This window comes from Plectropomus leopardus, chromosome 22 (genome assembly GCF_008729295.1).
Source record: "Plectropomus leopardus isolate mb chromosome 22, YSFRI_Pleo_2.0, whole genome shotgun sequence".
Taxonomy (NCBI): domain Eukaryota; kingdom Metazoa; phylum Chordata; class Actinopteri; order Perciformes; family Serranidae; genus Plectropomus; species Plectropomus leopardus.
In genome coordinates this window covers 16132721-16204333 of record NC_056484.1, presented here as the reverse complement: position 1 = coordinate 16204333, position 71613 = coordinate 16132721, and the positions used below count along the sequence as shown (strand labels likewise).

General features: G+C 40.3%; 4 protein-coding genes and 1 non-coding gene across 6 annotated transcripts; 3 read left to right on the top strand and 2 right to left on the bottom strand.

The window, feature by feature from the left end:
- Window positions 1-30268: 30268 nt before the first annotated feature.
- On the bottom strand, window positions 30269-36294 carry creld2 (cysteine-rich with EGF-like domains 2). Its single transcript, XM_042511023.1, has 10 exons — window positions 35934-36294; window positions 35718-35800; window positions 34989-35099; window positions 34127-34218; window positions 33333-33509; window positions 33105-33203; window positions 32462-32545; window positions 32155-32250; window positions 31890-32030; window positions 30269-30632 (listed from the first exon to the last, which is right to left on the bottom strand). Exons 1-10 carry the CDS (start codon window positions 36075-36077, stop codon window positions 30574-30576), a joined length of 1086 nt encoding a protein of 361 aa, XP_042366957.1. The 5' UTR covers window positions 36078-36294; the 3' UTR covers window positions 30269-30573.
- A 286-nt stretch (window positions 36295-36580) lies between these two features.
- alg12 (ALG12 alpha-1,6-mannosyltransferase) lies at window positions 36581-42033 on the top strand. The gene is made up of 9 exons (XM_042511022.1): window positions 36581-36739; window positions 37732-37864; window positions 38229-38402; window positions 38515-38709; window positions 38792-38895; window positions 39012-39235; window positions 39601-39770; window positions 40699-40774; window positions 41093-42033. Exons 1-9 carry the CDS (start codon window positions 36581-36583, stop codon window positions 41334-41336), a joined length of 1479 nt encoding a protein of 492 aa, XP_042366956.1. The 3' UTR covers window positions 41337-42033.
- zbed4 (zinc finger, BED-type containing 4) lies at window positions 41471-50229 on the bottom strand. Its single transcript, XM_042511020.1, has 2 exons — window positions 50094-50229; window positions 41471-46937 (listed from the first exon to the last, which is right to left on the bottom strand). The coding sequence occupies exon 2, from the start codon at window positions 46741-46743 to the stop codon at window positions 42973-42975; it is 3771 nt and encodes a 1256-aa protein (XP_042366954.1). The 5' UTR covers window positions 46744-46937; window positions 50094-50229; the 3' UTR covers window positions 41471-42972.
- Window positions 50230-52394: 2165 nt separating this feature from the next.
- On the top strand, window positions 52395-69431 carry brd1a (bromodomain containing 1a). Of its 2 annotated transcripts, none has more exons than XM_042511283.1 (13): window positions 52395-52741; window positions 53610-55023; window positions 55597-55765; window positions 56407-56538; window positions 56641-56769; window positions 58741-59053; window positions 59716-60033; window positions 62742-63323; window positions 63934-64075; window positions 64255-64388; window positions 66050-66159; window positions 66550-66704; window positions 68774-69431. In XM_042511283.1, exons 2-13 carry the CDS (start codon window positions 53627-53629, stop codon window positions 68955-68957), a joined length of 3765 nt encoding a protein of 1254 aa, XP_042367217.1. In that variant the 5' UTR covers window positions 52395-52741; window positions 53610-53626; the 3' UTR covers window positions 68958-69431. The 2 variants fall into 2 exon arrangements, with proteins under 2 accessions (XP_042367217.1, XP_042367218.1); XM_042511284.1 differs by having other exon boundaries at window positions 52396-52741; window positions 55597-55753.
- trnak-cuu lies at window positions 58171-58243 on the top strand. The gene has a single exon. It is a non-coding gene; the product is annotated as a tRNA-Lys (tRNA).
- Window positions 69432-71613: the final 2182 nt, after the last annotated feature.

Here is a 71613-nt window from a genome sequence, read left to right as displayed (position 1 = left end):
CAGTAATACCAGAGGCCAAGCAATCTCACAGTTTTGAACAGGCACTGCACTAGTGGGTTTAAAATGGCAAATTAACTCTTCAAATCCAATATTGTGGATGAAAGATCCAACAAGAGTGGAAAGGAGTATAAGCTTAAAGGAAGAAAGCAGTTGTGGTAGTAGTATGTGTGTGTATGTGTGTGTGTTTGTGTGTGTGTGTTTGTATGTGTGTGTGGTTATGACCCAGTTAGCCAAGGCCCATGTTTCTAGAAGGTTGTGTCACTGCCCCACTACTGGTCTGTGCTTTCTGTGCTGTACTGTCTCTCTCTGTTTCTCTAGCTGATACCACTGATATAACACCACTGACATAACATCCGGAAACATAAATGTTACATGAAATAGCATAAGCCTGTATATATATATATATATATATATATTTGACAGGAAAATATTGCTTTGCCATACCTTGCAAAATCAACCAAACCTTGTAAATCACTCTTTATACCATACCTTGCAAAATTAACCAAACCTAGTAAATCACTCTTTTGAAAAAACAAAAGTGTTTTCATTATTACTATCAGAACTGCAATGGTCTCTGCTGCTATCAACATGTTGCCACAGTTGTTTGTCCCTCCTGCTCTTTTCAAGGTGACTGCGTGCACCTGAGCATCAAAGACCAAGGTGTGACTCAGCATTATTGCATGTCAACATCAGCCTTGCTTCCTTTTATTAAATAAAACAGTCCGTCATGGAACAGCTCGGGAACAGTGTGACCCCGATGCAGTGCCAGCATGTTTATGTCCTGTTTACTCGACTCTACACCTTTCGGGTTGTAGTTCACCTCCCTTTTCCCACTCTGTCCTCCTTGTCCTCTCATCCTCTCCTCCTCCTGTCCTTTCTGCTTCTTGTTCATAACGTCTTTTCCGGCTCAAGTTTCTTCTTGTCTCTTCTGTTTACTTGCAGCTCCAATCCTACTCCTCTATCCCCGCCTGTCACCCTCTTCCTCATCTACCTGCTTTTCCTCGACTGCTCTTCACTCCTCCTCCCCCTTGTTTACCTGTCGCTCTGTAACCACGGTGATGGCCACGGTTGTCACAGTGATCGTGTTACAACTAGGACAGGCAGTTCCAAGAGAGGGGAAACAAGGGATTCCCAATAATAAGCCGCTATTGTTCCCAAAAGGCTCCATCTCTCAGTGCTACTCCACTCCCACAGCACACACACACACACACACACACACACACACACACACACACACACAGACACACTCAAATGAAAATACAGATACACAAGGAAAAGGACACACTCAAACACGACAGCATAAATATATACATACATAAGTAAATGCATAATAAGGCCTGTCTCTATTAGAAACCCGGTCTGGTTGCCATGCAGTTCATTTTGTAAAAGTCCTTTGGATGTATAAAACCGGGTTGTTGGCTACCTGCTGGAGTTAATCTTAGTTAGCGCCTTAGATTGCACGTACAAACATATGGTTAAACTTTTCAATATGGACATACTACTCACAATGACAGCTTGATGAGATTCTCAGCAGTTCCATCATTAATTTAATTTGTAGGAAGCCATGAGAACCAAAGAAGACAGTATTACTGGCATAGTAAACAAGAGACGCAATATACATATATATATGTATACATATGTATAATTAGGTAATTTTCTTGTACTTTAACAGATTTCTGGAACATCTGGATCATGTCTTCTTTTGTAGCTCATTACCTTCTCCCTATGTTTTTGAAAAAAAAAGAACCCAATTTCCTCTTGTTTTAAAGGGTTAAAGTATTTATTTATTTATTTATTCCACGCTGAGACGCTTTGGTTGTAGTTGCTATGATACAAAATATCTGTCGGCACAAGGTAGATTGCTCTGGATGACAAGAAGGGTAAAACACATAGGGAGAGAGGACGGAGACACCGGTCTTTGAGGATTCTGAACAAATTTCTCCTCCATTGTTGTTGTTGTTCAGCAATGTGACGGTTGGTCTTTGTAGCATTTGTCCCTAAAAAATAACAGTGACGAGCCGTTGCAGCTCATACCCAAAGTTGAAGGTTTTCAAGTCTCTGTGCTGAGAGCTCATTGCAGAGCAGACATTTAGCACCTCTTCACACTTCTGGCATTTACTTGTAACATAACTAATGGAAATACTCAGCGTTACCGTAAAAAAAGAGAAGAAAACATCAACATAGCTTTAGCGGCAGTTGCTTGCCATCCCCTGTTGTTGGTTTGTCAATACTGAGGTGTACTGTTGGTTGTTATTATTGTTAATCGACTTACAACAATTGACATTTTTCTGTAGCCTTTTTTTTTTTTAATGAATGAAGTGAGTTAGCTAATCCCGCCTACTGGATTTGGACTGGTTGATTATTTTAATGCTGGAGGAAACAATGCAATGGGAACCACACCAATGTATTGAAATCATTGAACAAATCAGAGATGTGGGAAGAGATTCAGAGCTCTGAAACCAGGTTATATTTAATGTCTTTTGTCCTCATTTTGTCAGACTTTAAAAAGCTTCTCCAGTGTCATAGAAGACTTCAATTAAAATGAATGCTTCATAATATTCTCTGTGATGGAGGATTTTCCATGTGCAAGGCAAATGTTTGACTTGTTAGAGACCAGAGAGCGTGCCGCCAATCCACAGTGTCCCACCTTGTCATCAGAAATGTGTGTGTGTGTGTTTGTCCCGTTAGGTTTGCCCCATAAAGCAAAGGGAAGAAAACAAAGCTGAGGTCAGTGCTGAGCGCTTAATTTTCACTCACGCTGCAGCGGAGAAACCGCCGCTGTTCCTCTGGCTCCGCTGCAGCAGAGCACGAATTCCCACAGGCTCTTTTTTTTTCTTCTGCAACCCAGAGTACCACAGGAAGCGGAGCCGGGTAGCAACCGCTTTAGTTTTACAGCGAGCGAGTGAGTGCAATGCAGTATAACCTGCAGCAGGGAACTCAGATGGCCGAACAGAACTAGGTCACATCCAGCGTCATAACACACAACAAGCAGAGTGGAAATATGGTTGAGCAGCGAGGCCACCGATTACGGCCTACTTTCTTCTTCTTTCTGCAACCTTGCTGTTTTCAGAAGTTATATGGCACATAAAAGAGGTTTGACACAGAAAAAATATAGTCCGACTGTATATCGAACAGTCCCTTTTGATGTATTATAATCATTTCACAAGCATCAGATACGAGTTTCTTTCATAAAATGTGCATTTAGAAAGGATTCTTTTCTTAAACTCCGAGGAGTTTTGGTACCTATGAAAAAACAGTCGTCGGATCAATAAACCCTGGATGCTTTTCTTTTTCTCATGTGCTCCTTGTATTCCGTTTGGAGGTCGAACGAAAGCACATAAACTCAAAATAACTTTCTACAAACCACCTTGGTCCTCTCTGCCAAACAGGAAAGAAAAAAGAACAAAAAGAGCCGGAGTAACACAGGAAGCCGAGCGGCGAGAGATACTGATGTGGGTGTTCAGGTGGATGGCAAAGGTCCCAGGACACTTTGTTACTCAACAAGCGATGATGCTGCCAGGGATGTGGACACTCCCAGAACTTTTTTATTTTTTGAGGTAGGCGAGGAAGCAAACAGACCATTAGCTTTAAAAGTGCTTTAAGCGAGTGGTGAGAAGGATTGTTTCCGCTCCACCGACTGTCATGCTAGATTTCAGACTTCAGAGTCCAGCATCACGACAGCATTGCTGTTTGGAGCTCAGATATTGTTCCCCTCCCTGCAAATGTGTGTGCTCAAAAATAAAATCCATATTACTGCAAGTGTGGTGAATATAAATGCCGTCGTGTTTCTATGTCAGTTCATTCATGCATGTGTTTGCATTCTCTTTATTTGCTCCTGATTAATCACTGAGGCCACTGTGATGTCACCCAGCCCCCGTCTGTCAATATTAAAAGGTTACGCGTATCCAGTATCCCATCTGTTTTTGTGTTGGATCTATTTTTGGAGCTTTCCGCTGTACATAAACAAAGCGTTTACAGCGGACCCACGTAGCTCTGTGTTGACAGAGATACAGGTCAAATTCACAGAAAGCAGAAGAACGATTATATTGCTGTGACATTCAGGCTGAAACCAAAAGAGCCAAAACTCCCTCCATGACGTCATTACCATGCAAGCAGAGGAGACTTGACCTGAAATAGATTTCTGATTGTGAGCATGTCCACACTGATGTTCCTTTTATGACTGTTATCAGACATAACAGTAAATCTCCGATCCAAAGTCAATACAGTCGCTGTGCATCTCACTCTTTATGGGACCAAGTCATTGTTTTGCCAGTCACAAGTAAATCTAAGTCTTTTCACTGAACTCCCAAGTCCTAAATTTGGAGTTTTGAGTCCTAAACAAGTCATAATGAGCTCCTCATCAAATGCCACTCGAGTCCAAAGTCATCAAATTTGTGACTTTAGTCCAAGTCATGTGACTCAAGTCAAAATCTCCCCTCTTTATTTGGGATTTTGGTGGTATTTTACACATAACAGTAACTGGTTGTACACCTAGTGTTCTGTGTCCCTATTTGAAATCATACTTTTTGGATTGTTGAAGTGGTAAAGGTATCCTGTGGAGCTTTGACCTCTGGTAGCATTATGCAGCAATGACTGTGAACGTTACCTTCACATGTTCAAGGTGGTTATGGTCTGGTTATTGGTCTGATTATGGCGGTGTTGGACGGTAAAGATGAGTTTTATTGTCTTGATGTCATGGATCAAGGGAGAAATGATTTTTTCTGATCAAATATGATTACCATTGTGGCCAGCTGGTGTGTTAAAAATAAAATTATAAACTGCACTTTTCGTTCTATGTGTCACAGTCTACATGAATTATTAAGAAGTCTGACAAACCAGCTTTTAGTGCTTTTATTTGCTTCGAAGTCCGAGTGAGTGACATCATTCCTGGTCAACCGTTGGTGACTTTGGTATGCAAAGAGCCAGCTGTCGGAGTCAGAGTCACGGAGCGTGCTGATGACATCATGGAGAGGCAAATTTCCTGTGCGTGTGTTTTTCTAGGCTGGGGTGTGTCAACATTCCCTATCGCATTTTCCTACATTCCCTTGTCACCCTCAAGCACATAGACACACATGGACTTTTCATACCCCATGCAACTGTACATGCACTCATGTATATGCACACACACTCACACACACACACACTGCGTTTTATCCTTCGTCTCTCCTCAATGTGATATTCCACATGAACTCTTAGAAAAAAACAGGATGATAACACATGATGTGACAGCATGGATCATGTTGGTTACTGAAGCGGAGAGGACAAATGCGAGGCATGGTTGAATAGAAGAGAAAAAAAAAACACTGCTCAGCAACTTTATAACAGCAAGTTAAGACTATGAGAACTATATATATATTTAAAGCTATATATACACATGTATCTATGCTGTGAAGTCAGCCAATCCCAGCCTTACTGGCTGCCAGGAAGGATGCTTACCCAGCAGGCTTTGGGGGTTCACTGGTAGGCCGGAGCACATGCAGGTCACAAGAAGCTTCAGGGAAAAGATATCAACTTAAACCATATATGCATTTCTACATACATAAATGCATATTAACGCATTATCAAGCCTGTTATGGTTTAATGTGTTTCTCTGAACACCACCCAAGCATGAACTCAGCCCAGTGTTATAGTGCAGTGTTTTTCAGTGAAGAGGATTTTAAGTGCATATTAAGGTTCAGGTGTATGGAAATGGAAAAAAAAAAGCTTTAATTTTCTGGCTGGTGCAATGTTGTGTTGTGACCATGCTGTGGCCATCACCCGGGAGAATTTATGCAGTGTTACCCAATTGCCCAGTGAGCAGCAAACATTGTGTTTGAGTTATCTTTCATGTCAAGGTATGTTATATGTTCCATGTTATTGACCGTTGAGGTTTAGAAAATTGGTCATTTATGCAAAACTCTGCATAAGAACAACATGAGTATCGGTCAATGGGTATATGGATGGAACGTGTATGAAACACTCGATGGCTTTTAATTTAAAATGACAGCTTTAATTTGAAACAGGATTTTGTGGCATTCATTCAGTCACAGACTTTGCTTTTGGTAACCATTGGCTGGTATTGCAGTGGGCCATAGATTCTGAATGAATGAACGGCAGTCAGACAAACTCACTTTGACTAGTGGTGTAACTTCATCACTCACTTACTGACGAATTTTCGCATTTATAGGGCCTGGCCTCGTGTGTGTTGGTCCTGCCAAAAAAATGTGGTGTAATTTACATTTTCAAAAATACTTCATTGTAAATCTGACTTTTCTAATATGCCACAGGTAGGAAAAAATACACTTACTAACTCTAAGATGTCAAGATCACCATAACTTCTTATCAGTCAATATCACAAGCTGCAGGCATGGTGCCAGAATTTCAATTTTGGATGTGCCTTTAAATTACAGAAGTTAAATTGTTTGCTTGTTAGTAGTGTTGCTAAAACAGAAAATGACTGATATGCTGTGAAAGTGACGAGCATCTGGTTGATTAAGAGACCATACTCTGATTCTGATTGGCTTACCCTGATATTCTTACAATAACCATAACTAATCACTCTCCTCATGCCCAAACTTCATAAACACAAACAACGAAGGCAACAAGTACTCACCAATCACAGTGAGAGTGGGTCGGGTCATTCCTGCCACAGTATGAATGTTTGATGACATCATTCTGCACGGTAATTAGCCACGAGCTTCTGTTTGGGAGAGTGTCATTGGAGAAACGGCGGCTTTCAGTCTAATTGGACATTTTTCAAAATCTAGGGGTTTCAAAATAATGGGATATCGGGACAATGGCCAGTCCTCCATTGTATTGGAACAAAGGTAGACATTTCAGAGATGGATATTGGGCAAAATATGAGCAATCTTCATTGCTGGAGACCACTTTTGAAGCTTTTTTGGCATCTGTCTTTTGGTCTGGCTGCCATTTGTTGCTTACGTGTAGCTGATTTCAGGCCAAACGCGATGACCTTCGTGACTCTTTATGACTCTTTATGAGTCACTGGAATGAAATTCTTCACATGTTTTGAAGAAACTCACCCAAAAAGACTGAGGACATTGTTCTTGTTCTGCTTAATGTTAGGCTCAATGTTTTGGCCAGAGGCGAGAGCTGCCATTGTGTGACTGTATTACTGTGTGCGTCTATGTATGCAGATGTGATTCAGAAGAGAGAAAAAGTGACGGTTGAAAACAAGATTAGGTTTCCATGTGTGTACGTATGTGCTCGATCGCGAGCATCCAAACATATGCATGTTTTGTCTGCGTGCTTGCGTGAGCTCCGCCTCTTACGTTTTAATGAGTCATGACCAGAGTGTTTCTCATGCTGACTAAAATTAGAGTTTCAGTTATCTGCCCAGTGAACTGCTCAGCACTGCTTAATTATTCAAGACTTGGAAAAAGGCTGAGGACTGCCATTTTCTCCCTCCGTCTCCCTCTCTCTCTCTCTCGCTCTCGCTCCCCTTCCCTCTTGCTGTGTTTTGTTTCCAGGAAGTGAAGTGGAAGACGATTGAAAGCCCCTGCGTCACCCCTGAGTGCGTGTCACTGTGTCATTCACTCGCCACTGGATGATAATAATATCTTCTAGGCTTTTCCCCCTTATCACGCTCTGTGTGTGCATACGCGCTCACGCTGTTCGTGAATAACATCCGACGTCAGAGAAGTAGGAGGCACACAGTCACATGCTCACTCACAGGAACACACACGCGCACACACACACACACACACACACACACACACATCTAACACATGCGACTCCAGTGTTTCCCCCAATGCCTAAAATTGACTGTAATGTTTACGAAAAGCCTGACTCTTGCTCTCCTTCATTTCATTTCACCATATTTCTGATCCTATCTGGAAGCTTCTTATAGTAAAACAGGCACCAACAAGATATTTTGCTGGTATTGATAAAATATTTTCTATAACTTGCATTTTGTAATTTTTGTTCTTGTTTCTGTCAATCAATCATGTATTATTTATTATTTTTTATTTGTTGCTTTATAATCATATAAGGTGCAGCTTAGGTGAAATGCAATGACATCAGCTCCTTCAACTTGTGCATTGCAATTTTGTCTTTTTTGGCAGCTACTCTGAACCTCTTAACAGCACTTAGTGATCCAGAGCGCTTATTCCCGTTATAGCACAGGGCGAGCAGGAACAGGACAGCACCTCACATTTCCACTGTCACTCCAGTGCTTCTCTCACAGGAGCCCTCTACTCTGTTTGATCAGCATCTTAAAAATTAGCCGTCCGCTTAAATGAAGCAGTCCAGGATTTAGCCAAGTTTAGGTGGAACAAAGGATATTACAATTCCTGATTTTGCGTTTGGAAATGATAAAGTTCAGACGGCATCCATTTTATTATCTAACGCCTATACAACGGCTAGCAGGAAGCTAGTTCAGCTGGTTTTCATCTTCAACATCTTTTCCTTGATGTTTGCTGATGTTTACATTTGAAAAACCTTGACCTGGCTAGCTAGCAGTTAGCTAGACTGAAGTTTACAGCGTAGTGAGTCGATTTGAGGTCGCAAACTGTTACCTCATCCTGATGATCGACCCACAGTCCACCATTGACCAAAGCCAACCAAAGCTGCAGTGCCTTTAAAGGCCACTTGAGGCTGGCTCCAGAAACAAACCAATCCCCGTGGTCCCTCCTGTTAAAATTCCCAAATTTACCACAGAAATAAACATGTTTCCAGCCCGGTACAAAAAATGGTTTTAGTCTCTATAGTTTATTTTAGCATTCATGACAACTGTACGAGGTTTAATGTTATTTGACTCACCCGTTTACATTTTATTAAGGTTTATTAAGTTGTGCACAGCTTCAACCTCTCGTCCAAACGTAATCACTTCTGGCTCTGACTGGACTGAAATGCCAAACTCTAGGCTTCAAAACAGCAGTCCAGAAACCAGTGGTTGAAGTTATGGTAGCTATGTCCATTATATTTTTACATTCTTTGATAAAAAATACTTTAAAAATTCATCAGAATGCTGGAAATTAGTGTCAATATTTCGTGGGGACCTTTTCTGTGTCCCCTCCTAATGATGATATTTAAGTGCCTTAAATATCCACAGCAAACAATCTGCCCCTGAGAATTATCCCCACCCAATTTTAGGAAAGTTTTTACTGTCTCTTTAAATTTAAGTATTAATGACCCTTTTGAAAAGATTGACAACTTTAGTAGGAAATAGGCTTGAGCTGACTACCACAGACCCGTCAGGGAATTCAGAAATGACTGAGAGATGGGCTGATGTATTTTTAGTATCAGCCTTTTCAGAAAAAAAAGAGTTAAAATGTTGCGTGTAGTTAGACGAGGAGGACACTGAAGGGCTTTTGAATGACGGAGCTTGTTGTGCCTCGCCCTGTGTGAATTAGCTGCCTCTTCACCTGTGGCAGACGCCAAGGTGAAAAGTCATTGTCTGGGGGTGACGACTGTATGCGTTCATGTTCGCGTGTGTGCAACTGTGCGTCACGTCCACCCCCATCCGTAACACCTTTTGTTCCCTGGCTGTCACTTCTTGTAAGTCAAACACTTCCTCCATCACTACACACTCTTGCTTTCTTGGTGTCCTTATTTCACTTTCTTTTGTCTGTATCTCTTCATTGCTCTCTCTAGTATGTCTTGCTGAATTATATCCATGTTCGGAAACAAATGTACAGATACATACACTTCTTTCAGAAAATCATTATATTAAAAACAGTACTGGTAACTCACCTCCAGCCTATTAAACCTGGAGCAACATCACTTTTTGTCGTGCTGCTTCCCAGATGCAGTATTTAAACCTCTGAACCCTGAACAATTTGGTGTGCTAGGGAAAAATATCTAGGGAAAATAGCGAAAAAGTTGCCATGTCTTCTTTCATTTTCATTTAATTTCATTTACTCATTTTCAGGTAATTTTCTTATACTTTTTTTTTTTTTTTTTTTTTACTAATTTCTTGTATTTTTTTGTGGCATTTCATCTTTCATTGCTCATTGCCTTCATCCCATGTTTTTTTTGGGTTTTTTTTTAACCGAAATCAAGCCAATTTGCTCAGGGTTCAAAGGGTTAACAGATGCCCAAATTTTGACAAATTGTTGCTGAGCTTGGGGGAAATCGAAGCCCATGTGCAGCATTCGTGAACAGTAGAAGATGCTTTCTTAAACCTGCACCATCCAGCTACTGGTCGTCGAAACGTGTAGGAGAAAAGACAAAGCGGTCGGAGCTGACCAATCACAGAAGCATCACAGGGCCCTCTATGGAGTTGCCATACATACATCGGGCAGTATTCAGTCATAGGGTTCACTCAGGGCGTTCGCTGCCCTCAGTCACACACACACACACACACACACGCATACGCACAAATGCATGAACCCCCCTGAACCCCCTGCCATATAAACAGGCAGGCATGTTAGGAATGCCCACGTGCATTTACAGACATGTTTTGTGCCACCGGTGGCATTTGTTTGGTTAATCAGTCTGAGCAGGCAGCAGGGTCTTTTGTTATTGGCTGGGGCGCAGGGCGGGGCCTGCTGGCTGAAAGAACCTATGAGCATCAGCAACATCCTGCTTCTTTCAGCGGGGAATACAGGATGCATTCCTGTAACATGTCAGCATTGTCATCTCATATAATACCAGAGAGAACGGGGAGGAGAAGGAGGATAGAGCCCTCATCTGTCACTGTCACAGCACCTCCTCTCTCCATAGACCTCCATACTCCATCTGAAAGGGAAATAAGATCTGAGCACATTTTTCTTTCGTAGTCAAAATGGAAATTCATTTTTCTGAGGACAGGAGGAAAGATAGTGAGGATGGTGTAACAACAAACAATGCACAACACATGTCCAAGTTAACAACATTCACGGTTACTGGTGGGCTGGTGGATGAACAAATGCCAGCTCAGAAAATACTCCATTAATATTTCCTGGCATTTCACTTCATTTAAAAAAAAAAAAAGAAAAAAAGAAAAAATCACTATCACAACCCAACCTCATTTGCACTCAAAATCGTGTTTGGCGCCTGTTACGATTTTAACAAGTTATTGGACAGACAGCACTCACAGTTTAGCATGTATTTTACCAATTAATCACAGATTGTGTTGACTTTACATTCAAATTTATTTACATCTATTTTCAAGGTGATGGATTGATATCTTGCCTTTCGAGCTACCACTTCAGTCACTTCATTGTGGTGTTAAAATCAGTTTGTGACCACACAGATAATTTCTCAGTAAAATGATGGTGGCTTTTTATAAATCAAAGTCTCCTGGAAAATAGCTTGTTAAAAGTAACGGTATGCTTTGGAAATATGTAGTTAGAGGTCCCTTATTAAGCTCATTTTCAGATCAATATTTGTATTTGGGGTTTGGGAACATGTTAGCATTCTTTGAAATTCAAAATAACACTTGTTTTTATACAGTATGGCACATTTAAGAGACTTGATTTATTTGTATTTTTTTTTTACAAAGGTGAATTAACATTTTGCAGCTACTTTGGCACAAATTACATGGCATATCTTGTGTTACAAAACTGTAACTAATAAGCCCCTTCACTGGCATCTTCTCACATATTGGATTAACATAAATTTAATGGAAATCAATGGGGGATAATGACAGGTCAGCTGACTTCCTCTGCTTCCTATAGGGGAGTCCCAGCCATTGCAAACTGAAGGGACCTTAAAGACAACACTTTGAAAGTCACATGAGAGTCATTGGTCAGCTGGGAATCATTTAGGGTCAGATGGCGCTCATGTGAGAATCATCAGCTTCAAGACCAAACAGAAAAGTCTGGTTGCCTTTTACTTTGGTGACATGACATAATGACCTTCGCTGATTCAACTCCTCAGGGCCCCTCGTGAGCACAGCAGCTCTCGGCACAATGGCTTTCAGTTGACATGTAACATATGCAAGAGGCTGTACTCCTCCTTTGGAAGAGACCTCAACTAACCCTGCAGTTTCTCACGAGCAGGATGTGTTTAATTCAATCCAGAAAGGCCAAATGTAACCCCCCATGATCAGCGTTCAGGCTCTGACTCAAACCATCCAACTCTGAGCTGTAGGGAATTATAGGTTTTATAAAAGAAGCGATTGTTCAGATTGCAGTTTGCATCAGAGACAAGAAGTGGGGTATGACAGCATGGACCTTGTATTTCCCTCCTGAGCAATACTGCCAACACAACAAGGCCATTGTGTTGCTCTCTGTTAGATGTGGCCAGGTGGGGAAGTTCGGAGAGAAAAACAGCATTATACTTTTGACAACATGGACGTTGTTTTACCTGCAGACAGGTGTGAGTGAGGGTGTGGTACACCGAGGAGACAGTGAAATAGCAGATAGACGGTACTGCAAGACAGACTGAGACAGTACTGGCATTCAAGACTCTCTCTTTCTCTTTTTCCAACAGAGTTTTTTTGGTGTGCGCTTCTTTGATCTTAATCATTTGGTGTAAGGTGGTCAGAAAACTCAGTCCAAGCTGTGTGAAGTCAGTCTGCTGCTCACAAAATTGTCAAAATCAAACACGTTTTATATTATCTTAAGTTTTCCAGGCTGTTCTCATGCTATATTTACGAAAAAGTAATGCACTACATTTCGTATAAATCCCACACAATCATGAGCATAACCCACTGAATCAGGAAGACTGTGATCACATGACCAATGCACTAGGAGGAATAGATTAGTAGTCTGCATAAAGGGGCAGGGTAGGGTTGTGGATAGGTCAAACAAACACAGGACTTTACCCCAGGAAACTGGTGTTTGTGTCCTGTGTGAACAAAGAGTTGTACATTTTCCGACAAAAAGTAATGCACCCAAATTCATACATATTCCATGTATTTCGAAAGGCTGAGATCATGTGACTAATGCGCCGATGGGAGTAAACAAGGATGCAGTCCAGAGTGGTTTTGTAAGGAGGCAGGTCGATTATGTGGTGGATGGGTCACAAAATCCCAGACTTTCAACCAGGACTTTTACCCTGGAACTTTCCCTGGAGACGTGTGTTTGGAACCGTGTGAACTTTGAGTCATTTTAAGGTATTACCTCACCCTGTTTCTTTTCCTTAACATAACCACAGTAACTTGCCGAAACCCAACCTTCGGACCTTTACATTAATTACATAATTGTATGTCAAGGACATAACGTCATTCGTGGGGTGCTAATTTGTTGGATATTATACGAACCGTTCTGTGAGGATAAATTGTGTAAAAACAAGGGCTATGTAACATCATTCTTGAGCCACTAATTTGTTAAATATGCAATTGCCAAGCCTTAAAACTCAGCAAATTCTAGTATGGGAATATGTTGAGTTTTTAGTCTTGTCTTATGCAAGCAGTGAAGTTCAATGATAACATTGTCAACAGCCAATAGCTGTGCTCTCTCCAGCATCAAACAGGAAGCAGCAAACCGGATAGACAGTAAACATGGAGGTGACTCCGTGGAGACAAAAACATGAAGTAAAAGTTCTCTTGTACTGTTGAAAAAGAGGAGAATCTGGTGGAGTTGTGGAGTCGGTGTATAAAATTCACCAGCTGGCACTTCCTCCCACTAAAATCTATGGAGACTGATAGTGAATTGAGGCGAAAAAATCCAAAATAGAAAGTTTGCACACAAATTTTTATGGATCTTTGTGAATTTTATTGATGCCGAATTTGTCAAGAATGCTGTCGACATGTTGTACGTTTTATCTTGTATTTTTAGAGGAGTGTGTTTTTGCAGACATGTAAGGCATTGTTAATATGTTGCAGGGTGGGAAGTAAGTTGTAGTCTTGCAAATACTGGCAATATCCCCAGTCTTTGCAGAATCCTATCTAAGACTTTTCAATGTCTCCTAGTGTATGTAGGCAATACTTGCTCCATCTGTCTGTGTCTCCCAGGTTGCAGTGCTGCTGGGTGAGCGGAGAGTCGCCCCCCAACCCCCAGAATCAGGCCCTCCTGTGCCCAAACAGAGTAGCCTGTGTCCAGTGGAGGAGCAAGGTGACGCCAGTGGGCCACACTGAGCCTGTTGTTAAAACCTGCATATTAAGAGAGGGGGTAAGGGGTAAGGAGAGGGTCTGTAGGGTAAGATATGGTGGTGTTCTGGAGGGAAACGTAAGGGAGCAGGGGAATAAAGAAAAAGAAGGAAAGGGAGGGAGGCGATGCTGAAAACACGGTCTGAAAGGAGAACATGAGTGAGGAAAAGATAGGGAGAGCAGGATTAAGAGGCGCGTGTGTGTGTGTGTGTGTACGTGGCAGAAGTTACATCTGTTCCCAGTTACCCCCCCCCCCCCCCCCCCCCCCCCCCCCCCACCTCCCCCCTTTCTTTCCTCCCCAGCTTGTAAATGGTAGCATTCTGCCAGCCATGTGGGGCTGCGAGGGGCAGAGGTTTCGCTGCTTGGCGGGAGATGAGGCGAGATGCACTCCATTAACAGTCGAATCTTGTTCTCTCGCAACCTCTAGTTGTGTAACCACCTCCTTGACGGGGTGAAAGTTTGAAATCATTACAAATCCTACTCGCTGCATTCACAGTGGAGATTTGATCATTTGCTAAAGAGGTTTTAATGAGGTTTACAAAAGTTAGCCGAGGGAGACTTGTGATAATTGATAGGCTAAACTGTGTTGCCTTTATTGAGAGGAGAGTTGAATGGCAGTTTTGTAGTTTGTTGGTAGTGTGAAGTTTTACTTAGGGATCGGCAGATTATCGGCCCCGGACGATTATTGGGGCCGTTATTTAGCTGCTGATAATTTTTGCTGATAATCTGTATTTGCTTTTTTTTTTTAATGATTGCTGATCAAATTGGTTCATTGAAAAGTGCAAAGAAAGTGTCAGCATGGGAGGAACTTCACTTTGTAAAACCTCAAGGAGCTATTTTTATTTATTCATTATTTATTTCAATTTTCACATGACTTCAGTAAAACAAAGTAGCTGAGAACTTGCTGTACATGATGTTTAAAGTCTTTTTTGATTGAAAAGGTTGATTTGCCAAAGGCATTTAAACAAAGTTTTGTGTCAGTTTGTTTATATTCGAAATTCTAAATATTGACAGAAAGATTTTCATTTTTGTTGTCTTCAATGTCACTGTTCCCAGGTCTCAGTAACTACTTTGTTTTGTCATGTCCATGATCATATAAGGTGTCAAAAACTATGAATATTAGGCCAAAATGATAATAAACTGCCGTCATCCAGTAACACCAACTCACGTTGAAACCCGTGCCGGTAATTTCTCAGCGAGTACTATCAAAAGATGGAAAATGCATTCATGTGGAACAAATCCACTCGCTGTGTTTCTCTGTTTAAGTTTAAAGTTTGTAGTTTGAAACAGGCCTTTGTTACGTAATTCCTGCTCTGGTAGTAGTCCATCTGGGAGTACTCTATTGGCACATACAAACGTGTGAGAGTGTGTCAGTGTGTGGGCGAGAGCAAGATGGAAAGAGTCAAGTGCGTGAGTGTGTGTATGCACGAGTGCGAGTGAGCGTTGTGGGTGTGTGTGTGTGTGTGTGTATTGGCCTTATCCGCTTTTAATGCAATCAATTGAATCAAATTTCAGAATTAAATTTTTGTCATTTCTATTTTTTTTCTCCACCTGATGATTTGAATAGAATGACAGTGCTCCAAGCCTCGTTGCCAACATGCAAGCGTTCCTGTAGTGTGCAGGAGTGTATTTGTGTGCACGTGTGTGTGCGTCTGTGCGCGGGGCAGCGGCAGGCTGGTGAGTGGGCTGCTCACTGCCTTCCATTCTCTCTGCAATCAGAGACACTTCCACGCTGTTTGCTCGCAGAGCCATTCACAGCCATCGCTAAAGAGTCCCAGAAACAGGATGGAGGCCAAGCCGGAGCTGCTATTCCTTGGCCACGGGGACACTGACTCGGTTCCAGCATTATGTAAACCTGCCAGATCAAGCTGTGTAGTCATTTGGTCACACGCTTAATTTACATTTTCAGTGATGGAATGAAACACCGGAAGCCCACTTCTCTTTTCTTTTTCAACTTTAGCAAGGACAGCAGTTTGGGGAAAGGGGGAAATACCTGAAAAAGCTTGCAGATCAAAGAAAGAGGGTGTGTTTTTGACACTTTAATTTAACCCCTCACTGGTCAGCTTTCAGCTTTCGTAACCTACAATGTAGAACAAACCTGTAGCTTGAGTTGCCCTGCATGCAGAAATATGCATGTCTACCAGGCAGCCTACATCCTGTGACCTTGAAGAATGATTTAGGATCTGATAGTATTTGTGCTATTTGACACAGCCAGAAACAAGACTTATCTAACTCCACACCATCACCTGAGGGTATGTCCTGCTACATAATGGGAAGGCACGGTGTTGTTTACGTAACCACAACGAGGAGCCATGTCTTTTAGCGGCCTGTCGTAAACTAGAAGATTCAGGTCCTGAGGCGAAGAGGCTCATGCAGGCACCAGCTCAGAACAGTAAAACAAAGGCAGGCCGCCTGGAGGAAAACACTCTGCTGGATCATTTCTGTCTACAGCTGTGTCCAGCCTTTGAATCGCTCGTGTGTCCAGATGTTTCTGGCTATTAAGTCAGTACATGTGTGGGCCACAGTGGGAGATGGACTGGTCCCCTCTTACATCAGGGTCGCCACCTAGTGGTCAGAGGTGTAAAGACAGGAGGAGAGACGTCAGTCCAATAATCTCTGCCAGTGCTGCGCAGCGTGCGGCATTGATAGTGTCAGTGGTGGGAAGTTAACAGGTCATTTTTTTCAAGTGCTGATCTTAAGTTGCTGCTTTATACTTCTGCACTACATTTAAGGGGCAAATATGTTTTTTTACTACATTTATTTGACATCTGTAGTTACTTGACTGTCAAAACATTAATGCATCAATAATATAAATACGACAATAAAAAAAGTAAATAAATTAAATTATAATAAAATAAAATAAAATCGAAATATATCAAAATAATTTAAAAATAAATTTACAATAGTGGAATATATAACTAAATAATACTTACGTTACCAAATGTGTATAAAAATTTTACTTTAAAGTAAAATAAGATGTTATTATTTTATACTTTAATAGCATATTAAAAGTGCATGAGTTTTACCCCTAATTGTTTTTTTAAAAAAAATATATATATATAATTTTTTTTTTCACATTGCAGTATTAATACATTAAATTCAGGGAAATATTTCTTACACACCTGGATAAGTCTAAATACACTGGTGCGGAGAAAGAAACTTGGAATAAACTGTGACAAAAGTTAAGAGTCAATGCCATTTAGCAATATTTGTCAGCCATTTAAGGGGAACTGCACTTTTCCTTTTTACACTTAATGTTCAGTGTACTTGTCAGTAGGAGTACTGCTCAGTCTGGTAAAACTGTTGTTTAATGTCTTCTGCGGCTCTGCAGGGGGCTTTTTTAAAGTCTGAGGAAATAATCTCTGATTATGTCATGATGATGTCACCATGATCATTGTGGTTTTGAGTTGATACTTTGTGATAAATGTTAACAGATGGCTTGCAATGCAAACTGGAAGTGTGGTGTTTACATTGTGATTAAAGAGGCAGTGGAGTCTAATGCAAGAGTTGTTCAGCGCTGTTGAAGGAGTTAGCGCCGTTAGCTGCTAGCCGCTGGCTCAGCTGTCTCCACACTGTAAAATCTTGAATCTTAATTTATGTTTACTTTATATCTAAGTGTTAAGTTTACTTGAAATTTACCTGCAATTACTTCATTTTGTGAAGCTGTTGCAACTTAAAAATGTGAAGTGAAATGACCTTGTTCTTTCTAAGTGTTCAGTAAACCAAGTTAGTCCGACTTAACTTAATCATTACCAAGATTATTTTGCCAGTGATGAAGTTAAGAAAGTTAAGAGTTCTGTTTTTTTGACATGTTTAGGTGTACTTAAGTTTGTAAAGTGTTTAAAAGATTGATTTAATTAAACTTGTAATTTTTAAGTTGCAACAACTTCACAAAATCAAGTAAATACATTTTAAGTAAACTTAACAATTAGATATAAACATAAATTAAGATGAATAGTTATATTTACTTGCATTTTTTAGATAACTCTCCATGTTAAGATAACTCATATGCACTTTAACCCACCACCAAAGAAAAAAAGATAAAATTTTGACCTAAGTGGCTTTCAACTCGATCAGTGTTGTTTCATAGCTGCAATTCTGAGAATCCATATGGAAAATATTGGTGTAATCCTAGAGTTAGCTCAGGTGGTGTCATACGTAAAATGGTATTATATAGGGAGCTTTTTTAATTGGACACCTTTTTGAGTGTTTTGTGGCTGTGAAAAGTTACAGCGGGGATGTAGGAAGTGAGAGGCTTTAGCAGAGCGGGCTTCAGTGGGGAATGAGTGGCATGTCACCGGCCCAGCGGCTCTACATGGCAGATATATGTCCAAAAGTGCTGAGCTGACAGAGAGGTGACAGGCAAGGCTTAGCTGACCCAGCAGTGCTGCACTCTCTCCCCCTCACTCTGTCTGACTGCAGACTCATCAGCAGCCTTCAATACAAAAATGCACTCTCTTTCCTGAAAACCCGACTGTGTGATCCGCACTTTGCAATAAGAAGAAAAGCAGGTTTGATTGGCGTTAATTTCCACCAAACTTCAAACTAAAGTATGTGCCATTACAAAATCTGCCATCACATAGGATTTTTTTTAACCTTGGGGTTGTTGAAATGAACGTGAATCACCCCCTGGCTCTGACCGAAAGTAGCCCTGTCAGTTGCATAACCGCCATCGGTGGGGTGGTCAGCGTGGCTAAGCTGCTGAGCCCTCCTGTGATCGCGGCTCTCTCTTTTCTCTACGGTTCCCGTCCAGAAAAAACAAAGCCATATGAACTGATAACAGCCAGGAAATGAGTTCCGTAGAGAATGACACAGAAGCCCAGGCCTGTTTCATATCCAGTCGATTATAATAAGGAGAAAATGGAACTGATGCCTGTTGTTGTGATAGGCTGCTCTCTGCTTTCATGTGGCCGTGTGGCTTTGAAGGTTCATAAGAGACTCATGTCCTCTCTTATTACATCGCAGTGAAACACATCCACTAAAGTACCCAATAAAACGCGGATCAGAGCGAGTCACGTTGAGGAAGCTGGATGGAGATGTGAGAATATTTTGATGACCCAGCAGTAGTAGGCTGTATTTTGACTGTGCAGCTGACAAACTTTAGATTGAAAAAATATCGTGTCTGACATTTAAGACTAGACTGTGCTGCAAATTGAGCACTTAGGCTTGCATAGTGAAGTTATATATACATGTGTAGTTATTTGCAACCCACTCATCAGCCAAGAGCCAGTCTTCCGCCTCTGCCCCCGGAACAGCATGCGAGTCTGTCACAGTCTCCAACAAGGAGACGGGTTTCCAGTCTCACATACATCCGGCCTCTTTAACACTTAAAAAAACAACTATTCTTCATGTGCAGTACCTGCTGTTTCAGTATCTTAAACATTTTCTGCATTTTTCCAGCTAAATTGCATAATATTATATTTGGACACTATAAAGTATTTTTAGTAAATATAAAGTAAATATAAAGAAAATCTAATATTTTTAGTATTTTTCCCTTCCAGATGTGAGCATTTTAGTGTTTTTCAGCTCATTGTTTTGCTTGTAAATGGCCTGTACCTTAACTGTTTTGGTTTAGTTTCACCACTTTCATTACCCTTGTTTCCTAATGTCATTTTTAACCAAAAAAAGCTCTGACAAGTCCATCGTAACTTCACTCGTTGGTGACGTTTTAATGGTCAAGAACCACAGCAGTAGATTATAAATTAGTAACACAAGGAACATATTTTGTGTAAGGTTACAAATATTTTGGGATTTGGAAGAGACCAAAAACAGAGATAAAAACAGGGTGGATATTGGAATTACTGTACAATTGTCAGGTGGCCAGAACATACATAAACATAACATAATGTAAATATAACTCCAAATAATCAATGCTCATGCCACTCTGTGTCTGCTGGTTGTGTAAAAAAGGTAACATGTTAGCCGTGACATATGGTGCATATGTCAACATTGTGCTCAAACTTTAAAAAAAAACATAAATTAATAGAATTAGTTGTTTGTTCAAAATGACAGTGGGGAAATGTTGGTACTGGATTGCTCAACTTTGTTAAACGTCTGTCAAGTTTAATAAGAAAAATGCCTTAGACAAATTCATTTTTGTCTAAGGCAAAAGTAAAAGTAAAAGTATTTGAGTGTGGATTTAGCTGAATAACTACACGGCTTACAGTTAAAGTACAAATAATATCAAACCTGTGACCTTCCAGTCTCACTAAACACTAATCCCCCCGGCCGCTCAGACCGTGTTGTCTGTCTGTGCCTGTGTGTGTCCTCCTCTATCCCCAACACACACCACCTTGTTCCCTCTCCTCCACGTCTGTTTACGCCCTCCAGTATCAACATCGCCTTAGCGCCATGGCAACACACACCGCTACGAGGAATCGGGCCCCAGCTTCGACCGTGGTTTTACAACTGGTTTTAGAGAAAAGGTTCAGTGTTTTGAAGTTGTGTCCAACAGTGAAAAGAGAAATATGCCTTTGATGTGGAGAGCCAGCTAGTGTTTTATATCACTGCAGGTGTTTCAAAAAGGTTAACAATACAAAATAGTGCCTATTCATAGCAAAACATAGCTTTACAATCACAGTGAGAAATGGGTCATACTAACACCTACACACCTTTTTAGGTTTTTAGATTTAAGCTCCTAATTTAGACTTTCAAAATAGCTATATAAAAAAATGTTGACATGGTATGCAACCTTTAACAGTGAGCCCATGTTTGATTTTTAGGGTCCTGACACCAGGGCTTATCTAACCAGGTGTTGAACATCTGCCTGGACCTGTCAGGTTTTACTTTGCTCGAGCAGAGCGTCTTTGTAAGGCTCGGGAGATATCTGAAGACAAATCTTCTGGGTCTTAGCATCCAGCTTTCAAATCACAGAAGCCTCAACATCTGGTTGGTTAGTTACGATGTGACAGGGTGGAGATGGTTGTGCAACTGAGAGACCACAGGCTTGATCCGTACTGCAGATATATGTGGTCTAACAGCTGGAGGCATGCTCCAAATTAATTAAAATTCGGTATGTTCACACAGGAAATTATGCCAACCAGTGGTAGGTTAGCCACAACTGCAGCTGCTGCAACTCTACATCAATTTATGTGTCTGGTTGCATTGCATTGGTTGCATTTTAATGTCATAGAACAAGTTGTGTAAATCAGTTCATAAATAGTTGTTTTGAGGAATTTGCTCCTTGAGTCTGCTTTGTAGGTGAGGCTGATGTAATTTGTTTTTGAAGTCTTTGGTAACGAGAAAGTATTGAACACATTTGACCTGATGCTGGCATTACATGAAAAGTCAGAGGATCACTAAAGTTATTACACTTCATCCTGAGGGGGGCATGAACATCTGTACCAAATTTCATAGGAATCCATCCAACAGTTGATACATTTTTACTCAAAAAGACAAATTCCAACCTCATGGTGGCATTAGAGGAAATGTCAGGGGGTCGCCACAGTCATCAGGATACAGTATATTATCTGGGAACCCTGAATGGTTATGCAAAATTGGTAAAAAGTAATAGTTTTTTTGTTAACATATCACATTAAATTCCATTTTCATAAAAAAGAAATGTTCTGTAATCTCAGGCCTCAATAACCTGTTTTGAATGTTGCTTTGAAAATGTTATTTCTTAGTTCTAATGTAACATTTTATAAAAAAAAAAGAGCATCAGTATCACCAAAACATCCTCAGAATGTTGCTGTTAAAACGTTACATCTTCGTCAGCATTTAAACTTAATTTATAGGAACATCATTTGAGATAATAAACAAACTTAAAACGTTCTTTGAACATTAGATCAAAATGTCGTCTTTAAACATAAATGCAACTTGTACTCCCTGCTAACTTGGGAACTGAAAAATGTAAGGCTGCATGCATTTAGCCATGTGTGCGCTTTCTTTGCTGCTGCTTTTTTTAAATTCTTTTTTTTCCCCAATAATAATTTTTTTGGGGGTTTGTGGTGCTTGCTCCAAAGGTTTACAAAAGGGAACCTCATCTGGTTGAAGGAGAAATTTACTGGGGAAATTAAGTGTATGTCTTTGAATTTAGTGTAATTATCAAGACAAACAATGCACAGCGATTTATTCAAATGCTGTACTCTTTTTCCTCATCTAAGCATCTTAAAACACAGATTTTAGGATGAGGACTGCAGCATCTCTTTAGAGGGAGATCAAAGTCGCCCTCTCTGTCTCTTCTCATTCCTGATGGGTGTAAGAAACCAGAGGCCAGACGATGCAGTTGCACTGTGAGGCTGCACACACACACACACACACACACACACACACACGCCAGATCTTATCAGACTATCATGCAGGCATGCACACATATGCCCTCACGTGCAGACAGACACACACACACAGACATAGGCTCTGGCTTTGAGATCAAACGCAGGTTGGTAACATCAATACATCCTACCTGTCTGTGAAATCTCTGTACAGCAGAGAGCGTGCCAGCTACACCACGCCACTCCCTGTCTCCTCCACCCACCCCCCCTCCTCCTCCTCCTCCTCCTCCTCCTCCTCCTCCTCCTCCAGCTTCCCTGAGAAATACAAATCCTCACAAGAAAAAAAATAACACTTTTCATTCCCAGCACAATGAACCATCAGGGCCACATCACATGCTGAATAATTAAAAATGTTTGGATTGGATTTACACTCGTATTGAACAGCATAGACCCAGGTAGAAAATCATTTTTACACATAAGAGGAAAACACTGGTGTTATTGAATGTTCGGCTAATACATTATTTCTCTGCTGCTTCGGGCCGAGGCGCAGCTTGACCACCTTGTTGTGATTTAAGAAAAAAAAAAAACATAGCCTCATGACATAAATAATTCCGATTCGCATTATGTTTCCCAGCTTGCTCCTTTCAAAAGTCAATTGAAAATCTTATAGACAGATCATCAATCCAAAAACATGCTCAGTGCATGCAGCGCTGCCTGATTTAATACAGTAAAACAGCTGTAAACTACTTTTATAAATAGCAAAGGGGGTCTGAAGTTATGGCACACAACATTAACAACATACCTGCTTTTGGAAATTACAGCTTTGAATTGAGATTTTTACAGCAATATTTAAATTACAGCAATATTTAAATTGCGATCAATCTATATGTCAAAGTTTCAGCTAATAGGATTTCAGTAAGGAAAGACAGGTGAATTCAATAAATCAACATGTTCTTATCCCGAGTCGTCACATATTGCTGCTTTGCACGCCCCAACCGTGATGTCAACAAAAGCACATGGTGGAATTATGCTGCATGTGGTTATGTTTAGGCAACAAAAGCACATGGCAACCAACTGCGGGACGTCAACAAAAGCCGTGTCGGCACGAATGGTTTGGTTTAGGCAAAATAGGTGCATGATAAGGTGTAGAAAAAAAACATCATATTCAAATGGGAAGTGAACACCAGACTCCCGCTTTGTTCATCAACAGACCCTCCTACCTGCTCTATAGGGGTCTTCGTTCTCCATATACGATGTCGTTACGGCATTGTTTCAGTGGTGGCTTATTATAACACTGCAAATGGTTCTGTCCGGCTGCGTTGTCAGTTGACACTGTCCAGCGGCGTATCATACAGCCATGAGAGGTGGCTTTTGGCTTTGGGATATTACGCTGAAATCATTACAAAAGCAGTGGTATTTGATGACTTCAGAATGAAAATGGGGTGAATTAATATAATTTTTTAATGGCAGGTATACGCATAAAAATCACATGACGATTAAGATTTGAGAGAAAGGGTTTGGTGCTTGGACTCCAGAGAGAGATTTGCAATCAGGCAACATGTGAGCACTACAATAATTTGATGCAAAAGACACCCTTCAACCACATTTAACTTTTAGAATTCATCTTAGCACTAATCAGTACTTTTCTACTAACATTTTATGCATAACCTATGTGTAAAGTGAAAAGCATCTCTCGTAGTGACAGAAACAGAATTATCCTCCCATTTAAAGCATTATAGCTTCTTTCAGCTCTTTGTTTTGGTTTTCTGGCCCACTGTCTCAAAGGTTGGTTCACTCCAATATTGGTACCAATATGGTTTTTCTGCTTTGTGACAATACGCTTCTAGAGGGAATTTTTTGTTAATATCTATAGACAGATATCTGCATATGATTGCAGATACATTTGGAAAGCTAATATAAAGCTAAATTTATATCAGACTGTCGCTGATGGGTTGTGTCATTACACACTGTCCCCCCATTGGCTGTCCTGTGTGGCTGTCAGGGTTGGGCTTACCTGAGAGCAGAGCCTGTGTGAGCTGAAAAGAGGCGGGCAGAAGTAATTAAGACAGAGGATTGAGACCAGGTGCGAGGCCCCAGTTGAGAGGATATGTTTTCTAAGTGCTGTGAGGAAAATGGACAGTGGAGTTTCCACCTTTCCCCATCAAGTTTTGTTTTCCATTGTTCTCCATGTGTTTTAATGTTAACAAGTGAACAGTCAACAGAGTGCTGAAGTAAAGCAACGTTAAACAGCAGAGAGCAATGGCTCAGGGCCAGGACAGCGAGGCAACAGGTAGGCCTACATATATCCCTCACCTTTAGCCTTGCAGCTGAATGCTCACTGTCGAGTAATATAAGCACAGGCAGCCAAGCCACGGAGAGCCGAGACTAGTTGTTCCCAGTAGGTGGGTCACAATTCAGAAGTGAGGCGCCCATTTTGAATGGATTGCAACTGACTGAATATGTTATAGGAAAAGGAAATTGACAAAAAAAAAAGAAGAAAGAGAGGGAAAGAAAAAAAATGACTAATTTTTTTAAAGAAAAGAAAATCACCAAAATTTGAAATTTTACCCAAATTTTTAAGGAAAAAAGGTTTTGTAAAGGTATATATATATATATATATATATATATATATTTTTTTTTTTTTTTTTAAATAAAAGTGGCAATTTTTTGGGCTAAGCCCCCAGTGTGCCCAAATCCTAAGAAATTGCAATTTAATCTTGAAATATGTTTCATTTCATTCTGTTTTAAGACCAAATTATATATTATATGTAGTAATTTCCCTTATGTGTGTTTCTCTTATGTGTGACGAAGGAGAAAACTGGACGCAGTGGCTGGACTAGTTCAGAACCACTGTCCTCAGNTTTTTTTTTTTAAATAAAAGTGGCAATTTTTTGGGCTAAGCCCCCAGTGTGCCCAAATCCTAAGAAATTGCAATTTAATCTTGAAATATGTTTCATTTCATTCTGTTTTAAGACCAAATTATATATTATATGTAGTAATTTCCCTTATGTGTGTTTCTCTTATGTGTGACGAAGGAGAAAACTGGACGCAGTGGCTGGACTAGTTCAGAACCACTGTCCTCAGACAAGTATTTTGATAGAGTAACAGTATCAAGTGACCAGGGTTGTGTTTGCCATGACAGTTCTGAGATTGCATTTCGGTCAGCGTATTCCACCTCTTTCGCTCTAAACACAGACTGTTAACCTGCTGCTTAAACATCATTGGTCAATACTTGGTTGGAACTTTGTAGATGCTCTTGAAATCACTAACAAAGCAGTTAAAGTGAGCAACAGTCTGTCACGCAAAGACAATGACTGGATATATTATTTAAGTAAACCGCAGTGTCACCTATTCGAACGATATAGCCACGATAAAACTCGAAAATGGTTAGTATAAAGATAAAGAGATATGACTATGCTATTGCGTGGACTTGTATTTCAGTTCATCCGCAGATATAAAAGTGCATATGTTCATATTTTTAACCTCGTATCCAAACTAGATAAGCAAAGAAACCAGCATTTGGGGTTCATCTGTGTTTCAGGGGTCACATAGACTGTAAGTCAGTGCATTATATCCCTTTCGCACACAACACAAATTTCCAATTTCCCCTCCTTAACCTCAGGCAGGCGGCGGCAGCTACACATGCAGCCCCAGATGCTCCTCTGTTCTCTAATGCTTTTACTTCCCGCCAAAGTCTGTCCCTTAAAAAACATCTTGAAGCAGGAGTATTGGTGTCAGTTCATTCACCTCCTTCACGGTGCACTGAAAGGGAAATTTCCCAAACAGCACCTTGAGAATCTATATTTGAGTTCCACTCGGCAGAGTTTCCAATTTGTCTGGCTTAATCTTTGGCGGTTGAGCGTCCAGCTGGGCAAAAGGAAGGCAGACACAACCGCATCAGAGAGGGCAGCAAGTTTAAGGAGTGCCTGACATCAGAGGCGGGGCAGGCCACTGACAGCTGAACAAAAGCACATGGTGCCACATCTGGCTTCTAGTTTAGCATGCAGTTTCCCTCAGTGTACCTCAGCACTGTGATTATCTCGGTCCCACCGCCTTATAATGGAACAAAGAGGATTGTTGTCTAAAGATAGGTTTGGGAAACAGCAGCTCTAAGAGTTAACCGCCGATGAATGAGGATGAGGAGGAGAGTCGGCCCCAGTTCGATGCCAGGCAGTAGAGAGTGGGGTGCCCTGACCTGCCAGAATAAAAAGCAGCAGATTATGGGTCTATCAGCTCAGTGTCATTTTCTTGCTCTGCATGCTCCCGAGTTTCCTCAGTAACCCTGTCAGTGTCCTTGTAGTCACCCCACTACAGCCGGACCATGTGCTCCACAGCTGAGATTTACTGGCACGAGAAAACCACCACAAAGTCAAGAGAAAAGAGCAGGGTGCCCCTCCAACCACAGAGTATTCGTGCACACGACGCTCTGCTGTGCATGTGCAGACACACAAGCACTCTCCACTTCTCCGTGTGCGCTTTATGGAATCCGACCAAAGCTTCACTACGCTGCACGAAAAAAGGGAGGACAGCATGTGAAATAAACAATACTCTAATTTCAACAGCAGGCAAACCCTGTGGTTAGAAGAGCTGTCTGTCTCAGAGAGGTCACAAGTTCAATATAGTGAAAGCTTTAAGAGAGATCCTGAGGACCTAGCTGCTCATTGACTATCTCTAACTTAAAGTTTGTGTTTCATTTCGTCAGTGCTGAGAGTGTTTGGGTTGTTCAGAGTCAAATGTTAACATCGTTAGACATTTAAAATACCAAAAATGGGACTGTATTTCCTAACAAAATTTAACATCTGTCCAGCTTAAGAGCCCAAAGAATTTGTGACGTCACACTGACATAAATAAATGTAAGAATTTTCCTTTAACTTTGACCCTCACTTACTACTTAAAAAATGCAAACAAAAAAATACCTGACTCTAAAAAACAAACAGGGCACACAGACCGACTAAATCCTGAGATGAAACTCTGTTGCAGCCCCACTTTGTGGTTGAGGCAGATAAGTCGGGTGGAGTATATTATCTTCACTCCAGGTTGAATCACCAGCCCTTTCAAGTGCAGAAAAAAAGCCAGGTGAATGTGTAGTGATTACTCATGGTACCCAGTCACTCAGCATCAGCCTGCTGCGACATGATCACAAACTCTCCTGCTTGAGCTGATTCTGCCACCGAGATTGTGAAAGTGGAGAGTCAACTTGTTTTCAAGGATAAAGACTCATATCAAACACTTCTCTTCTCTATCACCGCTCCAGAAAAGGCTAAATTCACCTGGATGGGAGTAGGTACACTGAGTCATGCATTAGTCAGTATGCTGACTCATGCTAATGCTCTCTCTTGCTTTTTCCGTTGTTTGGGTCCTCACCTTGTCTCATAAAGACAAACACTTTATCCCTCGAGCCACTGATAATTCACATATTTACAAGTGACATGGGAACTTTTTTGGTTTTTCCGCTGTATCACTGTTGATTTGTTTCCTGCACTTGTTACATTGGTGCTTTAAAGGTCCGATATGTTGGACTGAGGGGGATAGCTATATTGGCAGAAGTGGTATATGATATTCATAACTATGTTTTTAATAGTGTTAAATCACCAGAAACTAAGAATCATTCAGAGCGGGTCCTCTTCCACAGAGTCCGCCTTGTTGTGTCTACAGTAGCCCGGATTGGACAAACCAATCACTGGCTCCAGACAGGGCCATTTACCTTTTTTTTGGTGTTTTTGCGCTGGCCAACATTGCAAAAACATTTCATATGTTTTTAGGTCTTTTCAGCTTTATTGCCCTGTTTAAATCAACTGTTAGAAAAGGTAATCAAATGCAATAAGTTACAATACTTTGATGAAGTAATTAAAATAGTTATGTAACTTTATAAGTTTTAACAGGGTAACTAGTAATCTGTAACCTAATAGAGTGGTGAAGTAATGAGTACTAAAACGTGGAAGTCCATTAGCACTTCTGATTCCCTTGTCTTAAAGTCAAGTCTCTTTGTTGGGGACGTTAGACGTCATCACACTGGACACAGAAACTCATTAAACCCACTTGTCCGCCTTTACAGCTTTACAGAGTCACATTCTAACCTGTAGATTGATCTGTTTATAGTATTTTTCGATCTTGTTTTAACAGGTTTTTACAGTGTTTGCAGTTGTGCCGTTTGAGTCGTAAGACCGTGTTGTAGGTATGTATATAGCCTAACAATAGCTTTTTGCTTCTGGCGATTCCAAAATCCCATAAGGTTTTTGACGAGGGAACCAGTGGGATGCCAACTTGCTGGTTGGCATCCGACTGGTTCCCACTCATTTACATTTCAAAAGTAACCACCTTCCCAAAACTGACGCTGTCAACCAAATGCTGATAAAAGTACACTTTTGCACATATCTTCTGCACATATTCTATATTTGTGACAGAAAAAAAGAGTGTGTGTGTGTGGGGGGGGTTTATAGGGCCTAGATTATGTCAAGATTGTTAATCTTGTGTTTTATGTCTTCACCAGCAGATTGCTAACACTTCACATCTGTGAAAGATCCTTTTCCCATCCTCCCTGATAAAACTTTTCCATAGAGTGGAGTTTAACATCCAGGGGTGAAAAGTGTAGGGGTGGCTGGAAGGGGAGTCTGTGGTATGAATGTGTCTCTGCTTTCTCACCACCAGCTCTGACAGGTCTCAACTGGCTGCTGCTCCTCCACCTTGGCAAGCCTGTCGAGTCCAAACAGCTGACATCATCCCGCAGGAAGCCGGGAAGCCTTACTGCAAGGTGAGACTTGGGTTAGAAAAATATGCTTTGATCCAAATGGGGCCACAGGAAGGTCTTTCCAGAAAGCTTCCTAACACCTGAGTGGTGACGGGGCTGCAGACTTTCAAGTCGGTGATAGAACGGGTTTTGTGAAGTCCAGGCCACGTAGAATATCTGTGAATTAATGTGTGGAAATTCTGCAAGATTTAAGATATATATTACAGAAATACACGAGAAATAGAGTAAACAGTATGATTCCCTGTCATAAAACACACTCAAATAAGACTGTGCATCAAATTGGTGATAAGACATTATTATAAGAGACGAGTCAACACAGTGAGACACACTTTCCACTCCATACCAGATCAATCAAAGAGGGCACTCCTCTGTACACAGGACACAGCGTCCATATTTTATAAGTCTAGACTGCCATCAAGTGGTCATCTTTGATCACTGCAACAAAATCTAAAATCCACCTGCTAATTTCAGGGTTCCCATGCTCATGAAAAACCTGGAAAAGTCATGGAATTTTACAGTCACATTTTCCAGGCCTGGAAAAGTCATGCAACTGCTACAAATAATTGTAAGTATGAAATAAGTAAGTAATAAGTAATGAAACATAACTGTGAATATGTTTTCTGTAGCTTAAATATGCATCCATGGTCATGTTTTGTTCATCACCAAAGTTTCCTCATTTTCTCCCCTCATTCCGTCTGTCCCTTTATGTAAACTTACTAGGCATCCAAAATCATTTATCAAGCACTTTTGGCTTGCGGGAGGAGAATAAAGCCTTAAATGGCTGGAATTTGTATTTTTTTTAACACCAATTTCTAAAGAAAATGTTTTTTTTTGTTTCTTTTTCTTTTCTGTTTTGATTTTAAAAAAACAACAACTTTGAATTTGTAATTTTCCCCTAGAAATCTTTAACAACAATTTGATTTTTTTAAAGTTATTTTTATTTTTAGAAAATTGGTTTGAGAGGCATGTTTTTTTTTTTTTTTTAAGTTTGGTATTTTGGGCATTTTTTGTTGTCATTTTTCTTACATTTTTGAAAGGCATGGTTTCTTAAAAAAGTCACCAAAATGACACCATTTATCACAGCCCGAAACTGAAAAAACAGAAATAGGATTTTTTTACAAATTGAACACTTCATGTGGGATACTGAAATTCTGATTTGATAGACTTTGAATCTTACAGGTTTGGAAAAAAGCCAGGCAAAGGGGCCAAGAAAAAAAAATGGGGTCCATGAAAAGTCATGTCAAAGTTTTGAAATATTGTCCATAACAATGTGTGGGTACCCTGTAATTTAAATCAACATTTGCTCCTCAAGAATAAAAAAAAAAGAAAACACATTTTTTAGACATGGAATTATCTTAAATTCAACATGATTCACTTTTATTCAAACACCTTAGATTTTAAAACCATACAACAAATAAAGACAACAAGTGGTAGTTTGAGCACATGAGAGAAAAGCAACAAAAACCAGCATACTGAGAGCATAAAAAGTCTCTTTAATCCATGATCCGCCGCTGGAAAACACCGTCTTGCCAGCTTTTGTTGGTAGTAAGTGCAGCTGGGACATTAAGTGCGTGTATTTAAAAATGGGCGGCTTCAGATGTGCAGAAGTTCCAACGGATCTCTCTAATTTGCTCCCGCTGATCCCAGTTTGTACGTCAAAGCTCCCTGTGTGGATTTGTGGTCGTCTCAGATGCTTCGGACTCTTCTTCTTTTTCTGGTGAGAATGGAAGCACGAGTAAACAATAATAATATATTAACTTTTAATATGCTAAGATTATTGTGACAGTTACAGAATACTAACAGCTAAGCACCAGCAGCAAATTTCATAGCAGCTAACTTTTGATGTCAACTTGTTTCATGGGCTTAATTTGTTTGTTGGACACATGATTGCCAGAGCAATCATGTATCAAGATTTGATCATGAGTCTTCTGCAGGGTGTGAAGCAAGATCACGGCCCAGTCCTTGATGAATTTGTGAACTGGTGTGACCAGTCTCTGTTCGGAGGAGGCTTCTTCCCCCTGCTCCTGTTTCGTGTTTGATTCAGGGTGAGTCAGTGGTAGAAATGCAGTAATGTAAGTATTTGGGCACTGTCCTAAATGAGAAGCTTAAATGTGATGCAGATGGAGACGATATATGTTAAAAGGCAAATCAACGGTTGTTCTTTTTAAAGAAGTTTGAAAAGGTTTTATTTTTCTTCAATAGTTGGTTCTTTCTTTCTTCTATGATTCGCTGGTCTGGCAGTCGGCTTTAAAAATAAGAACAAACTGGAAAAAAAGTGTCAAGCTGTGCCGTAAGATTACTGGTGCTACAACTTGTTAAACTTCAGCAGTTGTATAAAGTGAAGGGCGTCTTGAAGCCAGAGACTGTTGATTGGACCATCAGTGTCTTTTACACGTTGACTTCCAGATGCTTCTATCATAGAGGGTTAGTTTCCTCAAAGGAAGCACTACGAGATACAGGTTGTCTTTTGTTCCGTTTGCTATTGTGTCTTCTTTTTCAGTGATTTATAGGACGAGTGTATAAAATATGGAGCTCATGCTATTTAATATATATATATATATTTTTTTTTTAAGATAAACCCATATCATGGTGCTTGGTTTTGGTTCATCTGTCTCCAACATGGCGGCCAGGTCACAGGCTCATTTTACAGCTGAGCAGGACTCTAAAATGTGTTTCTGAAAACATTTTAGGTCAGATGCAATGACAGAATCTTGATTCATATTTGATCTTCGCTGCCTCTCTTCGCTACAGTCTGACCGCGGTTCTCCAGCGGTGACTGACGTGATTGAAAGCTGCGCTGGGCTCCTCGGCTCCATTTGGTTGTTTTCGTTCACATGTGGTGGATTCATGCAAATGCCATTAGCAGCACTACGAGGAGCCAGAGGAGTATGATGTTTTTTTTTTTGCAAATCATTTGTCTCATGTAGTACTCTGTGATGTAGTGACAGTTTTGACCAGCACTAATCCTCACCTGGCTGTTGCGTTTGGACGCACTCCCCATCCTGCTTCTCGTAGCCACTCGAGCAGATGCACACATGGCTGCCTTTAGTGTTGACACACTCTTCATGCTCCTCAGTGCATACTGGCTCTGGCTGAGAACACTCATCGACATCTGAAAAACACGATACAACGCTGATGCAGCAACCTGACAGAAGCTAAGATTTCTCACACGAAAAGCTTTCGACAGCCAAAGATGCGAATAATAATGAAAAACCTTTGAATTATTTGCATCATACCTGTGCAGGTGCCCTCTGTGTCTTGATACCCGCTGGCACAAGCCTTGCAGTTATCAGGCCCGGCCCCGGTGCAGCCGGAGCACACTTTGTCACAGGCTGCGAAGGACAAATACACAAAAAACTCTTTCTATTAGATTAATATCACAGTTTCCTGTTTGACAGATGCAAATTTGTGAAATTATCATGATGGCATTTGAAAGATATCATGGAAATGTTTGGGATAAATCATTTCTCCCCAGAAATACACATAACACTAGCATTTTATTATTACACAGGAGCTACTGCTGTGTCCGCATATTGTAATTACCCTTGCAGGAGTAGGAGCCTTCTGAGTTAAGGCAGTATTTATCTTCATTACACGGAGAAGGATCTTTAGAGCACTCGTTTACATCTGTAACACATGAAACAGACAGCGGTGAGGTAGACAGCGGGGTACACAGAACGTCCTTTTTTTAAATTGTATACTACATGAAGATCAGAGTTCCCACACATTTCTACCAGTGGATTTTCAAAACTTCCAAAACTTTTTCATTATATTTTACCCCATTTCAATTATTTTATTCAAGTAGTTTAAAATGGTTATTCCTGTAAACACACACTTCCCAAGCTGCTAGCAGTGCTATTGCCACAGACACAAATAAGCACTTCACAAAACATTGAGGCCTTTTTTGGGAGATAAAAAGAAAGAATGAAGATCTATTCAACGGACAATCTGCGCAAAACTAGATTCAAAATTAGTAATACAATGTATTATGCTTACCACTGATGATGTTTTGGGATTTTTATAAACACGCAATGGCCAAAACAAGTTATATTCGAAACTTTTCCAAAACATTCTGTTAATTCCAAACCATTTCCAGGCCTGTAAAACAGTTTTTTCTCATTTCATTACTTTTTCAGTAATTTCATGACTGTGGGAACCACGGAAGATTTTCTACTTGTCTTCGTACCAACACAAGCTTCCTGGTCGTCCTCCTCCCAGCCTTCTTTGCACTCATCACAGTCCTGATTGCTCGCTCCAGTGCAGGTTTTACAGGAGGAGTGGCATTCTGCAAAAGGAGGTAAAGCTTGCATTCACAATCACAGCACATTTACTATGTATAGACATGTCACTGAAAAACGACTGGTGGTGCAACAGCAGCTGCTTGTTCAGTTTGGTTTTTTTTGTTGACGTGTACCTGTGCAAAGAGAGAAGGTGTCGTTCCTCACTTCGTTGAAGTAGCCGTCGATGCAGTCTAGGCAGAACTCCCCTTTGTATCCGTGGTCGCAGCTGCACTTTCCATTCCCTCCGCGAGTCCCGTCACCATCACAATGTCCGTTTCCATGACAGGGTGTTTCCGAACCCCCCACACAGGCTTCAAAAATAAAATTAGAAAATAATTAACTTTTAACATCAGCGCCAGTGCAACAGGCTGAAATACATAATTTTTTTGCAACACACTAAACGCAGTCCTGTGCTTAAGGTCCCATATTGTAAAAAGTCAAATTTACATGTCTTTTTTATTTTGAAGCAGTTCTAGGTGCTATAGAAATGCTGTTGAAGTATCAAAACACTCAACCAGCAGAGAAATGCACACAGCCGTTATTCAGAAACTGAGTCTTTAAACGAGCCGTTAGGACTTCCATGCAGTTGTGATGTCACAAGTACACAATGTAAAAAGGTAACAAGTGTTGCTGCAGAGATGTTAGTCATTTCCAGAATGCAATGACAGTGCAAAGATGCCAAAAATGCAGATGTGAAAGACCGAAAAAGGCTGACATATTATCGACTGGGCTTTTTCAGGAGGTGGTCTTAGAGAGACAGGTGCTAGACAGACGGTGAATACAGGTGTATTCAGGCGTATGAGAAAAACTAGTGTTTTTTTAAAACATTAAAACATGTCAACATGTGCTAGTAGAAACCAAAAAAAGAACAAGTATAAAGCTGAAAATGAGGACAATATGGGACCTTTAATAAAAGGCATTTCCTCACCATTGCAGTCTGGTCCAAAAGTTCCCTTTGGACAGCACACTTTGATGGTTTCAATGCAGAACCATTTATGCAGATCAGGATGTTTGGTTTTCCTGCGTTGCAACAGGAAACAAAACAGGAAGAGGTGAGGTGTGAAACAGTCCTTTAATACGCAAATGACATTGCAGGTCATTTATTTCACACAAGCTGTGTTATCTCCTAGATTTGTTAAATAGGCAGTTGAGAGCCAACCAACTTGTCCACTGTTGCTCACCATGCCGGCATGAAAGTTTGACAATATTTGCACTGAAGATACGGGAGGTAACTTTCAGAAAAGTAACTTTTCTTGTGTCACTATATCCTGACAGTAGTACATGAGGCAGATCATCTTTAAAAATGTTCATAATGGCATGTGCATGACTGAAACAACCGATCAGAGCCAGGACGAGTCTCTAAATCATATCAGTCAATTCAATCTTATTTATAAAGCCCACTATCACAAATCACAATTTGCCTCAGAGGGTTTTACAGCATACGCCATCCCTCTATCCTTAAACCGGCACATTGACTAAAGAAAAACGCCCCCAAAAAAACAGCTCTTGCACACACTAAGTTGCAACAACATCGTACACAGCAAAGACAAAAAACAGAAGAAGACCACTGATGAAAAGCCTGCTTTTGCTTTCCTTGTCATGGCGCCAATATTAGGTTATTTTCATTCAGAACGGTGGATTTTTGCAAATGCCACTTGGAGCACTGTGAGGATCCAGAGAAAAATGATTTTTTTCACAGATTATCTGTCTAATGTACTACTGTAAGGACACATTGATAGTTTCAACAAATATGACAAACAAATAATTATTTTTGTAATAAAAATACCCACCTCTTGAACCACCAAGTCTCAAAATGGTCTTCGTGCTCCTCTAACATGCGGTTACACTCGAAGCTGCTGCTCTCACACAGCCCCTCTATGATCTCCATCAGACGGATCTCACTGTAAAGAAAGCAAAGAAATGAATGAATGAACCCAAAATTAAAACATATTAAAAACAAACAAAAATACAGTGTCTGAAAAGGAGTAGCTAGAAGTAAAACGTATATATCCCTACCCCCTTCTCACTTTTTTCTTTTAACTCATATATTATTTCAATAACCATCCCCAGACTGCTTGCCACCTAATTACATAAGCAAATAACAATCCCAGGTTTATTACAATCCAAATATCCCACAGTGTTACAAAATAAATAGGAACACCCTTTACACAACCTTTCCTCATCCATATACTTGCCAAAAATTTAATGATTGGATAGAAGTTTTATATACTTTTACGTCGACTGTGTGATAAAATAGGTGTAAAATAGTGTTTGTTGCATATATTTGTGTAAACGCAGGAAAACAAAGTTGTGGTAGGTCTTGCGAGAGTGCCAAATAAAAAACGCCTGCCAAATGTTACAGTTTAAAGGTTTGCCTATATACAAATGCATCCTGCTTATCTAGAAGATAAGCTTCTTGTGAGTACAACAGCAGGCAGCTCTGGTGCAAAGTAAACTCGGCTCTGATGACCGGTCCCTGGGGCAGGGTGACCTGGACAGGACAGGTTGCACTGTCTCACCTTGTCTCATATTTTGACAGTTTTCTCTCCTCCCAGGCTGTGTTGCCTCCACCAAAATTTTGGTTTGCCGTTCTGTCATAGCCCTAAAATACACAAAAAAGTGTGTTAATACAGACAAACGGGGCAGACTTTTCAGGCATTTTACTCAATTTAAGGAAGCATGAATCATTCAAAGTAATGACACAACACACAGAAGGATTAGGAATGTCATTTTACCTTGCTGAAGTTATCAGTAATTCCCTGGCACGTAGAACAGGCGCTTTTTAAATCCCTCTTGGCTTCAGAGACTTGAAAAAGTAAAACAACAGTTATACACAACAATAGCCGCAGCAGCCGCAGCTCTGGACCGGTGGACAGCATCTCAGACGGTCAATTCAGGCAGACTTTCATATCAGGACACACGCTGAAGCGAGCTTTCAACTACTGTTAAGGCGCTGCTAGGTTGGGACACATCTAAATGAGCTGTTCCTAACATTAAATCAAAGTTAGCGTTATCTATGCAAAGCGCAACAAAGTAGTATTTACATGCCGGTTGTTGGAAAAAAAAAACGCTGCGGGTTTAGATTTCCGCGTCAGCCTCTCAGTCGAATTGTGGCTCGCGCTGATTTGCTCGGACTGCCTGTCAATTATATAAACAACCAATCACAAGCCGCCACGCGCGGGACAAAAAGCTCCTTCCCCACGTGGAAAATTCGGGAATTATAGAGGTAATATTTAAAATAATTATTTTTTTCCTTCTGAGTGACGTTTTAGAGCAAACTATATCTCTATCCCATCAATAGAAAAATATTTTTAGCAATTAAAAAAAACACGTATCGTTTGCTTCCTGTCTGGACCGGAAGTGATACAGTCTGTCAGCTGTCATGGCTGAAAAGAGGAATGTTTTAGGGCTGCCACTGCTGTTTTTGTTAATAGCAGTGGCTCTTTTGCATTTATTAATTTGTCCGTTCACCAAAGTCGAGGAGAGCTTTAATTTACAAGCGGCGCACGATATTCTGTATCACAGACTCAACTTTGACAAGGTAGGCAGGTGTTAAACATGCAGGTGATAGGTGTGCTAACAAGGTAACTGCACAGCACCAGTGAATTCAAAATTCATCTCTAACGCAAACGTTTGTGAGTACGTTAAACAGACTATACAGGCTTGCATTAACATAGTGATATGTATATATTTTAAATATTTATAGCTTTTGTTCGAAATTAAAAACCATAACAGCCTTAAAGAGGGTACATTAAATTGTTGTTGTTGTTGTTTTTTAAAATAGTACATAATTTATGCGACACAAAGCCATAAGTAAGATTTTAAAAAATAAAAAAGTAAAATTTTACTGTTTACAGAGGCATTGTGTAGTCACAGAACTGAATTCTGAATTGTTCCTGCTGAACTATAAAACTTAATCTGACTGCCATCAAAAAAAAGTGTGGTTTATCATTATCATATGGGCGAAAAAATTTACATTTAATATTTAAAACAAAATGTTACTTTTGCTTATTTAGTCAAGTTGTGGAAATAGATAGATAATTTATTGTCATTGTATAATAAAATACAATGAAACTGTTTGTCAGTTTCATTTCAATAGCAGCAATAACTGTAAAATAATATGTGTTGTATTTGTTCTCTGAATGATGTAGGTTTAGATCATATTTATGTACACAATTCGGATTTAATAATTGAGAAAACAGCTGACAAAACAATCTAAACTCCAGATCCGTCATTAGCTTTAGATTAGATGAGATTATTATTAGCTGTTTTTGAGCTTTTGATGATGGAGTTGAAAAATATTCATTTTAACATCTACGCTTCCATGACAATTTGGCAAACTCCAGCTGCTAATGAAAAGCCTGTGATAGCAATGATATCCAGATCCAGATCTGTTACTAAATAAATCTTGGCATGACAAGGTTTTGTTAACCTCTGTTTCCAAGGTCAAAAATGAAAAAAAAAAGAAATTGTTCTCTGTTATACTCTGACAGTATGAGTGTTGTTGAAACCAGAGCCTTCGTTGTCTTTCAGTATGACCATCATGAGTTCCCTGGCGTGGTGCCACGGACTTTCCTCGGCCCTCTGTTCCTCTCCGTGCTCTGCAGCCCCGCCGTGTTCCTGTCCTCTCTGTTGGACGCACCGAAGTTCTACTCACAGCTGATAGGTAAATCACTAAAATCTCACTAACTGGTATTTTCCAGTTGGCCCCTATGTTACAAATAGTCAGAGCTGCAACTGTTTTGATATAGTTTTATGCTTCTTAAATGTGAGAATTTGGGTGCTTTTTTGCCACATGATTATAAACTGTAGAGCTTTGGATTTCTGGACTGCTGGTCAGCTAAAACATCATACTTGAAGACATTGTCTTCGCATGTTTCACTGTTTTCTGACATATTATTGATAAAACGATTAATAGAGAAAATAAACAACAAATGAATGGATAATAAATAATTAGTAGTCGCAGGCCTAAAAATGTTTCCTCGATTAACAGTTTGAACAAAGGCTTTCTGTCGATGTGTTGTGTGCAGTCCGAGCTTCACTTGGAGCGTGTGTCGTCGGATCACTGTGGCACATGCAGAAGGAGGTGAGGAGGCAGTTTGGCTCCACAGTTGCAAGCCTCTTCTGTCTGACGTGTGCTTCACAGTTTCACCTCATGTTCTACAGCACCAGGACGCTCCCTAATGTCTTTGCTCTGCCAATAGGTAAGACACACAAGTAATAATCATCATAAAAAAAAGAGACTGTGGGTTATGCTTGTACTTTTGTTTCCCTAAACTAGTAAGTAAATTCACATGATGATATTTTTTTTCCCAGTTCTGGTTGCATTCACATCTTGGATGGCTCAGAGATACGGCCGCTTCATCAGCCTCTCTGCATTAGTCATCATCGTGTTCCGGTCAGAGCTCTGCATCTTCCTGGGTCTCATGTTACTGATATCACTGTTGAGCAGGAGGCTGGGGCTGCTGCAGCTGCTTTACTCTGCCGTTCCTGCTGGGATCCTGTCGCTGGGTGAGTAGTAAATGTACTGAAAAGCACATGCTCAATAAACAAATTGTCCAGACAGGTTTTGATATCCTTGCGTCTTTTACAGCCCTGACGGTAGCCGTTGACACCTTCTTTTGGAGGAAGCTTTTGTGGCCTGAGGGTCAGGTTTTGTGGTACAACACTATTCTCAACAAAAGTTCCGACTGGGGAATATCCTTTCATTTACTCAAGTACAATCCCACTTAACTTTTTGTTGATTTACTGCCACTGAAGGTTATCATGGATCTCCCCTCTGCAGTTCTCCTTGACTCTCTTCTCCCTAGTAAACCTCTCCCTTTCTGTGGTACTTTTACTCCGCTGTGCCCCGTGCCCTGGGCTGCACGCTGCTCTTCGTCCCCGTCGGCCTCCTTGACAGGCGAATGAGGCTTCTGCTGCTACCAACCGTAGGCTTCATCCTCATCTACTCGCTGCTGCCCCACAAGGAGCTGCGCTTCATCATATACACATTTCCTGTGCTCAGCTTGGTGGCTGCCCGAGGGTGTTCTTTCATGTAAGTCGAAACATACATGGTGAAAACACTTAGCTAAAAATTGACACTTAACTTATGTCTCATGGATTTCAATACAAACCAGACACCCTTGTTGCTTCATAAGCCAGATTTGAGCCATACAGTGCAGAAAATGTTAGGAAGATGAGAAAGTTGAGATGCTAAAGTAGCATTTTGGGATGCATAACCAACTGAAACACTCTGTATGTTGGACTTGGGCGGCGGATTATTTCTCTTTCTTATAATAGACACAAAGCAGCTATTTTCCAGATGTTGATATCAGTACCACCTTAAGAAAGAAATTAAAGACTTGTGTCATTTCATACACTGCAAAAACTTTTGCTCACTCTTCTTTTTGTGTGTTTTAGTTTGTGCAACTACCAGAAATCTTGGATGTACAAACTCGGCTCTGCAGTTGTGATCGGCCAACTGTTGACCAACGCTGCATACTCTAGCATTAGTCTCTACGTTTCACACCACAATTACCCAGGCGGCCGAGGGATGCAGGAGCTACACAGACTGTTGCCCGTCACAGCAGGTTGGAATCACTTTCAGCACATTTTATTGGCAGGGAGTTTAATTCTTGCCACCTTTACGGAAATACTATTTTCATATTTGCTGAAACTGTAACTATATTCACTCAGCACCAAATGAGAAAAAAAAAACATACTCCTCTGCCTACTCTATTGTTTTGTATTGCTTCTAATGGCCTAACTGTATGTGAATGAAAACAACCAATCAGAGCTGAGGAGACTGTAATGTTACTGTCAATCAAATTAAAATGAGACAGTTGGTCTGACTGGTGAGTGGTACTTGGTATTCCAGTCTACTGTATCCTACATGGCAGCCAGGTTCTCATTTTACAGCTTAACAGTCCACTAAAATATTTCTGAAATCATTTGAGGGGAGAAATAGGCAATGCAGTGACAAAATTGATTCATATTTGATCAGTACTGCTGAGGTTGACAATTGACTGAAGTGCAAGGAGCGATCAACATCATTTGTAGCTGTGTGAGACTGTATGTATCTGTCTGTATGGTTCATTCTAGCAAATGTCGTTAGATGCAATAGGAAGAGATGGAGGGACATGATTTTAAAAACATTTTTTTTGCAGACTAAGCGTCTCATGTTCTTCTTTCAGAATATGGACAATTTAACCAAATAAGTTATTGTCTTAAAAGAGAGGCACTTATATAAAATGTGGAAAAAACTCATTTGTGCCTGTAGTATGTAAGCTCGGGGCTATTTCTTTGATTGCTTTTCAATTTTATTCGTTTTTCATGTTCAAGTATCTCGGTTAATTTTTATGTGCACATGTACGATAATCTGTATTAACTGTGGATAAGACAAAGGAATCTTTGCTTTTACTTTTAAAGTAGTCATACCAAACACTGCATACTAACATAATCACTGAATTTATGCGTTGAAGGAGAACACATTTTCACATAATGCTTTTGTCCCCTCAGATGTTTCTGTTCATATTGACACCTACGCTGCTGAAACTGGAGTATCTCGCTTTTTGGAGCAGAACAGAAACTGGAGGTGACTATTTTTTAAAATTGTTTTAAAGTGAAATTTGTACAAAATAATGTTCCCAGTATTATCAATTTTGTATTGCAATTACTTTCTAGTGTATAGACTTTTTAATTGGTATTACAAGAAACACATTTCACTCAACATTAGACGTGTCTAGTGATATTTTTTTCTTTTTAACAATAGCCAACACAATGAACAATCAAAACTTCAATCCAAAACTAAAAAACTGTTCCTCTAATCTCCAAATGTTTACATTAGAATTACCGATTATCATTTTTGTAATGCAATCACTTTTTTTTTTTTTTTTTTTTTTTTTTTTAACAGATACGACAAACGTGAGGACCTGAGCCTCACAAGTCCTGACATCAAAAGGTACTCACACCTACTGATGGAGGCGAATGTCACCAAGATAAAGCTACTCAAGGACTCTCATCAGCCTTTGGCCTTCATCGAAGGTTACAGCAACATCGCCTTGAACATGTTCCACTTCCCGCCGGTCAGTGTGCGATTAGAGAGAAAAACTGTGCTCATGGAGAGAAAGACAGCAAATGGGCAACAAAGACAGTGACTTTTTTAGGAATTACATCTTTTCTTAATGACCAAAAAAAGACCAAAGGTGAACAAAAACAGTAACCTTGAAGGTTATAACGGGACAGATTGGAGCGATATTGGTATGAAAAGAAAAACAGATCTATCATGTCATTCCACTGCAGGTCAACAGCTGACATGCGTGATAAATAGGTTGTGTTGAACTGTCATATATTTTCTGATGTTTAAAATGTTCAGGGTTCCCACACATTTTCATAGACAAAAATAAAAAAAAAAACCCAACCAAAATCTGACTTTTTCCACAAACTCCAAATTCAATTCCATGACTTTCCAGGCCTGTGAAACAAGATTGTGAAATTTCTTTAACTTTCAAGGACCCGTGTTAAACTATCCGAATTACAATATACAGCATAAGTATGAAAACAAGTTCCACAAGTTTTTCTGTCAATTTACAACCTTTTTTTAACCTATTCCCTGACTTTCCTAGGTCTGTTAAAATAGTGAAATTCAATGACTTTTCCAGTTTTTCCATGACCATGGGATGGGAACACTGAATGTTTCTCTTCTCATGCTCATGTGTAACATATTTCTCATAAATAATACTAGAAAGGCCTGTTTCTTGCAGATAGCTTTGTATTTTTTACCTCAAGACTGTTATTTGTACATTTTGTAGATAGATTTAATAGATGAATAAAGCTGAAACGGAGTCCAGAAAACCAGATTCCTAAATTGGACTTTTGTACCAAACCTGCACACAGATCCACGGTCTGTAGATTAAAATGTATCTTTAATTGCTAACCAAAGAATAACCTCAGCAATATTGCATAAGGAAAACCTTTATTTAAAAATGACCACAAAATTTGCATGGTTCCAGTCTCAATGCTAAAACATTTATCAAATTAGGTTCAGAAGTCATTTAATATAAAAATGTACAGTACATTGTTTTACTCAATAATAAACCCATAATTTAATCCCCTGGACATAAACTTAAATTGTGCTTAAGAGACAAAATGTATATTCCAAACAAACTGCTTATTCTGAAAAATACAGCAATATTATACACGATCTTATTAAAAACATTTCAGCATGTAAAAAAAAAAAAGGAGTCTATTTCTAAATGACAGTACCATGAGCCACAAATTCACAATGAAAATTAAATAACATTAACTTAAAACATCTTTCAGTCACAGCATTTATTTTTGGGCCATGTTTTCATTTGGAAAACAACTCTGCATCTATCTTTTATACATAATAATCAAAAAAAAAAAGCATCCTGACGTGATTTTGCGCAATTTAACAAAAATATTTACAGCATTTTTGACCTGAAGTAGTTTTGGATAAGGCACAAGGAGAGAGTAGACACAGAAAACAAAAAAACATTGATTTACAAGCACACACATTATCACCAACCCCTACAGCTAGAAAAACCCTCCCTCCCTGATACACTTTTGACTGAGACTTTTCATCACAACAGCTCCAAAGTGTTTAACAGTAGTACACAGAATAAAATAAAAACCTCCAAATCTGGCCTTTGCAGTGAGTATCAATCAGTGTATAAATCAATATTTTACATTTTGCTCATCAGAAAACCCCCATTTCACAGCTATGCAACTTGGTCCTTGATAAGGGGTTTTCAAGTTAATGCTCAACAAAAATCAGTAATGAAAATAAATCAAAGGGAGGTTGACCTTTAGGAACAGCAGGCCCTCCATGTTTTCCAGTAAAGGCCTGGGCTGATTCAGGGCACAGTTGACGCTTGCTGTGCTGAACAGTGTCTCTGCTGGGACGATGCTGGGAGGGCAGCCCACATATCGGGCGGCTACTTTGGCAAGATCGGGCCACAGGAACTTTTTTAGGTTCCAATAGTCGAGGGGGTCACAGCTTTGATCAAGTATGTCTTCCTCAAGGTACTCCAGCACTGCCAGCTCTGAGGACTTTGGCTTCTCCTCATGTTTTATCTTTTGTCGGATGTCGGCCATCAGGGACCAGAGGTTGTCCTTGTTTGGGGTGGAAGTGTTGGAGGAAACGGGGGTCTCATTGCAGCCGTTGGGCAGCGGAGGCTTAACTGCATCTGAGGTAGAAGAGGACAAGTCCAGCTCCTGGATGAGATCTTGCTTACACCGCTCAGCTTCTTCTTCTGTGAACAACGAAGTCTTGTACCGCGGGTCCAGCATGGTTGCCCAGGTGTACCGTGGGTCGTGCAGAGTTGCAGACATTTTGCTCACCATGGCTTCCTTTAGAGACTTGAGCATGTTGTCTATGCCCACGGTTTCGTCAAACAGCAGGTCGATCTTTCTGTTGAGGATGTGAATGAGTGGTATCACTTGTCCCAGAGTGGCAGTGCGGTTGCTCATCTCCCTGCAGGCGACTTCAAAAGGTTTCAGTGCATTGCAGACCGACAGCATCACCTCCCACTGATCGCAGCTTATCATTTCCCTGAAATTGCACTCGATCGACATCTCGTCAATGGCTTTCTTTTGTTCCACCAGCCGCTCCAGCATGAAAAAGGAGGTCCTCCATTTGGAAGGAACGTCCTGAATCAGTTGGTTCTCCGGCAGCTGGTGGACCCTCTGGAGCTCAGCCAGCTTCTCCTTGGCCTTTGCTGAGCGGTGCACGCGTTCACAGATTTTTCGTGCAATACTCAGAAGGTTCTGAACCATTCTCTGGCTCTTTATGGCTTCACTAACAATGAGGTCTATAGTGTGTCCGAAACACTGCATGGTGACATGGCCATGGTCCTCCAAGGTGTTTCTGATGGTGTTGTTATCAGTTACAGTGAACCCCTTTTTTAGCCCTGATGAGGTGATCCAAGAGTCCCACAGATACTCGAGCTGCTTTGGGATGTCATGCATATCGTGATCACAGTCTATCTGCGAGACACTTAGGAGAGCGGAGCAGTGAAAGTCCTGACCCTGGGGTCTGACACTTGACTCGTACGTTGCCCAGTGGGCAGTAAGGGTCAGGTATTCCCTTGTCTGGCTACTGACCCAAATACTAGTTGTGAAGTGGACAACACCACCTTCAGCCTCTTTCAGGTGGGTCAGCACAACGCCCTTCACCTTTTCGTACATGTCCGGTATGGCAGTGCTGGTAAAGTAAGAAGAAGGTGGTAGAGAATACTGAGGCTGGAGGTACTCTAGTAGTCTGTTCAGTCCAGCATTCTCTACCATAGCTGATGGCTGAAGATCCAGTGCGAGCATTTCTGCGATAAGTTTGGTGATTTTTTTGGCAACTGGGTGTTGTTCATCAAACCTCTCACGATTCTGTTCCGTTTCATAAACAGAAGTGTCCATGAGCTCTTGTTTGACTTGAATTTCAGCAGACGGCACATCACCTGAGATAGTATTGTTACTTTCAAGAACATGTCCGTGAAATCTCTGCATGTGCCTGAAGAGACAGCTTGTGCCGAGGTTTGTAGTCTTTTTGCCTCTGCTAATTGTGCGGCCACAGTGCAAACAAACCACCTTTGTGGGGTCAGCAGGCGAAATGGAGAAATGGTTCCACAGTTTTGATGTCTTTTTACTGAAAACGGGCAGTGTTTGTGGCTTTTTCTCACTGGCAGGGCTCTCAGTTTCTTTGGTTGAAACTGCGTCCGTTGCGGTGAGATTGGTATATGGATGAGGGGAGGATTCCTTCTCATCTGTGCTTTTTTGGTTTTTGAGGACGTCTGGGTGGCGTCTCATCAGATGCCTCATGAGACAGCTTGTACCAAAGTCGCCCCGTTTCCCCCGACTGATGACGCATGGACAGTAACGGCACAGTGCTTTTAACTGGTCAACTGGCGACACTATGAAATGGTGCCACACTTCGGATTTCACCCGTTTCATGATCCTCTTGTTCTGCTGGAAAACTGAATGATCCTGATTGAGACTGGGGCCCTCAGAGAGGTCGCATGGTGAGGAAGTAAGGGGTGTATCATCCCCTTGAGTTTTGAAGGAGATATTTAGAGAGGATTCCTGCCCTGAGAGATGCATCACCTCATCAGAATCATCTTTTATATCCATGCTTTCCTCAATGCTTTGGGGTAATTCATCGGATATGGTTTCTGGTGAGGATGGAAGAAGGGGTGATTCTTTTTTAATTTCCAGTGGATCCTGTAGTTGTGTGCGGGACAGTAGTGAGGGCGGATTTGTGTAGGGTGGGGGAATGTGATTGCCCTGTCCATTTTCCTCAATGACAACCTCTTTGTGGGCCCTCCACATATGACGAATAAGACAGCTCGTCCCTAGATCCTTCCCATTCTTACCCCGACTGAACTCATTCATGCAATGGATACATACTGCTTTGGAATTGTCAGCAGGCGACAGGTAAAAGTGTTTCCATACAGCTGATCTCCGGCGGGAACTCGAGCCTTTTGGGGTCCCAGGGAGGCGCTCGGCCCCACCGTCTGACATGTCTTCAAGGTTGATGTCATTGGAATGTGAGGATGAGAGCGTGCTGCAAACTGTGTCAGTGTACAGTTCTAGTTTTGGTTCAACTTTGGGTAACACTTCTTTGGATGACAGATCTGAATTTTCAGCTGAGGAGGTGGACGGTGAAGTGTTCTTTGAGGCAGAAGAAATAACGTTATTTGTCAAGTCTCCGTTTTTTGGTGAGTTTGGGGATGGAGGTATCAAAGATGAGGCGAGGGAGCTTGCCAGATTATTTGAGGGTGCGTCTGCTCCGTCTTGTAAAAGTACAGTGGGATGAGCCCTTCGCACGTGCCTCATTAAACAACTTGTACTGAGGTCTTTCTCGTTCTTACCCCGACTGAACTCTTTCATGCAGTATAAACAGATTGCTTTGGTACTGTCTCGTGGTGATATGCAGAAATGATTCCACGCAGGAGATTTTTTCCTGGGGTTGGTGTTACTCCTCATAGATGACAGAAGGCTCTGTGTGACAGCATCCATGGCAACATCATAAAGGGTGCTTGTGTATCCACTAAGTAAGTTGCTATACTCATCAACATCTCTAGTCACAAAAGGGCCAACGGAGCTACCGAATCCTAGCCTGTCATCTTCCTGTGTTTCGTCCTCCATTCCATTTGCATCCCCTGTCTCCTCTTTGATATGTTGACTTTCTTCATTCCCATTTTCATAATTTTCATTCTCCATATTCACCTCTGTTTCAGTGTTTAGGCATTTGTTTGAAAGAGCTGGAGAAGCTGGATCAGCCTCACTCGCTTTGTCTGACTCCAGCAGTTTGTCATCCTGAGGAGATAAATGGGGAGAAGGAGGAGAGTCTTTATCCAGTGTTATTGAGGAACCAGCGGGTGACTTTGCATCCTCATGAGGGTTAATGCTGTAGGATTTGAACACGTAGCCATCCTGGCCCTCTATTTTTAGACAGGTCCCTTTTGCCTCTCTTTTTCTACTTTCTATGGAGCCGTTAGGTTCAGTGACCATATCCTCACTCATGTGTGACACCTCTTCCTCCCCATCCATGGCAGCAGCCCAAGGGTTTCTGTAGAATAGTCAGGTCTGCGTTGTCAAATGTAGTCAACTTTTTTTAGGTGTAGTCATCGATTCTGCAACTCTCAAGCAGGTGTTGTGATGAGTGCGTGGCTGTCTGGGACACAGGGTGCCTGCTTGTCCCTCCCCATTTATGACTGAAGTAGTCCCACCCTCCGGCACACAGCCTATGAAGAGAGAGAGAAAATATATCAAAATGTATTCCTTAGAAATAACAAGACTCCAAAACAACAGGTAATACAAGCATTCTGCAGTTACACAGAAGTCCTGTACATGGCATTGAGCTTTCATTCTTATTTTCTAAAACTGGTCAAACAGGCTGTTTGTGTAAGGTTTGGCAGCAACAACTGGTGTGGTGCATTCAACATCACAACTCCTCCTCTAAAAATCAAGCTTCTTAAAAAACCTGTCTCTGACCACTTTGATTTTGGTAACAAGAAACATTGAAATGTTTGAATTTGCAAGTATTAAAGCACTGCCTGATCACAGTATTAAGTAGCTGTCGTGAGGCTACACTGTCTTATTTACATGTGCAGGTTTCACCTGGCCTTCAGGTCCCCCCACCTTCACAAGCCTCTCCAGGATCCGGCTCACAGCTTACATATGCAAATCAGGATCATCCATCAAAAGCAGGAAGACCTCTCCTAGCGTCTTCCACAGAACTACTGCTCAATTTGGTAAGCTTCCTGAATCCTAAAAGCCTGTGGGCCACTCTTCCCTACAAATGTAATTCTCTTTCTTGCCACTCCTTCAAACTGTATGCAAATCTTTTCCAATGTACTGGAATAATCATTCTTACCACAGAAACATTCACGATATTTATATTGTTAATTTTGAATTTCAGTTTGGAGACTTTATCAATATGTGCTGTAGCTTTTTGATGATCACATTTGATTAAATAACTGCCTTATGATACAGTAAATATATGCACAACTGAAAATGCCATGTTACAATTGTAAAACACTGACACAGTTCAGCAGCTGATAGCACTAATTAGCGTACATTGAGGAACTAATGACTGAAATCGGCTAGGGAGTAGTATCTGGTTTCGGAAGAACTAACTTGATGATTCATATTTGTGGAGACGGTCGTCTGTTTTTGCCATAACATTCGGATCTTTACTTGACTAGATTTCTACCACTGCATTATCAGCACAACATTGTAAAAATGTTAATCCTGTAACGGTTAAGATGCAACGATGCATCGATTCATCAAATAGTTCTCAACTAAAAAATAAAAATAATATTTTTTTAGGTACATTTTAGTATTTTAAATCTGAATATTTCCTTGTGTCTTTACTCCTCTATAGCAGTAAAAGTTAATATCTTTAGGTTTTAGAAAAAATAAGACCGATGAGGATGCCATCTCTGGGCTTTGAGAAATATCAACGTTTTTATTTACCATTTTCTGTGATTTTCTAAACCAAACAACTAATTTGAAATGGATGAAATAATATACAGATGAATGGACTTTTAAATTAGTTGTTAGTTGCAGCCCTGGTCATAATGGAGGTAAGTCTTTATGTATAACATTATGACAGATGCCAAAGTCATATCACAATCATCAAATATATTAAGATGTCAATTCATAAGTTCCATATAGCTAAAATTAATCCACTTGCAACAGCCCTGTAATACAACAAAGACCAACTTCAGAAGAACTGACCCAAAAATTAGTAAGAATTTGTGAAAAGTACAAGAAAATTACCTGGGTAAAAAAGGTTCAAAAATATAATAGTCCTGTAAGTAAATAGACACTGCAAGTTGTCTTTCCCCCCATGTTTTTTGAAAGAAATCAAACTAAGTTGCTGAGGGGTCAAAGGTGTTAAAACTTGTCAGAGGCACCTAAACATAGCACACAGATGTAGATCCAGGTTTCAAAGGGTTAAATGAAGGTTAGAATACTGTTTTGCTGACACTAAAGAGCTGTTTGTAATATTTTGTCTACCTTGATAAATTAAAAAAAAAAAGTTTGATAAATTCAAAATATTTAAAACACTCCTCAGTATTATACAATACATTTTTATTGCACCACAATCTACAACTTCCAAAATGACTATTAAGCTAAATCAATATCTGCCGAACAAAAAAAAGAAAGAACATACTTTTATTGCAGGGCTGTTGTACTAGATTGTATTAGTTTAAGGTAGGTGTTCATAAACTGGTAACCAGGCGACTGTGTTGTGTGTTTTGTCTTTGTACCTTGATCGCAGGTACACCACGGGCTGTGGGGGTCAGGTCATAAGTAGTCTGTTATGAATAACCGTTGCCTCACTTTGCACTTAAAACTTATCTTTGTGCCTTTATTTTCCTCATGTCAGTCAGTATTGTGTTACTACGGACCAATGCGATCGCGATCGGGCATGCTGACAATAAGTAAGGGAATATAATGAGACTTTTTTTTATCAACATTTAACTTAACCTTCACATATATGTGCAAACAATACAGACAGGAGAAAAGGATTATCGTTGCACAATATACAGTATGTGTACATGAAAGACACATAAGCTTTGAGGACATTAGCTCACACAAGTATCACCCAGCTGCGATCGAACTTACAGCAATAAATAATCCCGAAAAATAATAGCTCATTCATTTTAATCAAACCTCATGAGTGTGGTCGCCATAGCTATCACGATTATTCATTCATAAGTCCATTTAAACAGGCATTAAAAAAAACCAAGTAAGCCATTTCCTAAGTGAGCAGTTTTTCCGGGTTTGGCTTAAGTGCTAGTCAGGAAGATGCGAGAGGACAGCAGAAAATAGCCAACGCTGACTAGCTTTCATCTTCACACAACACACCAACTTATAAATGGTTACCCACACACCGGCTCTCGGCTCACCCTCGTTAAACAACAGCTCCCAAAAACCATGAGAAGTGTGCTAGCCGTCGCACCAATTAATATTTAACGTTTTAATTAAACATTGTTGGCAGTTACGCTACATCATCAGTAAACACCACGGTGGCTATCCTGGTGCTAACTGGGTTAGCCGCAAAGCAAATAAACACACAAAAACAACACACTGGCTCAACACTCGTGCCACATGGATTTGTAGCGTAAAAATTCGAGACAATTCAACTTCTACAACTACAGTATAAACGTTGAAGTAGTCCCGTTTGGTATATTTCGGACCACAGCACGACTGCTAGCTGGTTAGCTGCCAGCTAGGCCACACACAGGACACACTAGCTAACCTGGCGAGGCAGAACCAGCCGTGGCAACACACGAACCACACGGGATCCGAATCAGACCAGCGCTCACCACGACGTCCCGGACACATTAAAGCCTCCCCGGACACGTACATGTGCTCGGTGTACTTACTGTGAAGTGTGACGTTGGGATCGCTGGGTTTCGGCTCCTAAACAGTTAAATATGACACATTTGATTGATCCGGAGGGGGGGTTCACTTTGTTGCTTTTGTCTCCTGGTTTGCTAGCAGTTCACGTTCGGCCGGAGCAGCTCCACACAGCGTCGGACGGAAGGAACATGTTTTAATGATGTCACCGGGCAAAGGGTCTTCACTGTAGGGAAAGGCAATTATTACACATCCTGTTTTTTAAAGAAATAATAATAATATGTGTATAAAGTAATGAATCCATAATGGCACAATAAGTAAACCCGTTTTTTTTTTTTGTTCTTTGGAATAATTTGTGGGCTACATTGGTATAAACCATTTAAATAATATAAACATAGAAATAATAATTATATTTCTATGGTAAATAGTGCCCAGGGATTGTTCAGTTCATTCATTTATTGTAAAATATAAGATACATTTTAACCCTCTTTCTACCTGCTGTCACCAGACGGGTGACAACTAATATTTTTTGCACCTTTAGTCAGACTTTTTGGGTTGACCTACATTCATTTTATTTATTTATTTTTATTTATTTATTTATTTTTTTTATTTATTTATTTATTTTTTTTATTTATTTATTTATACAGGCATTTCATAATAGAAAATAAAAAAGGAACATTTTTTGTAAATCAGATTTAAGTCATGTTTTTCTTTTTTTTTTTGTTAACAAAAAAAAAGAAAAACATGACTTAAATCTGATTTACAAAAAATGTTCCTTTTTTATTTTCTATTATGAAATGCCTGTCATGCAAATGTACTGTAGCCTATGTTATTAATCTTATTTCCTTATTTTGAATGTTTTAATAGGGCAATATGTGACAGCAAATTTGTTTTGTTAGTTTTTGTTTTATTGTTGTTTGTTTTAATTATTATTATTATTTTCTTATATAATGACCCTCCACAGAGCTTCAGACATTTTCCTTTGAGCCTCCCCCTGTGACATAGTGAAAAAAACACGACACTCCCTCCACCAAAATCAACCATATTTCAGTTTCTGGCTGTGATAAATGGTGCAATTTTTCAAGAAAACATGCTTTGAAAACCCTGTTGTGGGTTTGGGGGTTCTGAGTGTACTGAAAACAAATACAAAATACATCCATTTAAAGTTGAATATCCCTCTCCTCAGCCAAATAAAAAACTAATCCCTAACATTTTCCATTTTTCATCTTTTATGTATGTCTTATGTACTATGTTTGTGCACTAACACAAGCATGCATTGCCTTGTTACTGTTGCTGGAATGGTACATTTACAAGATCAGAAAAAGCAATGTTTCAAATGACAGTGCTTCACACGGCATGTTTTCTCATAGATCTGTAAGAATTAGCAGGATAACGAGGTGAACTTTAAAAAAACAAAAACTATAATTCTAATTGGAAAAACTTTATTTCTAGTTATCATAATTAGACATTTAAAATTATGTTACAGGGTAATTATACATTTTAAAGTACTTTTTTTTCCAGGTCATTGTATTGTTGTTTCTTTTTTAAACTGATTTTCAGGTCATTTTATTGTACTTTTTGGTAATATCTCGCTATTTTGGGGTCGCTTCTGTCGTTGTTCATTGCCTTCTCCCCGTGTTTTTGAAAGAAAGTCAGAAAAAAATGAAACAGGAAATCAAAAAACTTTAATTTAGATGCAATCAAAGACATTTAAACCATAAATTCATACAGAATATGCAGGAATTTGTATAAAAATTATCCAAATGCAGGTAATTAAGTGATCGATGGGGAAGCTTGTTACTAGGAAATAATTACTGCTCAGTGAATAAATTACTGCTGCCATGTGTTACTTTCATCGTCATTCTGTTCTGAGGAAAATAATGGATTTTTAATAGGAAGACATTAATGTGATTTTATCACCACATTGCGTTTAACTGCTGTAACCGACGGATCTATTGACTTAAAGAAGAGCGTTTGGGGCAAACTGGTCACCAGGGTGGGGCATAATGGTTTGTTGTTGTTCTGCCTGTGTCCTGTGACTGTCCTCTGTGGCTAGCTACGAAAAATGCTGAATCAATAGCCCAGAGCATGACATACATAAACTCATCTCACAGCCCGATCCCGAGAGTCAAAACGGGGATCTCCGTTTTTACTCAGACACTGCATCTACTCTGATTCTTTGTTTGCAGCTTTGTCTGCGTACAGCTAGTAAGGATCGACAAATGGCAGTGCATTGATTGTGTGACAGATGGGCTTTTGTGTGAGATCTACGACTCACCACCAACATGACCTCCAGCGTCACACGTAGAGTAGTGCGTGCGGGTGGGAGTTGTCTGGTGAAACGCATTGTTGTGTTGGGGGATGAGCCGTCCGTGCTGCTGTTACTGCTATTTGCTCCTGGTCGACTGTGGCTAGCGAGCGACTCCAGCTTATGAATGGTCCACAAAGCAGATAACTGTGTGTTCTCTGTTGAATTTAAAACCGAAACCTAACGGGCACCAAGCAGGCCTGTTTGTTATTTTATTAGTAGCTGAAAAGACCCCAGTATCGCCCGTTGGATGAGAACACTGTGTACGGATTTAGAGCCACTTAGCAGGCCGTATCGCCATTGCTTTGTAAGGCTGCTGGCTAGCTACCGTCTTCCTCAGCTAGCAAAACTGTTCGTGTACCCGAGGTATGTTTTTGTCTTTATTTCCTTTTATGTCGTGACGACGAGAAAGCGGTCAGTGCATGTGGGAAAATGTCTTTAATGTTACACATTTGGTGCGAATTAACATATTTTAAAGGGCTCTTGTTTTGTTTGACGCCATTTGCTCCGTGTAGGGGGGGTGGCTAGCTCCTTTAGCTAGTTAGCAGGCTAGCTAATGTTATTGTTAGCAAGTTGGCCACTTTGAATGTGAGTCGTTGGTCAAAAGGCAGTTTCATCTCTGCACCAAATGGGCATGTGTTAACTCCTGCGCAGTCATGTTGATGGTGTCCCGTGTGGCCGCCTCCCACCGCATTTAAATGCCCCAGTTCATTGACAAAACTGTAACGTACAGCTGCTAACGTTATCAGGTCACTACATAGATAAGTCTCTGCAGTTTGAAGCTGTAATATCAATGAAAGTTTCACCTTCCTTCTGCTCACAAGAGAGCAGGTTGACTTTAACATTTTAAAGCCTTCAAATTTTACAATATTTAACTTTTCCTGTTTTTTGATGTAAGGGACATTGGGATAGATTAGTATACATTATCTTTCAATTTAAATCAGGTACGTTATCATAGCAAACAGTAGAGATGGGACCAAGTCACTGTTTTCAAGCCATAAATAAGTCTCTAGTCTTTGTGCTTGACTCACAATTCAAGTCCCAAGTCAAGACGGCCAGTCCCAAGTGAAGTCCACAGTCAAGACTCATAAGTTTAATGATTATGATGATCATGATTATGATTTTGTATGATAACTTGACTCTAAACAGGTCATAATGCAGTCTTTGCCAAGTACGATCACAATGAATTGGGTGCATATTTCAAATGGTTTATCTCCGCTTTGTGTCTCCACAGCAACACGGAGCACCAACATGAAGAAGAAAGCTCGGCAGCACCGGGTGGCGGTGCCGCAGAGGCCACCTTCCCCCATCAAGCCTTCCCCCAACAAGCAAATCCTGACTTACGCCCAGGCGCAGCGCATGGTGGAGTTCGATGTCGATGGCCGCCTCCATCGAATCAGCATATACGACCAGCTGGATGTGATCTCGGATGACGACCCAATGGTGCAGGAGATGATGGAGTGCACCAGCAACAAGGAGAACACTGAGAAACCACAGCAGCAGGTCCTCCTTAGGTCCGTTAGATTAAAAAACAACCAGGAGAAGAGGAACGCAGCACTGGGAATCACTGGGCAGGGAGATGGAGGTGGACACCAGGCCGCTGGTAATCCCGGTCCAAAGCTGAAAGAGCCTAAATATCGTACAGTGGAATATAACCTTCCAGCAGTTCCTAAGCGCTCAGCTGCATTTTATAAATTTGAGGAGAAGACGGAGGAAGAGCTGGATGAGGAAACAGAGTATGACATGGATGAGGAAGATTACGCCTGGCTGGATTTGGTGAATGAAAAACGGAAAAGCGAAGGGGTCAGTAAGGTCTCTCACAACGTCTTTGAGTTCCTTATTGACCGCTTTGAGAAGGAATTGCACCTGGAGAGTCTGGATCAAAGCAGCGAAAAGCAAGCGCCCATTGACGAGGACGCCGCCTGCTGCATCTGCATGGACGGAGAGTGTCACAACAGCAACGCTATCCTGTTTTGTGACATGTGCAACGTGGCCGTGCATCAGGAATGTTACGGGGTGCCGTACATTCCCGAGGGTCAGTGGCTGTGCAGACACTGCCTTCAGTCGCCCAACCAGCCCGCAGACTGCATCCTTTGTCCGAACAAGGGTGGAGCGGTGAAAAAGACAGACGATGACCGCTGGGGCCATGTGGTGTGCGCCCTCTGGGTCCCCGAGGTTGGCTTCTCCAACACCACCTTCATTGAACCCATCGACGGTGTCAGCCACATTCCTCCAGCCCGCTGGAAGCTCACCTGCTACCTCTGCAAGGAGAAAGGTGTTGGGGCGTGCATCCAGTGTCACAAAGCTAACTGTTACACCGCCTTCCATGTCAGCTGTGCTCAAAAGGCTGGCCTCTTTATGAAGATGGAGCCAATTAAAGAGGTAACGGACACCGGAGAGCCCACGTTTTCTGTGAAAAAGACGGCCTATTGTGGCGCTCACACGCCAAACGGGTGTGTGAGGAGGCCACTTACGATTTACGATGATGCCAAACCCAAAAATGGACTGTGTAAGAAAGCGGACAAAGCCAGATGTGTTGGTAAAGGACAGTCAAAAGGAAAGAAGAAGAGTAAAAGTAAGAAGCCTGAACCTGAGCCTGAAAGGGAAGCCCCAACCCCTGCTACTGTGCCTACGTTTCCTTCTCACAGGTATAGTTCGTTCATGATGGGAGGTCGTATTCGCATTTTTTTTAAAGCTGTGACACTTGATATGCGAGTGGTGGCATAGAGAGGGCTTTTCTCTCTTTTTGTGGGACACTGATTGGACATTTGGATAGATAGATAGATAGATAGATAGATAGATAGATAGATAGATAGATACATTACAGATACAGTAAAGACCAAACAGTATTAATAGAATATAAAAGGAATATGCTTAAAAAACTAAAAACTAAGAGACTATACATATATACATATATACAAGTGTAAAGTGCGGAGTGACTGCAGTTGCAGAGGTACAGTAAGCAAAATTTGACTGGAATATTTGGTTGTTCATGTACAAACATTGGCTTTTGCAGAGTTTAAGCTTGTGACACTGGTGACTGTTTGCCTTCACATATAGAAGCTTTAGTGATCTGCTTGCATGCATTCGGTCTGTAACCAGTGTTAGTCCACTGTTGTTTAAAGTTTGCCTGTGGCTGCTAATTTTAATATTACTCTGAAAACCACAACCACATATATCAAACCACTCTCACCACACTCGTCTCCCCTGGCCTCCCGCAGGTTACAAACCATTCTGAACCAGGTGTCAGTCCAGAAGAAGAAAGCATTTGTGGAGCTGGTCCTAAATTACTGGACGCTGAAGAGGCAATCCAGGAATGGGCTTCCCCTCATCAGACGTCTTCACACAAGCATGCAGTCTCAGAAGAATGCGCAACCGGTTTGTTTATCTGTCAGTCAACCACAGGAGACTTTCTTCTTTTTGGCTTTTACTAAAGTGTCAGTAGCTTTTAGAAGTTAGGATATGTGTTATTATTTTTCACACATTTTTCTTAAGCCTTTTACATTCTAATGTTTTGCCTTGTGTGTTTTTTGTCTCGTATTTATTGCTGTTACAATGATGTGCAGGGTTTCTCACTCATTCATTCGTGGCAGCCTGTCATGATGAAAACATCTGCTGCCACGTAATGATTTTAGATTTTTGGAGCTGGACTGTTCATAAGGAATGCTATTGGAATGCACATACAATGAAACCTTAATTAATAGCCCGGGCTGTTTGCTGAAATCACTGAACTCAACAGGCTTATGTTTGGGAAAACTGTCTATATGGGCTTTTAATTCCTTTCAGACTAAACAAATTCTCAACAAAGACAGGAAATACAGTCAGATTGTTTATTTTAATTCTCCTTTTTGCGTCTTTCTTGTTTCTTCTTTGGTGCTCGTCGTTTCAGTAAAGTGAACCAAATGATTGAATTGTGAAGAATCTTATGGAGCAAAGGATGTGTGCAACATGTCCATGTAGATTAAAATGTAAACGTTTTTATTTGTATGCTTAATCTAATGACTGTATTTTTATTTAAATTTCTTCTCCAGAGGCAGAGTGAGGAGGAGAGCAGGGCACTGAAGGACCAGCTGAAGGAGTGGCATCGTCTCCGACACGATCTTGAGAGAGCCCGGCTGCTGTTGGAGCTGATCCGCAAGAGGGAGAAGCTCAAGAGGGAGGAGGTAGGAGCGGAGGGATCAATGGGTAGACTTCAGGCTCCACTTGTGGTCAGATAAATGAAACAATTTGATCTTCTAATGGTTTCCTTTTGTGCTGTGTTGTAGATTAAACTTCAAGAGACCCTCTTAGAGATGCAGTTGAGTCCCTTCAGTATTTTGCTTAGAGCCCTCCTGGACCAGCTGCAGACAAAAGACCAGGCCAAGATCTTCACCCAGCCGGTTGATGTCAGTGAGGTAAGCTTCAGTATATATGCAACACTTTTTTTTTAAGTTTTAGTGTTGAGTTTGTACCCACTTAATCTATTATTTGAATACTATGAGCACAATATGCTGCAAAGCAAACCTATTTCTTGCATTTTTTATGTGATTTGTTTTGTTGTTGTTCTGCAGATGTACTTTATCTCAGTTTGTGGTGCTGTTATTATATTTACTGTGTGCAATAGTGGAAAATTGGAGTATTGAAGCAGGGGGGGTCATAGTAGGGGGCTTCACCAAGGAAACACAGATAGTGCTGCTGATATTGTTGATTTGTTGTGTTGGGTTGCAGAAGAAAGTAACTACAGATATGAAGTTTTTAAAGGGACAGTTCACTCCAAAATGAAAATACATTTTTTTTCCGCTTACCAGGAGAGCTAATTAATCCTTCTAGATAGTTTCAGTGTGAGTTGCTTAATGCTGAAGATATCGGCCTTAGAGATGTCTTGTCTTCTCTCCAATATAATGAAGGTAGATGGCACTTGTGGTATTAAATGGCCAAAAAATACATTTAAAAAACTCAGCTGCAGTATCTCTTTCAAGATATCATGACCTGGTTACTCAAGATAATCCACAGACCTTGTTGTGAACAGGTTTCATGTAGGAACCATTTTCTTTCTCCCAAACTAAACGTGCCAACTATATCACTGCACAGAAGGAAGTGTGCATCTATGACAAGCTCACGTAGCACCACTGAGCTTGCTTATGTTACAGCTCAATCGAGGAAAACGCTGCTAATATTTACATCTTGAACTGCCACTAGCACAATCCTCTCGTTCATAAATAAATGCCCCCTGATAACTCCAACACTCGGCAACTCACTCCAAAAACAATCTAGACTGAAAAAGGAGGGAAAAATATTTTGATTAAGGTGAACTGTCCCTTTAAGAGGTGTACAGTCCCGTTTTTAACTACCACGGGGACTTGCACTGCCATCCAGGGACTTAAGGCTCAAAACTGGACTTGCTGGTTCATATTTCAACACAACAATTTGCATTTTTACCATTGTGCTATTGTCAGGATGTAAGCCCACTAATGGCAAAACAGTGGGTCTGTTATACCTGTTTGTCTGCCAGTTAGCTGTCTCAGAAATGTTGAAATAAATGAGTTTCTCTATTATCTGAGAGCCCTGACACACAAATTTTGTCTAAAGTTGCACTCGAACACACCCAAAAAAACCACAGCCATCTCTGCAACTGCTCGCTATATGTCAGACGTTCTGTTCAGTGACTCAGGTTATAAATGAACACCCACGCTGCACCATGTGCAGACAGTGGTGGGCAGTGTGACCTTCCGTTGAGTGGAATGTGTAATCTGAGAGTAAGGGCCACTGGCAGATGGTGACGTCAGATAAAGGTGAAGGTTTTTCTCCTTTCTGAGGCCCGGCTAGCTCAGTCGGTAGAGCATGAGACTCTTAATCTCAGGGTCGTGGGTTCGAGCCCCACGTTGGGCGTGGCTTTTGACTCTGGAGGCTGTGAGATTCTAAGTAGACCATATTGTAGAAAGGGGTTTTGTTGCCATTGAAGACTTTGTTTTAATGAAAGATATTTTTCTTCATTTTAAGGCTATTTCTATGTATATATTTTTTATTTTGTGATATTGTTTTGTTTTATGGTATTTTTGTTGTAGTTGGGGAATCTGATGTGGAGGATTAATGTCCTGTGCCTTAAAAAAATTCTTTAAATAATCTTGAAAAATATGGAATATTATTGATGGTGTTAACAGTCTTTTTAGAGTTTGTTGTCATGTTATAAAAGATAATACACCCCAGCAGAGTAGCATAATCTGCTGAAGTCACACTTGTATGCTGTATCCAAAATGACTGTATTGGGTCAAGAATGCTGGGTTGACACACAACATACAATATTTGTTTCGTACCTTTTTAAAGATGTTGTAAGTAAATCTTTGTAATTAATTATATCTTCTATCTTCTTTATCTGTTTCCCACAGGTGCCAGACTACCTCGACCATATCAAGCACCCAATGGACTTCTCCACCATGCGGCAGCGCATTGATGCACAGGCTTACAACAACTTTGAGCAGTTTGAGAATGACTTCAACCTCATTATTGATAACTGCATGAAGTATAACTCAAAGGACACCTATTTCTACCGAGCTGCCGTTCGCCTCCGAGACCAGGGCGGGTCCCTGCTTAGGAAGGCCCGGCGAGACGTAGAGAAAATTGGCTTCGACAAAGAAAGTGGCATGCATCTGACTGAAGCTCCTGAAATCAAAGCACCAGCAACCTTTTCTTGGGAAGACGGTAAGAGCAAAGACACATGCCTCTGTGACATCATTAGAATCACAGCGAGTGAATGGCATTTGTTGAGCAAAACCATGTCACTACCTGCTATCTGCTACATTGTTTTAATTTTCCCTTACATTATTTCATTTCTTACCTACATCGTTTTAATTCTCTTACATTATTTTAATTCTCTCCTACATTTTTTCATTTCTCTTCTACATTGTTTCAGTTCTCTCCTATATTATTTCAGTTCTCTTTTACATTGTTTTAATTCTCTCCTACATTTTTTCATTTCTCTTCTACATTGTTTCAGTTCTCTCCTATATTATTTCAGTTCTTTTACATTGTTTTAATTCTCTCCTACATTTTTTTATTTCTCTCCTACATTGTTTCAGTTCCCTCCTACATTGTTTCAGTTCTCTCCTACATAATTTCAGCGCTCTCCTACTTTGTTTCCATTCTCTCCTATATTGTTTCAGTTCCCTCCTATATTGTTTCAGTTCTCTCTTACATTGTTTCAATTCTCTCCTGTGTTGTTTCAGTTCTGCACTACATTGTTGTAATTCCCTCCGACATTGTTACAATTCTCTCCTACATGGTTTCAGTTCTCTCCTGTATGGTTTCAATTATCTCCTATGTTGTTTCAATTCTCCTCTGCGTTGTTTCAATTCTCTTCTTAGTGGACCGCCTACTAGTGCCAGCCAATCGACAGCATCTGTCTCCAGACAAGCAGCTGCAGCAGCTACTGGAGAAGTTTGACCTGACCTGTGCCATGAAGTCGAGCCCCTCCCGCAGCAAGCGCCTAAAGCTGCTCAAAAAGACCATCAACGATGTTCGCAACGAAATGACCCTAAAGAGAGTCCTACCCTCCCACCACCACCACTCTTCTTCCTCCACAACTCCCTCCACATCATCTTCATCAGCTGCTTCCCAACCAGAGCTGAGTCAACCTAAAGAAGAGAGTTTGAAGCCCAATGGACATTTTCCATATGATGAAGGTACGTATGGATCTGGCTTTTTTAGAAATTTAATAATCTGCTTGTTGCTCTCTTCAAGGACAATCACATGTTCTTAAAATCCTGAAGCTCAGGTCAGAGGTCACGGATTAGCTCCACCCAACCCAAAACATAGCCTCACAGAGTAAAGTCACATGCTGTTCAGCGTACCTAGTGTGTCTGAAACATGGGTGTTTAAGTCTCAGTTCCACCAAGCAGTCCAGCTGAGTTCAGTTTGTTACACATTTAAATGGCTATCTTTATGTTTCCATTATCAAAAGTTATGGATGGTACCAAAAGAACAGTTAATTTTTTTCCTATCTTGTCATTATCCATTTGTTTGGGTTCCCAGCACACTGATTCAGTACTAAAAAGTGGAGCTAGAAACACTGCAGTCTGTTGACTGGTCAAGAGAGAATTGTCACTCTTGCTCTACAAGGACTCAGTGCACAAACACGCTTTTTAAAAAAATATCCCATCAAACACGACAGAGATTCTAAACACTTCAGCCTGTTCTTTTTTGTTCCTAAAATCTCTGTGTGAAACCCCATACCATGGAGGATCAGTGAGGTGCAGTCGTTCTTCTGCATGGCTGGTGAAAAGGAAATACAACAAGAGCTGGATGGGAATGGTGATGCGGCTGTTCCCATCATACATCATAATAATAGAACTGTCTGCGGTCGAAGCAGTTAACAGATCTAGTGGTTATATACATGTCCTTGTGGGTCAGGTACCGGTTTTAAGGATACCAAAAGTGTTGGAAACATGGCTGTTGTTATCTTTGCTGCTTTCAGTACTACAATTCAAGCCTGTGTCCAGACCTCTTAATACCGAAGATTTTGAAAGCGATTCAAAGAGAACAAAAGGGAGATTTGGAGTGATTATTATGTTACTATAAAACATCATTATAACCCCTGCACTGTTTGTGTTTAGGTGAACATCTGCCTGCTATTTCAGGGAAGCTTGCTCAAAACATGACAGATGTTCCTGGGAAAGGAAAAGCAGAGCCAATTTCCCAAAACTAGAATTAAGAAGAAAAATACAATCTTAATTATATATATAACTGATAGAACCTTTGAATGTTTATCGGATAATTAGTGGTAATATAGTTTGTCAATTTGAAAAAGCATTTTTAGTGACATTGGCACATACTTAAGAATATTTATTGCACCAACAAATTATGTCATTTTGTCAGAGAATGGCTCATAAAAATCTGGAGGTAGTTGCCAGGGGAGCAACTGCAGGTTTTTTCTTCAAATAAAAGAACAAGACACTCACAACTAGGGATGGGAAGACATGGTTTTTACACAATTTTCTAATATAAACGTAAAGTTAACATATTATAATGTGAAACTTTTTATCTTCTAACAATAAATTATCACATTTTAACAAAACAATCTAACAAAGAAGATAAGTAGGGGTGCAGGGTTGATCAGTTGGGAGAACGCATGCCCCACATTCAGAGGCTGTGTGTCCTCATCGCAGCAGCCCCAGGTTGGACTCCGACCGCTGGCCTTTGGCTGCATGTCATCCTCACTCTCTAACCCCCATTTCCTGTCATCTCTCTAGCTGTCCCATCAAGTGAAGTCAATAAAAGCCCCCAAAATAACTAAAAAAAATGACAAATAGTATCTCGTTATAACAAGAAAACCTGATACCTTTATATGACATAATAATGTGAAAATATCTTTTTAAAACTTAAAGCACATCTTTTTATAACAAGAAACTTCACATTATCTGATACAGATTTTTTTTAACAAAATGTTATGGTTAAGTGATTCCAATATGTTTTAGAGCCATTTTAAGCATATTTTGATGATTTTTGGGATAATATTATGAATCACAAATTGCTTTTGCTAGGATAATTGACATGGACGTCATAGTTGAGCTTCAAACAACCTTCTTATATTTCTGTTAAGTGATCTCTCAATGGGAGTGCACATGGGGCTCCGAATTGTCTGCATCGCCAGATTAGAATCATAATGATAAAAATGTGTAAACAAGGTCATAACACAGTATCACTGTGGTATCACACTGTGTCACTGCAGTGGCTTCTTAAAGCTTAAATTCGCTGTACACTTGCTGAGTCACATTAAGTCTCCTGAAGATAGCGTTATAATGAGCTAGTGGGGAAAAACAGGAAGGAAAAAGTCATTTTGCTCTCATTTTTTATTTATAAAAGTGCCTCTGTGTTATGCAAAATAGCGCCTTGTTTTACTTTTATGATAAACCCAAAAGACATACAACAATATGCTGTGTCAGCATTTCGACCAACACAACGACAAAGTGTGGGTGCTGTGGTGCTTTACTGTTGGTAATAGCATCACACTACAGGCCATATTTTATGTCTGTGTCATGACTGCACTTTTGTTCCATAGGAATAGCTTTTTTGTCGTCGTTCTTTCAAAACAGGATGCCCAAAATTTTGTTTTGCTCGTCTGCATAGCTTATCATTTACTACAATTAAACAATATTCTAATCTTATAGCACCATGAGGACATAGTAATGACAATGAAAGAGAAAGGAAAATACATTAATGTGGATAATAAACTGCACACAAAAAACAAAGAAAACAAAAAAGTGTGGTGCACAATTATCAAAAACTTTGCAATATCTGTGTGCCATAACATGAGTAATGTCTGTGTCAGTGATTGATGTTCTCTGTATGGTCATAAATGACAACTATTCTTTCAACTTCTTCTCCCCTACAGGAGACAAATCTCTTCCCCCTAAACTGGAGCTGTCGGACTCCATCCCTCCGCTCATCCACTCAGAGGCAGACCCCGAACCCCCCACCCTCAAACCAATCGACGCTGCCCCAGACTGTGAAGACAAGCATCACAACAAGCGCGTCAAATTCGATGAGGAAATACCAGACCTGCTCTCCTCCACTCCGCGCCTCAATGGCCACTCCCACGACAGCCTCCAGAACTCGCTGTTAGACGGAGACGTGAGCGTGGTGGCCACGTCGACCCTGGCAGAGCCCACAGGCACGGTTAACCGTCGGACAGCCGTGCTCTTCCGCAAATCGAAGGCCGCCAGTCCCCGCAAACCCCCAAGGAGCGGAGAAGAGGGGGCTGACGGAGTTGAAAGAAAAGAGGGTAAGGAGGAGGAAGACGAAGACAGCGCACAGCTGGGCTCCAAATCCTTCCTGTCGGTGGTCATTCCCAGGCTGGAGACGCTACTTCACAGCAAGAAGAGGAAGCACAGCGGCAGCAGAGACGGAGAGGAGGAGGGAGAAGAGGGAGAGCGTGAAGAGGAGGGAGAGTCCCCTGTGAAACGACTTGATACTGGTAAGAAGTTTACAAAGAAAAATACTCCGAAAAATAGGCTGACTGTGATTTTCATGCCTCCACACCAGTGACAGCCGTGACTGAAGGCAATGTGTTTTCAGGTTGTTTGTCCCATTCTCGTGAATGCGAATTCTCTGGAACACCTTGAGGCATTTTCTTCAAATCTGGCGCAAACGTCCACTTGGACCGGAGCTATGAGAAGTCCCACATAATTAGTGTCCACATGAATTAAAATTAGAAGTTTTTTTTTTTTTAAGTGGTTGCAACGCAATATCAGACCTGCGCTTTCGCAAACTGAATATTCATCACAGCCCCAAAACAGCGTGCAGTATTTAATATTATTATATAAATAATGAATTTATTAATTAAAAATTAAGTCTGATAAAATGAGTACAGCAGCATTAATTAGCTCTTATAATACTCATAATTCATCGCAGCCAAAACAGCACAGCTGTAACTAACAACAGACTTGTTTGCGTAATTGAGATCAGAGGCTGATTGAGCAAACTCTTGCCCTTACAGACACAATACCATTTCAGTATTTGTATGATACATTTTTGTGATGGGTTTTTAATATTTTTGCCTTCCACTGCGGTGTGTCTCCTCTCAGGCTTGTCGACCGGTTTTCTGGAGGTAGAGGAGGAAAAGGAGCTAGAAAACTCGAGTAGAGCCAGTAGACCTGTGGAGCCACGAAGACGCTGTGCCTCTGAGTCCTCAATTTCTTCATGTAGCAGTCTGCCAGGAAACACCAGGTAATCCGACAAATATAACACGTCTGATCTTGTGTTTTTATTTTGATTTGACTTGAAAGCACGGCCTAAAGATGTCAGCTGCTCTCTCTCTTATCAGCTGGTCGTCAGAGCAAGCCATCATCAGCACTGATGTTTTGTCGACTCTGTTGACTCAGGCGTTTCTTTTTCTTCGTTTCCAGCACAATTCTCAGTCTTCCAAAATGTGGGAAAGGGAAACCCGCATTGGTCCGGAGAAACACTGTGGATGATAAGAGCGAATTAATCGCCTGCATCGAAACGGGAAATTTTGCAAAAGCTGCACGAATCGCTGCCGGTGAGTCAACTGCATTATGTGTTCAAAGAATTTGCATGCCTCTGTAAGGGTTTATCTCAATGTGATGTATACAGACTACATATTGTATTCACTTTTTCAGATAAGTGTGCAGTATTTTTCCAGTTAAGTACTGACAAGTATTATTGATCTTATGAAATTCTGTACTTTAGTGCTTCACTTAATGCAATTGTTTGTGCAAACAGAAACTGAATCAAAGCCTGAATGATCCAGTTTTTTTTAAGTTGATACTAAGAACTCAGAGTAAACATGTTTTGCAAATAGCTTCAAATTTATTTTTAAAATGTATTATGAAGAAATATATATCCCTAACCAGGAGATTTGACATTTTACAACAACCCACTTTATCAAAGAAAATAGTAAATATTAGAAAGCAATATATCTAGAACTTTAATACCCCACTGGACTTTCAGTTATGGCAACTAGGGTCAAGTATATATTATACTTGACCCTAGTTGCCATAACTGAAAGTCCAGTGAGGTATTACAGTAGCTTAAAGAACAGTTGAGTGCTACAGTTTCAATACATATAAATATACACTGATATATGTATGTGTTAGAGGGACAGTTCACCCCAAAATTAAAAAAAAAAAACATGTAGGAACTGTTTATTTTCATTCTGCCAAACTACATTCGCACAGAAGGAAGAGTGCATCTACTGCTAGCTCACCTAGCACCACTGAGCTATCTAACGTTACAGCTCAACCGACGTCTGACGTCTCACGCTGTCATGATCACGAGCTTCGCGTTTACGAGTTTATGCATGATTCCTTCTGATATGGTTGGCATGAAAATGCTCACAACAAGGTCTGTGGATTATCTTGAATAACCGCTTCGTGATTTTTGTAAAAAGACATTGCTGTTGAATTTCTCAAAATTGTTTTTTTGCGCTTTGAGCACCACAAGCCAAGTGCCATCTAGTTCCATTTATTTGAGAAAAGGCAGACATCTGTACAGCTGATATCTCCAACACTCTGCAACTCACACCAAAACACTCTAGAGTGATAGCTAGCACTTCAGGTAAGAGGAAACATATGTATTTTTGATTTTAGGATGAACTGTCCCTTTAAACCAGTGTCAGTAGGCCATATTGGTGAGTTATCAGTGTGGCCATGAAGCAATATATTAAAATAAGTAGTTGTGCATATTCCCAGATGTCTGCAGGTGCTATAAAATCTTTAATGCCTTAAATTTTACATATTGAACTGGAGAATAAACCTTTCTATTTGGCCCTAAATGTTTAACCTGATAGAAATTGTAGATGTCTGGTATTATACACTCATAAAAAGCCGGGTTGGAAATTAACAGCAGCTATCAAGCCAACTTCTTGTGACTTTTGGCAGTGACCAGAGAGCCTTTATGCTCCGCCTGCCATCATGGCATGTAACCAGTAAGCAGCTGGAGACTCTTCCCTCATCTAAAATTCATATTTGGCTAATAAAACACTAAAAGTGGCTGGTAAATTTTCATATCTGTCGTTCAACATGGCCCTTAAAGGGAAAAGTTAATTTCCCACCCTGTTTTTTTCATTTTAATTTTAATTTTTTTGCTGTGTGCTCCTGCACTTACAGCACGGCTTTGAAAATGTGTTTCTGTGTTGAAAACCCTCATGTGACTTGTATGGTGTTGTTCCCGCTTCCATAGAGGTTGGCAACAGCAATATTTGGATGCCCGCTAGTGCTGCAACAGTTGCATTGGAACCCCTAAAGCTAGTTTGGGCCAAATGTAGTGGATACCCTTCCTACCCTGCCTTGGTGAGTGTTTGTGGGCAAGAAAGCATGACAATCACTGACTGAAGTCTCTTTACTCTGAAGTTTTTTTATGTCATCTTGTCCCACAGGATAAAGTCCTAGTTTTGTACAGCTGTTCCTTCAGGTGTGACAGTTGGGGGAGCAATTTCCTGTTTTTCCTTTAGGTGGCAGCCTTTCACTGTTAACCAGTTGAATTTGACCTTAGCATGAAAGGACAAATGAGCAAAGGAATCTTATTGCCTCAAGCTGGTAGCGCATGCATTTGTGCGTGTTTATGGCTAAGACATCTTTACTATATGCTTGAGTGACTCTGGGGGTGGATGTATGTTTGGCATGCTTTTGCATTCATGAGCATCTGTGTGTAACGGCCCCGGCCTGTCCCGCTGTGCGCAGATCATCGACCCCCACATGCCGCGCGTGGGCTGCCAGCACAACGGGGTGTCCATCCCCATGCCCCCCATGGACGTGCTGCGCATTGGAGAGCAGATGCAGTACAAAGCCGAAGAGAAACTCTACCTCGTGCTCTTCTTCGACAACAAGCGCAGCTGGTGAGTGCGGCCGCTGTTTATCTGTGGGGGATGATTTAAGCTGACACAGGCTTCTACAAGGGTAAACATGTCAACATGTCCGTCAGCTGATCATTATTCTCTGGCGGCTGCGTCACATCAATTGTCAAAGGACAACAGGAGGCAGTGAGAGGCGTTTGAAAATTTCACCTGGACTCTGTGGGAAAATGTTATTCAGTTTTTAACAGTGTTGATGGTGCTGCTGCCTGTGTGTCACTGCTTTCTGTCTGCCGCTGTGAAAGAATATTACAAATATCCCTGCGTATGTGTCAGGGATGTGGTTGTCTTCTGCCAGAAGCTTTTATAAATTGACTTTTTTATCCAATTTCAAGCCACATTTTTACGATACACTTTTTAGATCTTGATTGATTTTAACTGTAGGTCTTAACCAGACGATGGATTTCGGTCCGAGGATGTCTAAATCTTAAATTATCAGCGAAACAAGCTGAGTAATGAGAATTAGACATCATTTAAAAACCGTCTTCAAGCTTTAGCCCTGTTATAGATCAAGATTTGTAGGCTACAAATAACCAAAATGTATGACCATATTTTAAAATATTCATAAAATTTCTTTAAAATACATAAAAAAAAACTTTAAATACATAAAAGTACTGCATACCCGTGCATTTACTTTATGATTTAAAAAAAAAGATTCTGTCTACTCTTCCGTTTAGGCAAAGACTAGACATCTACTAAACTTTTCAATCTTGAAAAACTGAAATCTAAACATAGAAAGACAAATAAATCTTAACGTCTAAAGACAAATAGACATATAATTTTTTTAACGTCTTTTTTAAATTGCTCAGTGGGAATGTTAGCTGCAGCTCGGCTCCAGCCCCTGCTGTGCCCAGTACTGTTATTTACTGTTTCTACTGGTTTTAATCACGTGGTTTGTTTATTTTAGGAGAGGGCTAGACCTCTGTGGATAATTTGAGTGTTTATAAAAAAAACCTCCTGAGCATCAAACATTGATGGAATCCTAACTGGGAAACTGACTGCAATTGCGGCTTTTCTCCGTCTTTTGTTATTGCTTTGATCAATAGACCACTAGTGGCAGAAAATGACATTTTGTATGATTAAATAATTGCAATTGAGTGTAATAAAGGAGCTTTATGTTTTGTCCTTCACCACCAATCAGTTTATTAAATACCTCTTAGTTTTTTTTTTGTCGTGGCACACACATCATTTATCTTCCCTAAACATTTTCCATCCCATAGAACACTGCATACTTAAATGTAGCAGTCGAGTAGCAATAGTAATATTTTAGGATGGCTGTTTCTTTTGCTATTTTTGGAACTTAGTTTGAGTCATTTACTGCGGGTGTTGCCACAATTTTCTCCCAACTCGCTCCAAAAGTAACTGCAGAAAAACTGTTATTTTTAGCTTGATTATATGTGCACAAAAAACAAAGGTGTCTTCTGCAAATAAGTGCTGAAACGAAGTTAGTTTGCAGAAAATGTAAGAATGGTCATTTATCAAGAAAAAACTCCTAACGTTAGTTGATTCCAGATTTTAAAATGTAAGGATTTGTAAATGAAATGTATTTGTGTTTTGGACCGTCGGTTGAATGAAACAAGCATTTGGAAAACCCCACCTTCTGCTTTTGGAACATGTGGAAGCTTTGCTTCACTATTTTCTGACATTTTGCAGACTAAAGCATTAAAAACATAATTGACAGATAAATCAGTAATAAAAAATAATCTTCTATACAACCGTCGCAGCATAATATCTTATAAATTGAAGGCTTACAATAGCATAATAGGTTTCTCTTAGAGGTTGTTGATTTGTGGCAAAAAAATCAGTCACGGGAGGGTTTTCATTGTGTTTTCTCACCTCTCATGAAAGAAAAACAAGTATGAGAATAAACGCCTATTATCTGTAGCTCTTTGTTTAAAAACCAAACTTCATTTGTTGCCAGAAATCTTGAGTTTTCTCATGAGAAGAATGATTACATTCCTGGAAAGTGATACATCTAGAGTTGTGACAAAAAGACATTCGATCCCAGCTACTGTTCAGGTGCTGTAACAGAGATGCTGTGTTTTCCCCTTCAGGCAGTGGCTTCCTAGATCCAAGATGGTTCCCCTGGGAATGGACAAAACCATAGACAAAATCAAAATGATGGAGGGCCGCACATCCAGCATTCGCAAGGCTGTCCAGATCGCCTTCAGCCGTGCCATGAACCACCTGAGCATAGTGCAGGACGAGCCAGTCAGCGACCTCAGCGACGTGGACTGATGACACTCCCTGACTCTCGTCTCTCCACACTCACACAATCTCGTACCTCTCCTGTACCAAATACCTTCCTCTTCTCCTCCCACGCTCTCTCTGTCTCTGCAGGAGACTCAAATGTTTACTGGGCACCTGCTGTAACAGGTGGTGTCTCTTCCTCATCCATTCCTGCTCGCACACACTCCTACCATGTGCCGATGGGATACGGCTGCTGCTGAAATGAATGTGTCTAACTCTCCTCTCCAACTCCAGGCTTGTAACTGTGCTTAGAGACCGCTCTTTATGTCCTCCTCCCTTCCTCACTAACTCCACCAGCCAACGACTGTCCATTTCTTTCATCATTTCAAGGTATAAACGTTCGTGGTTGATTTCATACATTTTGGTAGCCTTACCAAACATGTCAGGACTTTAAGAAACTTAAAGGGACAGTGCGCCACAAAATATAAATAAAATATGAATAAAAGCATATTTACTCCTTACCTGTAGTGCTGTTTATCACTCTAGATTGTTTTGGTTTGAGTTGCAGATTGTTGGAGATATCAGCCATAGAGATGTCTGCCTCCTCTCCAATATAATGGAGCTAGATGGCACTCGGCTTTTGGTGCTCAAAGGGCCAAAAAAATACATTTGAAAAAGTCAACAACAATGTCTATTTCCATAAGTAATGACCCGGTTAATCGAGATAATCCACAGACCTTTTTCTCGGAACAGTTTAATGTAGGAACTATTTACCAGACTAGGAAATATGTCAGTCGAATCCGATTCGGCCCCATAGGTAAGAGGTAAAATGTGAATCTTGGATTTTGCGGTGCACTGTCCCTTTAAAACCGACTGTTAAATTTTAGGTGTAGCCAATCAATCCGTTATTTTTGGCAGGTAGCCAATCATAGTTTCTGTTCCGAGTTCTCTAAAAACGAAGCATCTAGTAGCTGATACATTAGTAGAATACAAGTAGATAAAAAAAACTATATTTCTTGCATATGTGAAGGCGTTTCAGTTGTAACCAAAGCTTACGTTACGTCATGGTCACATTTACATCCTGGTCCTCTCCATTTACAAATATCTTCCTTTGTATTTAAACTGTAAATAATCTGTACAGTTGCCTGACACTAACTTATTTTGTAGTTTTGACATCAATGGGTACTGTACAGGAGTTTTCTTAGTATTTATACTTGATGCATTCTTGGCACTAACATGTGAGTGCTATTTTGACATTGCTGTATGAACAAGAACTAAAAAAAAAGTGCAAAAGCCTTAGTATTAAGGAGATTAGGGCTAAAATGTAATGTTTCTGAGAAGTATGAAAGTATTCCCCTTTTTCATTATTTTTAAGTTATTGAAGTTGATGATCATAAGCTTCCATTTGGCATTAATCCTTTTTGTATTAAACAGTTGTTTTAGTATATTTTTGTTCATATATATTTATATGATTTGAATACACAGTTATACAGTATGTAAGTCTCTGAAGCTCATACAGGCAGTCTGATGTTGTGGACCCAGAACGTATATTGTTCTCAAGAAACCAAAAATGTTGCTACCCAGAAATTTTTTTGCCTATTAATTTTCTGTGTGACGTGTGAAATTGTTACAAAAAAAGGAGAAAAAAAAGTAAGGTGTATTTTTCCGTGATACATTTGACTGTTACTTGGTTTTGCTGTAGTCGTAGGGAGACGTGCCTGCGGTAACTTATTGTAAAGTATTTGCATTACTTTATATCCGAGGAAAGACGTGCAAACTGATTGTGGTAAAGTGGCACATTTTGTGGTGGAAACTTGCCTTCTTTTTAAGTAACCTTTTTCTATTTTTTTTGTAGTTGTAGACTTCAAAACATTTCATTTTATACTATTTCTTTTTTTTTTCTGGGTAGCATTGGGTAGTTTTGGTATATTTCATTTTGTACTTAACTGTAGTAGTTTTTTTAATCAGGTCATATGAAATATTGCTGGGACTGTTTTTTTTCTAGCAAAAAAATAAAAGATACAAATATGATGACATGCTTTGTTTTTTTATGTAGTGTTTCTCAGTGATTTAGTGCAGGATTCTTTAAATAATATACAAAAATATTGCTATCTTTGCTCTTTATTATTATTCTTATATTCTGCTTCCATATCCATTGTCCCAGGAACTTTGCTTTAACGTCAAATTATACATCCTCTTCAGGAGGTTTATGATTTTTCTTTTATTCTAAAATGTAAAAGTGACTTATTAAAATTTTTAAAAAACGATCCAGTTTTGTTAAATATCAAACACTGAGCCCACAGTGTATCATCATGTTTTAATGGAAGCAGTACTGTACACGGCTACTGCAAATTCTTGCTGAATATATCCCAGATGTTCATGAAAAAAGGACAGCATTTTCACAACATGGTAGAAGTAGTATTTTGGTAAATTTCAGAATTGTGTCTCAAAAACTGAATTTGAACTTAGAATTCTGTCCTCGTGTTAACTATAGCAGCCGTGGATATAAGAGCGCCTCTGAGCATCTTCCTTTACTTCCTCTTTATTGATCAAAAAGATGTTAAAAACATCCACAACCTTACAGCTAAAGTAACATAAAAATGCGATTTAAAAAAAACATATACAATTTCTTGATTTATTATTCAATTTGGATTTTTTAGACATATTTTGGGCACAAGAGGGACTCAAACTCTCCTCAAAAAGG

Bases quoted from the DNA above. Each gene is read 5' to 3' on its own strand.
- creld2 (XM_042511023.1), bottom strand. From the start codon at position 36,077: ATGCTGTCCACCGGTCCAGAGCTGCGGCTGCTGCGGCTATTGTTGTGT. The intron at 35,100-35,717 runs GTGAGACAGTGC...CTTTCTTTACAG, and splicing joins CTGTCAAAATATGAGACAAG to TGAGATCCGTCTGATGGAGA. The intron at 30,633-31,889 runs GTGAGGATTAGT...CATTCTCACCAG, and splicing joins CGTCCAAACGCAACAGCCAG to AAAAAGAAGAAGAGTCCGAA.
- alg12 (XM_042511022.1), top strand. From the start codon at position 36,581: ATGGCTGAAAAGAGGAATGTTTTAGGGCTGCCACTGCTGTTTTTGTTA. The intron at 38,710-38,791 runs GTGAGTAGTAAA...CGTCTTTTACAG, and splicing joins TGCTGGGATCCTGTCGCTGG to CCCTGACGGTAGCCGTTGAC. The intron at 40,775-41,092 runs GTGACTATTTTT...TTTTTTTAACAG, and splicing joins GAGCAGAACAGAAACTGGAG to ATACGACAAACGTGAGGACC.
- zbed4 (XM_042511020.1), bottom strand. From the start codon at position 46,743: ATGGATGGGGAGGAAGAGGTGTCACACATGAGTGAGGATATGGTCACT.
- brd1a (XM_042511283.1), top strand. From the start codon at position 53,627: ATGAAGAAGAAAGCTCGGCAGCACCGGGTGGCGGTGCCGCAGAGGCCA. The intron at 56,770-58,740 runs GTAAGCTTCAGT...TGTTTCCCACAG, and splicing joins AGCCGGTTGATGTCAGTGAG to GTGCCAGACTACCTCGACCA. The intron at 63,324-63,933 runs GTAAGAAGTTTA...GTCTCCTCTCAG, and splicing joins TGTGAAACGACTTGATACTG to GCTTGTCGACCGGTTTTCTG.